The sequence below is a fragment of the Hordeum vulgare genome, chromosome 6H, assembly GCF_904849725.1.
Source record: "Hordeum vulgare subsp. vulgare chromosome 6H, MorexV3_pseudomolecules_assembly, whole genome shotgun sequence".
Lineage (NCBI taxonomy): Eukaryota > Viridiplantae > Streptophyta > Magnoliopsida > Poales > Poaceae > Hordeum > Hordeum vulgare.
Genome location: NC_058523.1, coordinates 33,384,141 through 33,456,229, shown reverse-complemented (window position 1 = coordinate 33,456,229; position 72,089 = coordinate 33,384,141).

Genomic DNA, 72,089 nt, shown 5'->3' with positions numbered 1-72,089 from the left:
ACAGATTATTGGGTCAGGAGTTCATTACCTGGGAAATGAATACACAGGAGCAGCTACAAGAATCGATTTAGGGTTCATTACGGCCTCCAGGATAGCAGGCTTGCACCTCTCAGGTCTGCATATAGCTGCCGGCTGCCATAGACTTGCATGTTCCAGAAGATTCGAACATTGCTGCCGTCTGCACATCTTGCCCTTTGCCTCTCGAGCTATCCCATCTTGCTATTCGACTTCAATGTGCAAAAACAAGAAGTATATTGCTATCAAGTTCATCTGTGCTATTCGACTTTCAAGGGCTAAAAAATTAGAACGCATGAAATTTACATATGCCAAGTTGATCACCTAAGCATTGGGTTAACACAGTGGTGCTACTTTTCTTTTTCGTCCAAAACGGAACCATCATGTCTTGAGTTTCCTATAAACAATAGTAGAATGCATAAGAATTCTACTACTAATTAACAACACACAAAGTATGACGACGAAGCTTCAGAAACTTAGCAGAGCCGGGAGTGCGAGGCGGATGAGGATCTGATGGGAGGAGCTCGCCGACGAGAGGATATCAGCCTATAATTAAATAATTTTAATTGTAGTAACAAATTTTGACAGAAGTTGAAACTTGAAGTTCTTTTTTTGGGGGGACAAAGGTAGCAAGCCGCTGCTGCACTATATTATATGCGAGGAAATTATTACTGAGTATTGGGTCAGGAGTTCATTACCTGGGAAATGAATACACAGGAGCAGCTACAAGAATCGATTTAGGGTTCATTAAGGCCTCCGGGATAGCAGGCTTGCACCTCTCAGGTCTGCAGATAGCTGCCGCCTGCCATAGACTTGCATGTTCCAGAAGATTCGAACATTGCTGCCGTCTGCACATCTTGCCCTTTGCCTCTCGAGCTATCCCATCTTGCTATTCGACTTCAATGTGCAAAAACAAGAAGTATATTGCTATCAAGTTCATCTGTGCTATTCGACTTTCAGGGGCTAAATAATTAGAACGCATGAAATTTACATATGCCAAGTTGATCACCTAAGCATTGGGTTAACGCAGTGGTGCTACTTTTCTTTTTCGTCCAAAACGGAACCATCATGTCTTGAGTTTCCTATAAACAATAGTAGAATGCATAAGAATTCTACTACTAATTAACAACACACAAAGTATGACGACGAAGCTTCAGAAACTTAGCAGAGCCGGGAGCGCGAGGCGGATGAGGATCTGATGGGAGGAGCTCGCCGACGAGAGGATAAGGTTTCGGTGGGGAGAGGGTTGTGGTGTGCACTGAGAGGAGAGGATAAGGTTTGGGTCGGGAGAGTGCTGTGGTGTGCACTGAGAGGAGAGGAGACGATAGGGTGGGGAGAGGCTTGGGAACCTCCTGTGGTTCGTGCGCACGGACGGGGACACCGGGCTGGCCTGCCTCGGCTGCGACGGCGGCTTCCTGGTGCAGATGGACGCGCCGCCGCCGCGCAGGGCCGTTGCGCCCGCCATCCTTCGTCCGACGCCGCGCCGCCACGGACGCGCCCGCCGAGGTCCCGCCACGCCACCAGCGCCACCAGCACCTTCGACCTCTTCTACAACGACGGCGCCGGATCCGGCCTCCGCCCGCTGCCCGAGAGCATGTCCGGGGAGGAGATGAGGTGGGACAGTGCAGAGGCGACGGAGCGGACGCGGAGCAGCTCCGGCAGCGCGAGGCGGATGAGGATCTGATGGGAGGAGCTCGCCGACGAGAGGATAAGGTTTCGGTGGGGAGAGGAGTGTGCTGTGCACTGAGAGGAGAGGATAAGGTCTGGGTGGGGAGAGTGATGTGGTGTGCACTGAGAGGAGAGGAGACGATAGGGTGGGGAGAGGCTTGGGAACCTCCCGCGGTTCGTGCGCACGGAGGGGGACGCCGGGCTGGCCTGCCCCGGCTACGACGGCGGCTTCCTGGTGCAGATGGACGCGCCGCCGCCGCGTAGGGCCGTTGCGCCCGCCATCCTTCGTCTGACGACGCGCCGTCGCGGACGCGCCCGCCGAGGTCCCGCCACGCCACCAGCGCCACCAGCACCTTCGACCTCTTCTACAACGACGGCGCCGGATCCGGCCTCCGCCCGCTGCCCGAGAGCATGTCCGGGGAGGAGATGAGGTGGGACAGTGGACAGGCGACGGAGCGGACGCGGAGCAGCTCCGGCAGCGCGAGGCGGATGAGGATCTGATGGGAGGAGCTCGCCGACGAGAGGATAAGGTTTCGGTGCGGAGAGGAGTGTGGTGTGCACTGAGAGGAGAGGATAAGGTTTGGGTGGGGAGAGTGATGTGGTGTGCACTGAGAGGAGAGGAGACGATAGGGTGGGGAGAGGGGAGTGGGTGAGACTGTGTGGGGGGATCGGGTGGTGGGGGGGGGGAGGTTTGTGAGGGTTTTTTTTTCACGAAATTGTTAGGTTTTTTTTTAATAACGAGAGTGCGTGTCGTTTTTTTTATACCGGGAGTATGTTCTTAATTTTATTTTTTTTACCTTTTTCTGTGTCTACAATGTTTATTGGTACATTGTAGTGCATAAAAATATATATTTAGTGATCAAAATGTCCATATGTGATTATTCGTGCGTTGCACATGCATGCTTACTAGTTAAAGATAAAGAAAGAAGGATACGCGTCAGGGCTCCTTTACCCATCATATCGGTTGACGTAGTCTCCCCGTGCATGACGTTTTATTCTTTTTCTTAAAGTTGGATTTACATCTGTTTGTGTTTTTAACGTATTCATACTGAGTATAAAATTCAGGACACACACAATAAAAACATATATGCTTGGATGCTAGAAAAACTATACGACATTTTTACTATGTGATATCAGTAACTCAACATAAGTGTCGGTGTATGATTTTCTTCTCATTAGTATGATGGTTAATTTACTGGCTAACTTTGTGTTGTCACTATATATCGATGGCCTAATCTACAATGTTAAAAAAATATCATTTATACTCTTACTTTAAAAATCACCCATTCTTCAACCACCGCCCCTCCGTGCCGTAGAAACGCACGGGCATGCTTGCTAGTATCTTTTAAATTGTTATTAGTCACTCGCTACAAAGTTTTAGACTCGGTTGTACAGGATGGTTGTGCGGTAACCAGTCATCAGCGCACATACAGAGAAACCAACAGATCTCTCATCCCGACACGGCAAATTAATGGCCAGTCAATAATAAGCCACAACTTGTTTTGTTTTCTTCCCTCTGACCGACGTTCATACGTATAGTACAGTTGATGCCTCCTAAACATGACCCACGGCCAACCCAAAGAGAAACTCAGAGAAATAGATATAGAGCCCCGGGTTGCTCCGGTAGGGGTCGACGTGAGGGGACGACACAAAGTCGCACTCCACTCTCCGCTGTTGCCTCTGCACGAACGACTCCATTGACTTTGCCGGAATAACTCGATCAGACGAGTTGTCCGGTGTCATGGAGCTCTTATCGGCGACCCAACCAAACTGCCCGGGTGGTGGATAAGAGCTCAATAACACCGGACAGCCGCTTGCAAAAAGCAAGATTGTTGATTAACGGAACCATGTAGTGGGTGATTTACTGCATTTGGTAATTGATCTGTGACATTCTTACACTATTTCTACAATAGTGTAACATATTATCATGTGTTATCAAATGTCAGTTATACCACGAGATATGAAACGTTATAATTGATGATGGGGGACACAAATACTGAAGCAATCGCCAATACCTTTCTATTAACACACATATATGTTGATTATCAGTTTATAGATGTGAGTGATGACTTTAGATGGTTTGATGTGTGTTTTTCTCATAATTTTGTTAAATAATTAATAAATATGACTGTATGCATCAAATGATGCAGATGCCCGAGGTTTTAACCTCCTTTTTCAAAAAAATAAATCCGTAGTTTACTGCATTTGCGTCAGTTTGTATGGCATCATTACATTATACCTACAATACGTATTTTCTTTAACTTGTTATCAAAAGTCAGTTACATCATAATTAATGAACTCCCCACAACCCAGGCATTTAAAAACAGAACCATTGAAAGGACACAGAGTATGGCTCTGTTTGGATACTCTAACCTGGTTAGAGTTAGATTTTAACCCTTAAACTAACCGAAACTAACTCTAACTCTAAACGTGTTTGGATGAGAGGGTTAGATTGATAATAAATATTTTTTCTTAATTATTTGGCTACTTTAGACCTCTCTCTTTTCCTGGACCCCACCTACTCTAACTCAAAAAAGCACCTTTTGGATGGGTTAGAGTTTTTGGATGGGCTAACCAACTTTAACCTATCTGTTTGGATTTTTGAGGGTTAGATGGCTCAAATCTAACCCAGGATCCAAACAGGGCCTATGACTGAAAATGCAAATGACTCCTGCACACACACGTACCTTATTTATGGTTGGATAGTTCAGCACAACATTGAAAATCTTTTCCAATGCATATAGTAGAACCGCCTCGGTGGCTGCAGGTTTAATTTCTCCGTGAGACTCCACAAGTACGATGTCAGACCATGTGTGATTTTAGAAAAGCCGACTTAAGGAACATATGAGTAAATCTCAGCATATGTGAAAGAAGAATGATAAAACACAATTCATGATACATTTTGCAACTAAGCTAGATAAAATTTGACATGCATAGTGGCAGAGCCAGGATTTGGATATTCAGTAGATTGCACTGGATGCAGAACCGACACTCAATCGGGATGCACCGAATATTCAGTAGATCTTTTGTTTTCTTGACATCAACATTCAGGAGATCTTTCTTCTCTTGGTAAATGAATGATCTGGACGGTGGCCATCGGCCTAGGTTGTCGAAAGAAAAATCAAATTTATCATGGAAAAAATGGCTAAGCTGCCCCCCACCACTGAGGGTATGATATGCTTGGTACTCCCGGCAACATTTTTGGAATATCAGGGCAGTGTAAAAGAGCTCGTTAACAAACACGCACATTGCCTCTGGGTAGTATAAGCTAGAATTTGGAGAAGCGCAAACTCGAGATTCTTTATGCCTCCTAAGCCCAAAACCATGCAACAATGTGACCCGCATCTCTCTCTCTCTTCCTCTCTCTATGTGTGTGTTTCAAAACTATATGTTGATAGTAGACAGGAGCAATTGACCTTTGCTATAGCATCAGTTGTAGCCTTTTATTTGTGGGAAACATGAGCTCCTGCTGTGTACAGTGGCGGTACATTTGTGCCGCGAACCGCGGTTAGAGCACAACATGTGAACATCTGCTCTATGGATTAGAATTTTACAAAAGTAGAAGTAATTATACTGCTCTCCCCAACCAACAGGGAAGGTTTTAACAGCCCTGCACCAAACAAAACAGGCCATTATCATTGAGGCAAAAGTGCCCTGAATTAAGGACCTTGATCGAACATAAGTTGTACTCTAGGACAAGTCGAAGCATGTCTATCTTGTCAATGAAGTTAGAGAGGTAGGTACTTTATTGTATTTATGATTCATACATAGCAAAATAAGGTGAGTCATGGACTCAAACTATAACTCCTTATAGGTTTGCACGTGTTGTATGTGCCATAGTTCAAGTAACTTAAAATATTTACCCCCCACATAGTGTACGTAATGTTGGGTAACGTAGCATAAATTCAAAATTTTCCTACGCCATATTCAGATCTTCCTATGGAGAGACCAACAACGAGAGAGGGGTGAGTGCATCTTCATACCTTTGAAGATCGCTAAGTGGAAGCGTTGCTAGAACGCGGTTGATGGAGTCGTACTCGCGGCAACTCAGATCGCGATGTGATTCCGATCTAGTGCCGAACCACGGCACCTCCGCGTTCAACACACGTGCAGCCCGGTGACGTCTTCCGCACCTTGATCCAGCAAGGAGGAGGGAGAGGTTGGGGAAGATCTCCAGCAGCACAACGGCGTGATGTCGATGGAGAGACGAGGTCTCTCGGCACGGCTTCGTCAAGCACCGTGGGAGAGGAGGAAGGAGGGGGGCAGGGCTGCACCGAGGGAGATGGGAAACCGTGTGCAAAACAGCCTCGAAACACCCACTATATATAAGAGGAGGGGAGGGGGGGTGCCACCCCTAGGGTTCCCACCCTAGGTGGTGCGGCGGCCAGGGCACGGGGAGGGGGTGGCGCACCCCTACGTGGGCCTTAGGCCCACCAGCGCCTAGGGTTTCCCCCCTCTCCACCTCCTGCGCCTTGGGCCTCCTTGTGGGAGGCGCACCAGCCCACTTTGGGCTGGTTGGCCTCCCTCTTTTGGCCCATGCTACCTCTTGGGGCTGGTGGCCCCTCCCAGTGGACCCCCGGGACCACTTCCGGTGGTCCCGGTGGTCCCGGTACACTACCGGTGACGTCCGAAATATTTCCGGTGTCCAAAACCATCCATCCTATATATCAATCTTTACCTCTGGAGCTCCTCGTGACGTCCAGGATCTCATCCGGGACTCCGAACAACTTTCGGTAACCTCGTATAACAATTCCCTATAACCCTAGCGTCATTGAACCTTAAGTGTGTAGACCCTACGGGTTCGGGAGACAGGCAGACATGACCGAGACACCTCTCCGGCCAATAACCATCAGCGGGGTCTGGATACCCATGGGGGCTCCCACTTGCTCCACGATGATCTCATCGGATGAACCACGATGTCAAGGATTCAATCAATCCCGTATACAATTCCCTTTGTCTGTCGGTACAGAACTTGCCCGAGATTCGATCGTTGGTATACCTATACCTTGTTCAATCTCATTACCGGTAAGTCTCTTTACTCGTTCCGTAGCACGTCATCGTGTGACTAACTCCTTAGTCACATTGAGCTCATGATGATGTTCTACCGAGTGGGCCCAGAGATACCTCTCCGTCACGCGGAGTGACAAATCCCGATCTCGATTCGTACCAACCCAACAGACACTTTCAGAGGTACCCGTAGTGCACCTTTATAGTCACCCAGTTACGTTGTGACGTTTGATACACCCAAAGCACTCCTACGGTATCCGGGAGTTGCACAATCTCACGGTTGAAGGAAAAGACACTTGACATTAGAAAAGCTTTAGCATACGAACAATACGATCTAGTGCTACGCTTAGGATTGCGTCTTGTCCATCACATCATTCTCCCAATGATGTGATCCCGTTATCAATGAAATCCAATGCCTATGATCAGGAAACCATGATCATCAATTGATCAACGAGCTAGCCAACTAGAGGCTTGCTAGGGACACATTGTGATCTATTTATTCACACATGTATTACTGTTTCCTGTTAATACAATTATAGGGTGAACAACAGACGATTATCATGAACAAGGAAATATGATAATAACCATTTTATTATTGCCTCTAGGGCATATTTCCAACAGTCTCCCACTTGCACTAGAGTCAATAATCTAGTTACATTGTGATGTATCGAACACCCATAGCATTATGGTGTTGATCATGTTTTGCTCGTGGAAGAGGTTTAGTCAACGGGTCTGCAACATTCAGATCCGTGTGTACTTTACAAATCTCTATTACTCCACTCTGGACATGGTCCTGGATGGAGTCGTAGCGGCGTTTGATGTGCTTCGTCTTTCGGTGAAATCTGGGCTCCTTTGTTATGGCAATGGCCCCAGTGTTATCACAGAAGAGTGTCATTGGACCCGACGCGCTTGGAACCACTCCAAGGTCGGTGATGAGCTCCTTCATCCAAATTCCTTCATGAGCTGCTTCTGAAGCAGCTATGTACTCCGGTTCACATGTAGATGCTGCCACGACTTCTTGCTTGCTGCTGCACCAGCTCACTGCCCCACCATTCAAAACATATATGTATCCAGTCTGTGACTTAGAGTCATCCGGATCTGGGTCGAAGCTAGCGTCGACGTAACCCTTTACGACGAGCTCTTTGTCACCTCCATAAACGAGAAACATCTCCTTAGTCCTCTTCAGGTACTTAAGGATATTCTTGACCGCTGTCCAGTGTTCCATACCGGGATCACTTTGGTACCTCCCTACCAAACTAATGGCAAGGTTTATATCTGGTCTGGTACACAGCATGGCATACATTAGAGAGCCTACGGCTGAAGTGTAGGGGACAGTACTCATCTTCTCTCTATCTGCTGCCGTGGTCGGTGACTGAGTCTTACTCAATCTCATACCTTGCAAAACTGGCAAGAACCCTTTCTTTGAGTTTTCCATATTGAACTTCTTCAATATCTTGTCAAGGTATGTACTTTGCGAAAGACCTATGAGGCGTCTCGATCTATCTCTATAGATCTTGATGCCTAATATGTATGCAGCTTCTCCAAGGTCCTTCATTGAAAAATTCTTGTTCAAATAGGCCTTTATGCTCTCCAACATCTCTATATTATTCCCCATCAATAATATGTCATCCACATACAGTATGAGGAAAGCTACAGAGCTCCCACTCACTTTCTTGTAGAGACAGGCTTCTCCATAAACCTGTACGAACCCAAACGCTTTAATCACCTCATTAAAGCGAATGTTCCAACTCCGAGATGCTTGCACCAGCCCATAGATGGAGCGCTGGAGCTTGCACACTTTGTTAGCACCCTTAGGGTCGACAAAACCTTCTGGTTGCATCATATACAACTCTTCCTTAAGGTTCCCATTAAGGAACGCTGTTTTGACGTCCATTTGCCAAATTTCATAATCATAAAAGGCGGCAATTGCTAACATGATTTGGACTGATTTCAGCTTCGCTACGGGAGAGAAAGTCTCTTCGTAGTCAATTCCTTGAATTTGTTAAAAACCCTTTGCGACAAGTCGAGCTTTATAAACGGTTACATTACCGTTTGCATCAGTCTTCTTCTTGAAGATCCATTTATTTTCTGTGGCTCGCCGGTCATCGGGCAAGTCCACCAAAGTCCATACTTTGTTCTCATACATGGATCCTATCTCGGATTTCATAGCCTCAAGCCATTTGTTGGAATCCGGGCCCACCATCGCTTCTTCATTGTTTGAAGGTTCACCGTTGTCTAACAACATGATTTCACGGGGTTGCCGTACCACTCTAGTGCGGAGCGTGCCCTTGTGGACCTTCGCGGTTCAGTAGTAACTTGATCCGAAGCTTCATGATCATTATCATTAACTTCCTCTTCAATTGGTGCAGGCGCCACAGGAACAATTTCCCGACCCGCGCTACTTTCCTGTTCGAGAGGGGGTGCAATTACCTCATCAAGTTCTACTTTACTCCCACTTACTTCTTTCGAGAGAAACTCTTTCTCTAGAAAGGATCCGTTCTTCGCAACAAAGGTTTTACCCAATAGTTTCCTTAGGGTATCCTATGAATACACATTTCTCTGCTTTGGGTTCGAGCTTTTCTGGTTGAAGTTTCTTCAGATAAGCATCGCAGCCCCAAACTTTAATTTATGACAACTTAGGTTTCTTGCCAAACCATACTTCATACGGTGTCGTCTCAACGGATTTAGACGGTGCCCTATTTAAAGTGAATGCTGCAGTTTCTAATGCGTATCCCCAAAATGACAGGGTAAGTCGGTAAGAGACATCATAGATCGTACCATATCTAATAAAGTGCGCTTACGACGTTCAGACACTCTGCTGCGTTGCGGTGTGCAAGGCGGCGTCAGTTGTGAAACGATTCCACACTTCCTTAGGTGTGTGCCAAACTCGTGACTCAAATATTCTCCTCCACGATCAGATCGTAGACACTTAATTTTTCTGTCACGTTGATTCTCGACCTCACTCTGAAATTCCTTGAACTTTTCAAACGTCTCAGATTTGTGCTTCATCAAGTAGATATACCCATACCTACTCAAATCATCAGTGAGAGTGAGAACATAACGATAACCACTGCGAGCTTCAACGTTCATTGGACCACACACATCAGTATGTATTATTTCCAATAAGTCGGTTGCTCTCTCCATTATTCCTGAGAATGGAGTCTTAGTCATCTTGCCCATGAGGCATGGTTCGCATGTGTCAAATGATTCAAAGTCAAGAGACTCTAATAGTCCATCAGTATGGAGCTTCTTCATGCGCTTAACACCGATATGACCAAGGCGGCAGTGCCACAAGTATGTGAGACTATCATTATCAACTTTACATCTTTTGGTACTCATACTATGAATATGTGTAACATCACGATCGAGATTCATCAAGAATAAACCATTCACCAGCGGAGCATGACCATAAAACATATCATTCATATAAATAGAACAACCATTATTCTCTGACTTAAATGAGTAGCCGTCTCGCATTAAGGAAGACCCTGATACAATATTTCTGCTCAAAGCTGGGACTAAATAACAATTATTAAGGTGTAAAACTAATCCCGACGGTAGATGTAGAGGTAGCGTGCCGACGGCGATCACATCGACCTTGGAGCCATTCCCGACGCGCATCGTCAGCTCGTCCTTGGCCAGTCTCCGCTTATTCCGCAGTTCCTGCTTTGAGTTGCAAATGTGAGCAACAGCACCGGTATCAAATACCCAGGAGCTACTACGAGCGTTGGTAAGGTACACATCAATAACATGTATATCACATATACCTTTAACGTTGCCGACCTTCTTGTCCGCTAAGTATTTGAGGCAGTTCCGTTTCCAGTGACCTTTTCCCTTGCAATAGAAGCACTCACTCGTACGCTTGGGTCCATTCTTTTTCTTCTTCCCGGCATCTGGCTTACCTGGCACAGCAACGGCTTTGCCGTCTTTCTTGAAGTTCTTTTTACCCTTGCCCTTCTTGAAACTAGTGGTCTTGTTGACCATCAACACTTGATGCTCTTTCTTGATTTCTACTTCTGGAGACTTGAGCATTGAGTACAACTCGGGAATGGTCTTCTCCATCCCTTGCATGTTGTAGTTTAGCACAAAACCTTTGTAGCTTGGTGGGAGAGACTGGAGGATTCTGTCAATTATAGCATCATCCGGAAGTTCGACTCCAAGTGAAGTGAGACGACCGTGTAACCCACACATTTTGAGTATGTGCTCACTGACAAAACTGTTCTCCTCCATCTTACAACTAAAGAACTTGTCGGAGACTTCATATCTCTCGACACGGGCATGAGCTTGAAAAACTAGTTTCAGCTCTTGGAACATCTCATATGCACCGTGTTGCTCAAAACGCCTTTGGAGCCCCGTTTCCAAAATGTATAACATGCCACACCTAACCAGAGAGTAGTGATCACTCCGCGTTTGCCAGACGTTCAGAATGTCCTGGGCTGCTGCGGGAGCGGGAGGGTCACCTAGCGGCGCATCAAGGACATAAGATTTTTTAGCTGCTTCAAGGATGAGCTTCAAGTTGCGAACCCAGTCCGCATAGTTGCTACCATCATCTTTCAACTTGTTTTTCTCTAGGAATGCGTTGAAATTGAGGTTGACGTTGGCCATCTACAATATTTATAAAGACAACTTTTAGACTAAGTTCATGACAATTAAGTTCATTTAATCAAATTAAGTATGAACTCCCACTTAAATCGACATCCCTCTAGTCATCTAAGTGATACATGATCCATGTTGACTAACCCGTGTCCGATCATCACGTGAGACGGACTAGTCACCATGGTGAGCAACTTCATGCTCATCGTATTCAACCATACGACTCATGTTCGACCTTTCGGTCTCTTGTATTCGAGGTCATGTCTGTACATGCTAAGCTCGTCGAGTCAACCTAGGTGTTTCGCATGTGTAAATCTGGCTTACACCCATTGTATGCGAACGTTAGAATCTATCACACCCGATCATCACATGGTGCTTCGAGACAACGATCCTTCGCAACGGTGCACACTTAGGGGAATACGTTCTCGAAATTTTAAGAGGGATCATCTTATTATGCTACCGTCTTTCTAAGCAATAAGATGAAAAACATGATAAACATCACAATCCAATCATATAGTGACATGATATGGCCATTATCTTCTTTGATCTTTCGATCTCCATCTTCAGGCATCACGTGATGATCATTGTCACCGGCGTGACACCATGATCTCCATCATCATGATCTCCACCATCGCGTCTCCGTGAAGTCGTCACGCCAACTACTACTATCACTACTACTATAGCTAACCGTTAGCAATAAAGTAAAAGTAGTAAGCACATGGCGTTGCATCTCATACAATAAATTAAGACAACTCCTATGGCTCCTTCCGGTTGTTATACTCATTGACATGCAAGTCGTGCAACCTATTACAATAACATGATCATTTCATACATCATACATGCAACATCACAACTTGGGCCATATCACATCACATGTCAAACCCTGCAAAAACAAGTTAGACGTCCTCTAATTGTTGTTGCAAGTTTTACGTGGCTGATTTGGGTTTCTAGCAAGAACGCTTTCTTACCTACGTGACAACCACAACGATGATATGCCAAAGCTATTTACCCTTCCTAAGGACCCTTTTCATCAAATCCAATCCGACTAGAGTAGGAGAGACAGACACCCGCTAGCCACCTTTATGCACGATGTGCATGTCTGTCGGTGGAACCAGTCTCACGTAAGCGTATGTGTAATGTCGGTCCGGGCCGCTTCATCCCACAATACCGCCGGAAAAGAATAAGATTAGTAGCGACAAGCAATTGACAAATCATCGCCCACAACCTTTTGTGTTCTACTCATGCATAGAATCTACGCATAGAAAACCTGGCTCTGATACCACTGTTGGGTAACGTAGCATAAATTCAAAATTTTCCTACGCCATATTCAGATCTTCCTATGGAGAGACCAGCAACAAGAGAGGGGTGAGTGCATCTTCATACCTTTGAAGATCGCTAAGCGGAAGCGTTGCTAGAACGTGGTTGATGGAGTCGTACTCGCGGAGATTCAGATCGCGGTGTGATTCCGATCTAGTGCCGAACTACGGCACCTCCGCGTTCAATACACGTGCAGCCCGATGACGTCTCCCGCACCTTGATCCAGCAAGGAGGAGGGAGAGGTTGGGGAAGATCTCCGGCAGCATGACGACGTGGTGTCGATGGAGAGACGAGGTCTCCCGGCAGGGCTTCGCCAAGCATCGTGGGAGAGGAGGAAGGAGGGGGGCAGGGCTGCGCTGAGGGAGATGGGAAACCGTGTGCAAAACAACCCCGAAACCCCCACTATATATAAGAGGAGGGGAGGGGGTGCCACCCCTAGGGTTCCCACCCTAGATGGTGCGACAGCCCCCCCAGATGGGAGGTGTGGCACACCCCTAGGTGGGCCTTAGGCTCACCAGCGCCTAGGGTTTCCCCCTCTCCACCTCCTGCGCCTTGGGACTCCTTGTGGGAGGTGCACCAGCCCACTTTGGGCTGGTTCCCCTCCCTCTTTTGGCCCATGTTACCTCTTGGGGCTGGTGGCCCCTCCCGGTGGACCCCCGGGACCACTTCCGGTGGTCCCGGTACACTACCAGTGACGTCCGAAACATTTCCGGTGTCCAAAACCATCCATCCTATATATCAATCTTTACCTCCGGACCATTCCGGAGCTCCTCGTGATGTCCGGGATCTCATCCGGGACTCCGAACAACTTTCGGTAACCTCGTATAACAATTCCCTATAACCCTAGCGTCATCGAACCTTAAGTGTGTAGACCCTACGGGTTCGGGAGACAGGCAGACATGACCGAGACACCTCTCCGGCCAATAACCATCAGCGGGGTCTGGATACCCTTGGTGGATCCCACTTGCTCCACGATGATCTCATTGGATGAACCATGATGTCAAGGATTCAATCAATCCTGTATACAATTCCCTTTGTCTGTCGGTATAGAACTTGCCCGAGATTCGATCGTCAGTATACCTCTACCTTGTTAAATCTCGTTACCGGTAAGTCTCTTTAGTCGTTCTGTAGCACGTCATCGCGTGACTAACTCCTTAGTCACATTGAGCTCATGATGATGTTCTATCGAGTGGGCGCATAGATACCTCTCTGTCACGCGGAGTGACAAATCCCGATCTCGATTCGTACCAACCCAACAGACACTTTCAGAGGTACCCGTAGTGCACCTTTATAGTCATCCAGTTACGTTGTGACGTTTGATACACCCAAAGCACTCCTACGGTATCCGGGAGTTGCCCAATCTCACGGTCGAAGGAAAAGACACTTGACGTACCACCTCCGCGGTGTCCGGAAGCCTCGGCACCCTCACTGGCTCACGCGACCGCCACCAAACAAGGATCGGGTCAACGACGGGCTGGCTCCTCACCAACCTACGCCCCCCGGAAGGTAGCACCTCCCAATACCAGCCGGGCGGAGCCCAGTCCCAGACAGGGCCCCTCTGATCAAGCAGGTGTCCTCCGCCGAGTCGACGACGAGGATGCGGGATAGGCATCGTAAAATGAACTAAAAAAAAAACTAGTTCTATTAATTTTCTTGCTAAAAATAAACTATTAACACTTAAGAATATACAATATCAAAATTAAACTATTAGCACTTAAGCATATACAATAGCAAAATTAAGCAATAATCTAAGAAACACTATTAACACTTAAGCATATACACTATACAATATTTCTTCTTCCTGTAACCCTAAACTAATTTTTCCTCTTCTTCTATTTCTCCTCTTCTTCCACTTCTTCTTCTACTTCTACTTCTCCTCTTCTTCTACTACTTCTCCTCTTCTCTTCTTCTACTTCTCCTCTCCTCCTCTTCTAATTTTTTCTCTTCTTCTACTTCTCCTCTTCTTCTATTTTTCCTCTTCTTCTCCTCTCCTCCTCTTATTCTCCTTTTTCTTCTTTTCTTCTCCTCCTCTTCTTATTTTCTTTTCTCTTAATTCTAAATATTACTAACCCTAATAATCTAGCACAAACCTAATAACAATAGGAATTAAATGACAAAAAAAATCTTTTTCTTCTTTTCTTCCCTTTTTCTTCCTTTCTTCTCCTTTTTCTTCTTTTTCTTCTCCTTTTTCTTCTTTTCTTCTCCTTTTTCTTCTTTTCTTCCACTGGCCGGAGTGTTGGGGAGGAGGGGGCGGGGGGCTTACCGGCCGGAGGTGTCGACGGCGCACGACGAGGAGGACGGCACGACGCGCGGCGAGGAGGAGGGCGGCGCGCGGCGAGGAGGGCGGCGGCGGCGAGGAGGAGGACGGCGGTGGCGAGGAGGACGACAGGCGGCGACGAGCATGACGGCGGGCAGCCTGACGGCGTCGTCGACTTCGTCGCTGTGCCGCACCGGGGAGGAGAACGAGAGAAAGAAGAAGAGAAATGGACGATTTGGGTTGGAATTTTTCGAAGTCCCGCTTATATAGGTGGATCTTTAGTCCCGGGGCGTGGCTCGAACCGGTACTAAAGACCCCCTTTAGTCCCGGGTGGAGCCACGACCCGGGACTAAAGGCCCTTTTTCGGGCAGACCAGAAGGCGGGAAGAGGGGCCTTTAGTCCCGGTGCGTGGCTCGACCCGGGACTAAAGGGGGTCTTTAGTCCCGGGGCGTGGCTCCAACCGGGACTAAAGCCCCTCCTCGGCTGCACGATAAGTTTAGTCCCACCTCGCCCAACGAGGGGGACTAACACTTGTTTCTAAGCCCCCGTCGCACCTTCTCCATCGAGCTCATCTCTAAAGCAGGCTTACGGGCCTAAACTCACTGAAAATTGAAACTATATTCGAAATTATGGAGAAAATTCAACCTAAATTCAAAGTGAGTTCACTTTGAATTTAGGTTGAATTTTCTCTATAAATTCTCATATAGTTTCAATTTTTTTCTATTTTCAAAATTAATTATTTTGACTATCCAAACTATTATCTATTTTGTTATTTTCAATTAAAACTATGTTTATTATTTATTTTTTGCATATTTGAGAATTTGACAAAACTATGATAATGAAAAGTGTTTGAAATTGAATAAATAATTCAAAACTATTTTCTATTTTCAAAAGTAATTATTTTGACTATCCAAACTATTAACTATTTTGTTATTTTCAATTAAAAACTATGTTTATCAAAATTCTTTTTGCACATTTGAGAATTTGACAAAACTATGATAATGAAAAGTGTTTGAAATTGAATAAATAATTCAAAACTATTTTCTATTTTCAATAGTAATTATTTTGACTATCCAAACTATTAACTATTTTGTTATTTTCAATTAAAAATTATGTTTATTAAAATTCTTTTTGCATATTCGAGAATTTGACAAAGCTATGATAATGAAAAGTGTCTGAAATTGAATAAATAATGTAAAACTATTTTCTATTTTCAAAAGTAATTATTTTGACTATCCAAACTATTAACTATTTTGCTATTTTCAATTAAAAACTATGTTTATTAAAATTCTTTTTGCATATTTGAGAATTTGAAAGAACTATGATAATGAAAAGTGTTTGAAATTGAATAAATAATGCAAAACTATTTTCAATTTTCAAAAGTAATTATTTTGACTATCCAAACTATTAACTTATTTTTTTTGAGCTAGTTGACCCTGAAATTGAAAAGCACTACAAATGAACTCTGAAAATGTTGAAAGTTGACATACTATCATCATTTCATCCACATAGCATATGTTAAAAAGTTGAGAGGGCTACGACAAAAACTGGATGCACTTCGTGTACAAAACGGACAATCTCTCTCGAAGTATCAGCGTTTCGAACGAGAACTCATCTCTTACAAAGGGATTTCATTTTTTTGAACTTATTTGAACTCCATACTTTTTGTGTGTTCAAAATGCACCATTCAAAGGCACATCACAAAATTTCAACAATTTCTCACTTCATTTGGTATTCTTCGTGCATTTACTTATTTTTTTTGAGCTAGTTGATCCTGAAATTGAAAAGCACTACAAATGAACTCTGAAAATGTTGAAAGTTGGCATGCTATCATCATTTCACCCACATAGCATGTGTTAAAAAGTTGAGAGGGCTACGACAAAAACCGGATGCACTTCGTGTACAAAACGGACAATTTCTCTCGAAGTATCAGCGTTTCGAACGAGAACTCATCTCTTACAAAGGGATTTCATGTTTTTGAACTTATTTGAACTCCATACTTTTTGTGTGTTCAAAATGCACCATTCAAAGGCACATCACAAAATTTCAACAATTTCTGACTTCATTTGGTATTCTTCGTGCATTTACTTATTTTTTTGAGCTAGTTGACCCTGATATTGAGAAGCACTACAAATGAACTCTGAAAATGTTGAAAGTTGACATGCTATCATCATTTCACCCACATAGCATGTGTTAAAAAGTTGAGAGGGCTACGACAAAAATTGGATGCACTTCGTGTACAAAACGGACAATTTCTCTCGAAGTATCAGCGTTTCGAACGAGAACTCATCTCTTACAAAGGAATTTCATTTTTTTGAACTTATTTGAACTCCACACTTTTTGTGTGTTCAAAATGCACCATTCAAAGGCACATCACAAAATTTCAACAATTTCTGACTTCATTTGGTATTCTTCGTGCATTTACTTATTTTTTTGAGCTAGTTGACCCTGATATTGAGAAGCACTACAAATGAACTCTGAAAATGTTGAAAGTTGGCATGCTATCATCATTTCACCCACATAGTATGTGTTAAAAAGTTGAGAGGGCTACGACAAAAACTAGATGCACTTCGTGTACAAAACGGAAAAATTCTCTCGAAGTATGAGCGTTTCGAACGAGAACTCATCTCTTACAAAGGGATTTCATTTTTTTGAAATTATTTGAACTCCATACTTTTTGTGTGTTCAAAATGCACCATTCAAAGGCACATCACAAAATTTCAACAATTTCTGACTTCATTTGGTATTCTTCGTGCATTTATTTATTTTTTTGAGCTAGTTGACCCTGATATTGAGAAGCACTACAAATGAACTCTGAAAATGTTGAAAGTTGGCATGCTATCATCATTTCACCCACATAGCATGTGTTAAAAAGTTGAGAGGGCTACGACAAAAACTGGATGCACTTCGTGTACAAAACGGACAATTTCTCTCGAAGTATCAGCGTTTCGAACGAGAACTCATCTCTTACAAAGGGATTTCATTTTTTTGAACTTATTTTAACTCCATACTTTTTGTGTGTTCAAAATGCATAATTCAAAGGCACATCACAAAATTTCAACAATTTCTGACTTCATTTGGTATTCTTCGTGCATTTACTTATTTTTTTTGAGCTAGTTGACCCTGATATTGAGAAGCATTACAAATGAACTCTGAAAATGTTAAAAGTTGGCATGCTATCATCATTTCACCCACATAGAATGTGTTAAAAAGTTGAGAGGGCTACGACCAAAACTGGATGCACTTCGTGTACAAAACGGAAAAATTCTCTCGAAGTATGAGCGTTTCGAACGAGAACTCATCTCTTACAAAGGGATTTCATTTTTTGAACTTATTTGAACTCCATACTTTTTGTGTGTTCAAAATGCACCATTCAAAGGCACATCACAAAATTTCAACAATTTCTGACTTCATTTGGTATTCTTCGTGCATTTACTTATTTTTTTGAGCTAGTTGACCCTGATATTGAGAAGCACTACAAATGAACTCTGAAAATGTTGAAAGTTGGCATGCTATCATCATTTCACCCAAATAGCATGTGTTAAAAAGTTGAGAGGGCTACGACAAAAACTGGATGCAGTTCGTGTACAAAACTGACAATCTCTCTCGAAGTAGCAGGATTTCGAACGAGAACTCATCTCTTACAAGACATGGTGTGCGAAGCATAGTTGGATGACAGCAACACCGCGTTGATCGGCCGTGTACTCCAGATCAAGCCCCAAGAACTTCTCATGATCCATTGCGGCGTCAAGCCATCGTTCCTTCAACTGTTCAAGAAAATACGGCATCTCACTGCTCTCGTTCGTGTACACGACATCGAGCATGGTCGTGCCATGTGCGAGCACCTCTCCAAAGCGAGTTGGCATGGTGGAAGAAGAGAAGGGAAGAAGAGAGGAGAAGAACAGAGAGCGAGAGCGAGAGAGAAGAAGAAACAGAGAAATGGCGACTCTGCTTCGGTTCGTGCTTTTCATCGCCCAAAACGACGCGGGATACAAACCGTTTAGGGCCTTTTGTCCCGGGTTGAGCCACCAACCGGGATTAAAGAGGTATACCAACGGTTGCCACCACTACGGCAGGCCACGTGTTAGGCCTTTAGTCCCCGGGTTGAGCCACCAACCGGGACTAAAGGGGGATACGAACGGTTGCCACCACCACTGCCCACCGCGTAGCCCTTTAGTCCCGGTTTGGGACACGAACCGGGACTAAAGGCTCCTTACGGGCCGGGACTAAAGCCTTGAGGGAGGCATTGAGAATTGGGGCGACGTGGCCGGGCCTTTAGTCCCGGCCCAGAGGCAGGCCGGGACTAAAGGGTCCCGGCCAAAGGCCCGTTTTCCACTAGTGGCCCATTGTGCCGCGTCGTGTGTAGGGTCTACTCACCGTGAGGGCGTCGTCCATCGTGCTTTTTTACGAATACCCGCGTTGTGTATCTTTCCATTGATAGAAAGATAGAAAGTACAAATGTCATTCCTGAAGCTACATACACAAGCTGATGTAGTTGTGGGCATGGATGAGCAGAGAGGGGATCGGTGCTCATCCCCAAGACAAAAGCCTAGATTACACGCATTAGGTCTTGTTTGATACTAGGGTTTTGAAGGAATTGTTGGGGATAATTATCTCCAGAGGGATTGGGTGAAATCTCATCCTTCATCCAATTCTTTTATTTCTTTATTTATCCTCAATCCACTAGATAGCACAGTGTATTGGGTATTGAAAAAAATGCACTGGAGTTTGAAAATTTATGAGGAAATATGAGAATGAAACATGTTAGATACACTAGAACCAAATAGTGTTTTTTAATTCTTCACTTATCCTCAATCCACTAGGTAGGAATGCATATTGGGTATGAAAAAATGCACTAGAGTTTAAAAATTTATGGAAAAATATGAGGATTTATGGAAAAATATGAGGATGAAACATGTTAAATACACTAGAACCAAACGATGCTTTTAAATATATGAAAATTTAGGGGTTTAATAGAAATAATTTCCATAAATTTTCTAAAATACATGAGTACCAAACGAGGCCCTAACGAGTTGATCCCCTTGCTCCAGCTTTTGACGAGCCACGTGGACGAAGCTTTTGCCGCCGATGTCCATCATGCTATACGACGCGATGAGGAGGCACATGCATCTGAAGGAGCCCATCGGAAGGTTCTAATTCGTGAGCTAAGTGGCCATGTCATTGATGACGGCCTCTGTTCGCATGAGCCATTGTCGTTGTGCTCAGGACAGATGGCACAACAACATGGGCTGGAGCTGATTGAGTTCACGGATATCAGGCACTTGAAATTGCAAGGGATGCCTTGTTATAGCCGAGCCAATCGTCCAATGTTGTCGCGCCCAATCTTACCCAATGAACTGAATTTCTCCTCCTCGGGCACAATTCAGGCAGCAAGGAAGGACATCCTTGGTTACGGCCGTTTTGGTTGTGTCTGTCACATATATTTCCAATGTCACCCAAGCCTAAACTCAAGCACACCAATTTTATCTAGGACAATAAGAAGAATTTTAGCACGCATGGCAACATCATGTGACTTAAAATGCAGGTCCCCTAGTATATGGCTCATATTTATAGGCAGTGATGGTCTTGAGTAGTTTAGAGTTCCACACAACCGAACTTTCCAGGCCCAGAAATCCGAAAGTTTTCAGGCCTTCAATCTATTGTCTTCATTCTCACGTTATTGCTCTTTTAAATATGAGAGATTGAGATCTTGTCTTTATGAAGCACCTATATAACGACACACAAGGCTATAAACTTAGTGACTGTATATACGGGCCCTTACAATATTTACGGCCCTTTACAACGCACATACAATATTATGTTAATATGGGCAGGCAAATCACGGCTAGCCTACTACAATATTTACGGGCCTTACAACACATTGACAAATGACAATTATCTAGCCTTTGGAAAATACGGGTGCCTTTAAAAAAAGACGGACGCTTTGATACGTAAACTCCTTTGGCTATGTAGAGGAGCTCGGCGTGGCATATGGCAAAAAAAGTTTATTTTAAATCCTAAACTTAAAGAGGTCCGTTGAATTAAATCCTTAAGTTAAAATTTCTGTCGTTTGCGTCCCGAACTATGCAGTCCCGGTTTAAATAGAACCCTAACATCGTTTGAGGCATAAAAACGCCGACGTGGCAAATGTCAACCGGAATTCGTGTGAATATGGGCTAACGGCAGTATTGACCACGGTGTGTTCCCGTCCTGGGCACTGTGCCGATCCATTTATTTTTTAATACATTGCTAAAAATTCCGTGCTAGACAATTCTTATACTGCAAGGAAGAAAGCAATACATGAAGGAATCTTTCAATCTTCACAGCAAACCTTGGCGTTTGTCACATCATACATCAAGTTAGGCCAGCTGATCCGATGGCGACGGGACAAACTCAAAGTGTTGCCGCGTAGCCTCACCAGTTGGAGTAGCCAATATGTACGTGGACGCTACGTTAGCGCGCAACAGGCACGGTGGTGCTATTATGGCCGTTTTGAGAGACCATGCATGAGCATATTTAGGGTCTTCGACGGTTTTGGTCCGAGGCATAACGTTTGCTTGCAGAGAAGCATTGGCACTAGCAGAGGATCTAAATATCCAAAGGATGAAGATGGCTTTGGATTGCCTGGGTGTGGTGAAGAATATTAATTCGAAAACAATAGGTCCTCATTCAGCAATTGTGCATGAAAGAGTGGAGTGTAGCAATAGCTTTACTATTTGCTCTTTTGTCCATGAGCATAAGAATCACAATTTCGAAGCTTACAATCTCACCAAAACGACATGTAACTTAGGTTTAGGTAGACATGTTTGGTTGGACACTCCTCACAACACAAACCGTGTGCCTATGAACATCCTTATTGATTAATAAAGTGGCGAGATTTAAAAAAAATAATTCTTATACAATTTCTCTTTTCTTTTTTATCTAATGCGTGAACCTTCTTTCAATTTTTTTTTCAGATTTGTGAACCTTTTTACAAAACTGGCGGACCATTTTGAATCCGTGAACTTTTTTCCAATCCACAAACTCTTTTGCAATTTTTCATTTTTTTTCCAAAATCCATGTTTTTCCGAATCTGCTGGCATTTCATTTGAAAAACCATGAACTTCTATTCAAAATCATTGGATTTTTCTAAATCCGTGAGTTTTTTTCTGAAAATTTGTGAACTTCTCTTCCTAAATTGATGAACTCTTTCCAACTCTGTGAAGTTTATTTTGAAACTGATGAGGTTTGTTTTTTCAAAATCGATAAAAATTTATTCAAAACAAAGAACCATTTTCCAAATTTGTGATATTTTTTTCAAAATTGATGATTTTAAAAAATGTGAGTTTTTCAAAATTTCGTGAAGTCTTTTGTTGAAATTCGTGTACTTCAAATCCAGGAACATTTTACAAAATTCATGAACTATTTTTCATTTTCGTGAACTTTTTCAAATTTCTTTGGAATTTTTTATTTCCCTGAACTAAAAGAAGGGTCGAATAGGTCTGTTGTTGTCGGTGAATACTCACAACATATGCCATAGGTAGGCTAAAGTCGGTGAGAACCGAAGGGACAAAGGTGGGCGCTGGGAACAAGGTTGGTACACGCATGGGACACACAATGTACCCAGGTTCAGGGCTCTCCGTAGAGATAATACCCCTAATCCTGCTTGTGTGTTTGATGTATGGGAACAGAGTACAATCTCGCTCCTGGAGCTGTGTTGGGAGGAGGAAGAGGGGAGCAGCCGGCTCGTCTCTACCTCCCTCTCTGTGTGGTTGGTGAGTGTGTAGTGTAGAATGACTGGTGAATGACCGGCCCCTCTGCATGGGGGGCGACCGGGGCGTTTTATAGACGAACCCGCCGGCCTACAATATGGATAAATGGTACAGGCGTGGGACCCGGCTGGCTGCTTCGCCGGCTGGATAGGGGCCCACAAGGGTCTTGTCTTGTCGATGAGGGGACCACCGGTTCCATGGTCTCGATTGCCTGTGGGACCCGCCGGCTGGCCAATGGGGCTCCCGCGTAAGGTTGACGCTGAGCACGCGTTGTACGTCAAGCGTCGCCCCGCGAGATTCTTCATGGGCAGGTAGTACGACCGCCTCCACTGTTCCCCACGCCGAGTGTAGAAATGGAGTGGGAGTGTGACGGTCCGACACTATGCTAGGTGATGGATCAGTGCCGGGGTAGGTCAGCGGCGTGGCCGCCGACGCTCGTACCTGCCGGGCGCCCTGATCCTGTACCTTTGCTGACGCGTAGCTACCTTTAATCGCGAGGTCTCTTCCTGACCTACGATCTGATGTGACTTGTGATCCTCGGACAGCTAGCCTGCTTGGTCAGCCGGCTTAAGGGTGGCCGCCTCCTCCTCAGTCTGGCTGGCGGGACCAGGCCGGCTCTGAAGGGGAGGCCGCCTGGATTCTAGCCGGCAGGGGCTACCTGGCCGGCCAGACAGGTGGCTGCCTCGTCTTCCAGCTGGCAGGTGATGCCTAGCCGGTCAGAAGACTTGGGCCTTGGGAATCTCCATACCTTCATGTCCATTGGGCCGGAAATGAAGGAACAGGCTTGATGAGCCTACCCCGGGGTTATCCCCCAGTAGTCCCCGAAGCTGGTGAGGTCTGCCGCCTGCGGGCAGGCGGCCTCACCGGCTTGTTGATTTGTCTTGATATTTTGGCTGTTGTTCGTGGCGAAGGGTGCCGGCTTTGAAATCGGGTAGCTTCGATGCGACGCCTCAGTCAAGTCATAACTGGCCCGGAGAACGCCACGTGCCAGGCCCCGCCTGGCGTAATGATGGCGATTACTGCTGACGGGACCGGGCCTGGGCTCTGGGTCCTGCCACGAAGCCCCTCCGGCCTCCGCGCGGGAGATCCTCTGCGGATTTACTCCGCGACGGTTGGGCTTAGGGGGGCGTTACCACCCGTAATACACGGAATTAATGGGGCCCGGCACGCACCGGATCCCCTCCCCACGATGCTTCGTGGGGGTTTAAATGGGACGTGAGGGTTTTCGAGGAGGCCATTCGCCCCCTCTTCTCGCCCTACTCCGTGCTCTCTTCCTCCTTGCGTTCTGAGAAGAAAAGCTCGCGCCCTCTATCTTCTTCATCTTCGCCGTCGAGACCTCCGCCAACCGCTTCGAGCTCTCGCCACCCGCAGCCATGGCCGACGGATCTTCCTCGAAGAAGTCGTCGGCGCAGCAGGCGTCCTCGTAGGGGGCCTGGCTGGGCAGCAACGTCGACGAGGGGCACATCGATGCGGTCCGTCATCAGCGACTGCTGCCCCCGACCTCCCAAGTGTCGGTGCGCCTTCCCAGCTCCGAGACCGCTCCCGCACCCGCCGCGGGAGAGGTTGTGGTCTTCGTCGAGCACTTCTACCGGGGCTTCGGGCTTCGGGCTCCCGGCTAACTCCTTCTTCGCCGAATGGCTCCAGTTCTTCGGCCTGCAGCCGCACCACCTGACGCTGAACGCCATACTGCAGTTGGCCGCCTTTGTGGTGTTGTGCGAGGGCTTCGTGGGGATTGAGCCTCGCGTCGATCTATGGCGCAACCTGTTCTTCTTCAAGCAACAGTCCATCGCGATGGAGAAAGCCGAGGTGGAGAAGCTCAAGGGGCCGCGCCCCATGACGCCGTGCGGGGTCCCGTTGGTGCATCACCGCCTGAAGTTCGGCTTCCCCCAGATGCCTCTGCAAGACTCCATCAAGCATTGGCAGAAGGTCTTCTTGTACGTGAAGAGTGCCGACCCGGCGCAAGACGCCCTCAACATGCCCCCGTTCGCCATCGCTCCTCCGACACGGCGGAACTGGGATGCGAAGACTCCCAAGTCGCATCCTGAGGTGGCGCTTATCGGCGCCCACCTCGACATCTTGGGGAAGAGCGGCCTCCTCGGCCGCGACCTTCTCGCCACCATGGTGGTCCGTCGGATTCTGCCTCTGCAGGGGCGGCTGCATCCGGTTTGCCAGATGAGCGACCGGCTTGCTCCATGTCGGCTTTCCGCCAAGAGGTTCACCCCGGGCGCTGTAGCGCGAAGGGTGAACCTGATCTCCACCGCCCGCATGGATGAGGGCGGGGAATGGACATGGGGGATGCCCCCGTTCAACCGGGCTCACCCGCCTCCGATGGTAGCCTTTCTCCGTTCTTCTGTTTTGTTTTGTCTTAGAGCCGGTAGCGCTGCTAAGCCTGGTTGAATTCCTATTTTGTAGATGTTCAAGACCCTGTAGGGGTCCCTCCATTAGCCTGCTCCAGACGTGGAGGTGTCTGACGCCTCCGAGATGGAGGACGAGGGTGGTATGGATGTTGGAAATATGCCCTAGAGGCAATAATAAATTAGTTATTATTATATTTCTTTGTTCGTGATAATCGTTTATTATCCATGCTATAATTGTATTGATTGGAAACACAGTGCATGTGTGGATACATAGACAAAACACTGTCCCTAGTAAGCCTCTAGTTGACTAGCTCGTTGATCAAAGATGGTCAAGGTTTCCTGACCATAGGCAAGTGTTGTCACTTGATAACGGGATCACATCATTAGGAGAATCATGTGATGGACTAGACCCAAACTAATAGACGTAGCATATTGATCGTGTCATTTTGTTGCTACTGTTTTCTGCGTGTCAAGTATTTGTTCCTATGACCATGAGATCATATAACTCACTGACACCGGAGGAATGCTTTGTGTGTATCAAACGTCGCAACGTAACTGGGTGACTATAAAGATGCTCTACAGGTATCTCCGAAGGTGTTCGTTGAGTTAGTATGGATCAAGACTGGGATTTGTCACTCCGTGTGACGGAGAGGTATCTCGGGGCCCACTCGGTAATACAACATCACACACAAGCCTTGCAAGCAATTTGACTTAGTGTAAGTTGCGGCATCTTGTATTACAGAACGAGTAAAGAGACTTGCCGGTACACGAGACTGAAATAGGTATGCGGATACTGACGATCGAATGTCGGGCAAGTAACATACCGAAGGACAAAGGGAATGACATACGGGATTATATGAATCCTTGGCACTGAGGTTCAAACGATAAGATCTTCGTAGAATATGTAGGATCCAATATGGGCATCCAGGTCCCACTATTGGATATTGACCGAGGAGTCTCTCAGGTCATGTCTACATAGTTCTCGAACCCGCAGGGTCTGCACACTTAAGGTTCGACGTTGTTTTATGCGTATTTGAGTTATATGGTTGGTTACCGACTGTTGTTCGGAGTCCGGGATGGGATCACGGACGTCACGAGGTTTCCGGAATGGTCCGGAGACGAAGATTGATATATAGGATGACCTCATTTGGTTACCGGAAAGTTTTGGGCATTACTGGAAAAGTTTCGGGCTCATCGGTAGTGTACCGGGAGTGCCGAGAGGGGTACCGGGGACCATCGAGAGGGGTGTCACGCCCCAAGGGGTCTCATGGGCTATGGGAAGAGATAAACCAGCCCCTGGTGGGCTGGAATAAGTTCCCACTAAGGCCCATAAGGTTTGAGAAGGAGAAAACACAAGGTGGAAAGAGTTTCCAAGTGGGAAGGTGGAATCCTACTCCAAGTAGAATTGGAGTAGGACTCCTCCACCTCCAATTTCGGCCAAACCTTTAGGTTTTGAGGCTGCCTCCTCCCCTCCCTCCCTCCTATATATAGTGGGGTTTTAGGGCTGATTTGAGAGAACTTTTGCCACGGCAGCCCGACCACATACCTCCATGGTTTTACCTCTAGATCGCGTTTCTGCGGAGCTCGGGCGGAGCCCTGCTGAGATTAGATCACCACCAACCTCCGGATCGCCGTCACGCTGCCGGAGAACTCATCTACCTCTCTGTCTCTCTTGCTGGATCAAGAAGGCCGCGATCATCATTGAGCTGTACGTGTGCTGAACGCGGAGGTGCCGTCCGTTCGGCACTAGATCGGAGCGGATCATGGGACGGATCGCGGGACGGTTCATGGGACGGTTCGCGGGGCGGATCGAGGGACGTGAGGACGTTCCACTACATCAACCGCGTTTCTGAACACTTCTGCTGTGCGACCTACAAGGGTACGTAGATCGAAAATCCCCTCTCGTAGATGGACATCACCATGATAGGACTTCATGTGCGTAGGAATTTTTTGTCTCCCATGCGACGTTCCCCAACAATAGAGCCCCGCTCAAACTCCTCCGCCGGCTCGGAAGATCCCCTAGAGTCGGAAGGGACCGAGCCGTCTGGTGAGTACCCGCGGCACGCCATAGCAGACTGGACGGACGACGATGAGGAAGGCTCATTCTGTTCTGATGCAGCCTTCGAGGAAGACTCCGACGAGGTGGAGGAGGTCACCAGCTCACTGCTGACGCATGGCCGGCGTCAAGGTGGCAGAGCGACCGCTGCTGACGAGGCAGCCGGGAAGAAGGGCAAGGGTGCCACAGCTTCCTAGCCGGCCTCTAAGCGACCGGCACCGGGTCCTCCAGCCGGGCAGCGAGCAGACGACGCCAAGAGGCGCCGTGGCGGTGACCGGAGGCAGGTCCCGGTAGTTGCAGGATATGGCTTCCTCCTTTTTTCCCTTCCCCACCTTGAGATGAGCTTTGTTCCTGAGAAGCTTGGCTTGACAGGGAGGCGGAGGATGCGGGTGAAGACACCACCTCCGCAGCCGAGCGGGCCGGCTGGTCAGCAACTGATGCTGCCGAGAGGGAGCTCGAGATAGAGTCCAAGCGCCGGTGCGACACGGCTGTGGGGAAGGCCGCCGTGGGTCAGCCTCGCCCCAGCTGGGTCGAGAGGCCGGCGGAGAAGCGTGCGAAGGCTAGACAGGACCCCTCCGAACATGCCCGTGTGGAGGAGCCAGCTCGCGAGGCCGCCTCCAGGCCAGCCACAAGGACCGAAGGGGCCCAGCCATCTGAGCCGGCAGCCCCGGAGCAAGTGGACCTGGAGACGATCCCGGTTTCCCCCAGGGCCGAAGGGGCTCCTGACGCGCCGGTGCTGGATCTGACGACGCCGGACGCGGCCCCTGATGCCCCAGGGGCGACCATGGATGCGCCGGACGCGGCTCATCCGCCTCCTGCGGGATAGGTAGCGTCGGTTGGGACGGCGCCCGAGCCGGCCGTCGAGCTGGCACCAGGAGCCGGCGCCATCGTCGTCCCCCAGCACGGCCCTGTTGCGGCAAGGGCCGGGGGCCGGGCTGGGAGCCGGCCCATGAAGACATGGCGGGCGGCGAACTTGGCTCGCCTGCGAATGCCCGCCGGCACCGTTCTGTCCGGTGTACCGGAGCTGGTGACGCTGTTTTCCAGCGGTCGGTCGAAGGTGGAGCACTCGGCCCGCGTGGTATGCGGCGACATGGAGCGCCTGGAAGCCCGCACCTAGGTAGGCCTTGCCTTTTTTGGTTTTTCTTTGCACTTTTTTCTCTTCTCTTGACGTCAGTGGGGGCGCAGCAGCGCACCCACTGGGTGTAGCCCCCGAGAATCGGGCGGGTTGATTGCCAACCGGTCTGAATCTTTTGGAGGCCTTTTTTCCCTCCACAGTTTTCTTCAGTAGGGGCGCGCAAGCGCACCCACTGGGTGTAGCCCCCGAGAATCGGGCTGGTTAGGCTTTTAACCAGGTCGAATCTTAATCCTTTTCCCTTTCTCTCCCCTTTAACAGGCGCTTTACGATGCTCAGGTACAAGCGTACAACGAGCTTCGGGACCAGCACCTGGGGGCTGATAGCCGGATTGCCGAGCTTGCAGCCCGGCTGGGCGAGGTTGCCGCGGAGCGTGATGCCGTGCGCGACGCCGGCGGCCGGCTCCAAGAGCAGCTGGACCTTCTTCAGGCGGAGAAGAAGGAGCTCGAGGCGGCTGGCCGGGTCGAGTTGGAGCGGCTGCGGGCCACGCTGCAGGAGAAGGAGGCCTCCTACTCTGCCGACGTGGACCGCCTCGCGTCGCTTCACCTCGAGGAGGTGGACCTCAAGGACGCCGCCTTGAGGGAGAAGGATGAAGCCCTTACCCAGAAGCAAACGCAGTTGGCTAAGGCGCTGGAGTCCGCCGCGACCCTCCAGGCGGAAATCGCCAGCCTTACTCATGCGAGTGAGGTGCGGGAGCGCGAGGTCCTCGAGGTCTCTCATGAGACCGACGGCGTCTTCCAGCGTGGGTCTCTTTTCCTTGTTTTGTGTTTGGTCTTTTTTCCGTCTCCTCCTCTTGCTGTGTTCTTACGTCCTGGTTGTTGTTACTCCAGATCTCTTCCCCGAGACCCAGGTCGCAGCCGACACCGCCGTTGAGGTGTGCCGTGAGGAGCGCCGTGCGGCCGGGCAGGAGGTAGATACTACCTCCGGCTGGAGCGTAGAGGAGATCGGGGTGGGCCTTTGGGCCCGCCTGCACGTCCTGGGCGAGTCTGTGACTCAGCTCCAGGTTGCAGGTTCGTCTATGGTGGCGGCCCTGTGGTCGGAGGGCGTGGAGCCGACGACCATGAGCCGGCTCGCCCACTGGCTCGCAGCGGGTGGAGAGCGCCTAGACGCCCTGCGTGCCTCCGCAGCGCGTTTTGGGGCTTATATGGCCATGCGCTTGTCCAAGTCATGGTATCGTAACCTGAACTTGGGCAAGCTGGCTGCCCAGCGCGACGGCTCAGAGGCGGAGCTGCAAGGCATGGAGGAGGAGCTCCGGGTGAGAGCCAGCACCGTCGCCGAGTACGCTGCCTGGGATGACTTCTCTTGGAGCGGGCTGAAGACGGCGGCGTGATCGCTGAAGATCTGCACGGCCTTCAGCCCTACGACGCCGACGGCAACTCCGACGAGGCGGTCTGGGCTGTGGAATCTGCAGCCGCCTCCTGCGGTGGGGCGTATGCCGACTCCGGGATCAGCGGAGCCGGGGGCCGCAGCGGGGGAGACGGCGCAACTACCTCGGGAGGAGCCGGAGGCGGTGGTGCTACCACATGAGGAGCAGCAGCCGAGACGACCACTGAGGCCGCCGTCCCGTAACTGGTGTCCTTCTGTGTTTTTGGTTCTACCCCCGGAGGGATGTAACGAACGTGGGCCATGGGCCAATGCTTTTTATGAATGTATATATTCAGCATTATATTCGTCACCAAGCATGTTGTCTTATGATCCCGTCTTTTGATTCCTGGTTGACTTCTCTTATCCGAAGCCATTAAGACGTAATGAACAGGACATAAGCCAATCAGAGCCCGACTTGAATGAGCCAACTCGAGCCGGTCGACCCAAGTATAGTCGGCCTGTGCATGTATTCGACCTGACCTGGCGTCACTTCGCGAACCGAGCGACCGGAGCCAGCCCGTAGGCTCGAGCGAAGGACCAAGATTCAGCCGGTACACTATGTGCCCGACTACAAGGGTGGACAGTCCGAGCGGCTGGCGAGCCCCCGAGCTTGTTTAAAGCTAGCAAGGGGCCGTGCTGCGTAGCCTCCGAGCTTGATTAAGCCTGCAAGAGGTGGTACGCGGTGTAGCCCGTACACTGAGTGAACACTCTTTAGTAAGAAGAAGCATGGAGCATGCTCTTTTCATCGTAGTTGTTGTTCCCGACAGTCAGAGGTCGTCTTGAGTCTTGAATGAGATCGTATATACGATCGAGCCAGCCCTAGCCGGTCGTCCCAAGTATAGCCGGACTGTGCATGTATTCGACCTGACCTGGAGTCACTTCGCGAACCGAGCGACCGGAGCCAGCCCGCAGGCTCGAGCGAAGGACCAGGAATCAGCCGGTACACTATGTGCCCGACTACAAGGGTGGACTGTTCAGGTGGCTCACTAGCCCCCGAGCTTGTTTAAAGCTAGCAAGGGGCCGCACTGCGTAGCCTCCGAGCTTGATTAAGCCGTCAAGAGGTGGTACGTTGTGTAGCCCGTACACTGAGTGAGAACTCTTGACAAAAAGAAACATGGAGCATGTTCTTTTTATTGCCTTCGTTGTTCCCTGAAGAGGGAGGAAGATACATGTGCATGCTGTTTCCTTTGCTTGTGTTCTGCCTTTTAGCAAGAGAACGGGCGAAGCAACGCCGAGTTCCATGGGCGCTCCGTTTCTTGGCCGGAGTCGTCCCTCTTGCGCTTCCTTGGCTTCTGGGCGTCAATCACGTAGTAAGCGTTGTTGAGCAGCGCCCTACTGATGATGAAGGGTCCCTCCCAGGGGGGTGAGAGCTTGTGCTGCCCAGTAGTCCGCTGGATTCTTCTGAGGACCAAGTCTCCCTCCCTGAAAGAGAGAGGCCTGATCTTTTTGCTGTGGTAGTATCTCAGCTTCTGTTGGTAGATGGTCGTCCGGCTCAAAGCCAAGTCCCTTGCTTCTTCGAGGAGATCCACAACGTCTTCTGTGGCCTCCTTCGCCTCCGTTTCTGTGTATAGGGTGACCCGAGGCGAGTCGAATTCGACATCCGTGGGGATAACAGCCTCAGACCCATATACCAGAAAGAATGGAGTGAAGCCGGTCGACCGGTTGGGCGTGGTGCGGAGGCTCCATAGCACAGCCTGCAGTTCTTCAATCCAGCAGCCGGCTGACCTGACCAGTGGTGCCACCAGCCTTGGCTTGATGCCGGCTAGGATCAGGCTGTTGGCCCTCTCCACTTGGCCGTTTGACTGAGGGTGTGCCACTGAGGCCAGGTCGAGCCGGATGCCTACCTTGGAACAGTAGAGCGCCAGGGCGCCCTTGGCGAAGTTGGTGCCATTTTTGGTGATGATGTTGTGGGGAACACCATATCGGACAGAGATGTCTGTGATGAACCTGACAGCAGTGGGGCCGTCAAACTTCTTGATGGGCCTGGCTTCGATCCACTTGGTTAACTTGTCGACGGCTACCAGAAGATGCGTCATCCCTCCGTGAGCCGTCTTGAAGGGCCCAACCATGTCCAGTCCCTAGACGGTGAACGACCATGATAAGGGAATGGTTTTCAGCGCTGAAGGCGGCATATGGCTTTGTGCGCTGAAGCGTTGGCAGCCTTTGCATTTGTCCACCAGATCCACGGCCTCCTCGAGGGCCGTGGGCCAGTAGAATCCATGGCGGAATGCTTTGGCCACCAGGGTTCTGGAGGCGGCATGATGCCCACACTCCCCGTGGTGGATGTCTCTGAGGATCTCCTGCCCTTTTTCTGATTCGACGTAACGTTGGAACACACCGGTCGTGCTGCGTCGTACCAGTTCGCGATTGATGATGGCATAGGCGGCGAACCTGCGCTGGGTCTGTCTCGCCTTCGCCTCGTTCTGAGGAAGTTCGCCGCGAAGAAGGAAGGCCAGAATGGCCTAAGCCCATGATGGAGCCGACACAAGGGTCGCCTCTGCTTTGATTTGACTGCTGGGGGCTTCTGCAGCCCCCGAGCTTGATGTTGTTATTACTGCAACCGGCTCACTGTCTATCTCCATGACGTCCACCCACTGGGAGGATTCGAGCCCGGACAGAGCCGGGGTTGTCGTTGTAGCTGGTGCCGCTATTGGAGTCGGTTGGACCAATGGAGCGGGAATAGGATCCGGAGCCGGCGTAGTTGGTGGAGCCGACGGCCCTTGCACCGTAGACTCAGTCGGTGCCGCATTTGGAGCCGGTGCCGTCAGTGCAGCCGGCGTGGGGTCCACAGCCGGCATAACTAGAGGAACCGGCGACGCTTGTATCATAGAGTCGGCAGGTACGAAGATTGATGCTGGCTCAGGAGACGGCTTGATAGACGGATTGTGGAGTTGCTCGAGGGAGACGCCGGCTGGAATGGCCTGTCTCGTGGAGCTGATCTTCGCCAGCAAATCGGCCGCCTCATTTTTCGCCCTGCGAACATGGTGGAACTCACATCCCTCGAAGGGGCCGCTGAGTTGCTGGATGAGGAAGCGGTAGCTCGCCATGTTGGCGTCCCTGGCGTCCCCTTCGCCAGAGACCTGCTTCACCACCAAGTCTGAATCGCCGAAGCATATGAGCCACCGGATGCCGATCTCCTTGGCAAGCCGGAGTCCATGAACCAGTGCTTCGTACTCGGCGACGTTGTTGGAGGCGGCGAAGTGGATCTGGAGAGCGTACTTGAGCTGGTCCCCTTTCGGAGACGTCAAGATGATGCCGGCTCCCAGTCTTGTCCGCATCTTCGAGCCGTCGAAGTGCATCCGCCAATGCGTTGAGTCTGGACGCGGTGGCTCGAACTGGGTCTCGGCCCAGTCGACTAAGAAGTCGTCCACCACCTGTGATTTGATGGTGGTGCAAGGCTCGTACCGAATATCATGTTCCGCCATGGCGATGGACCATTTGGCAATTCTGCCCGTGGCATCACGGTTGCCCATGATCTTTGAGAGTGGAGCAGTGCTCACCATAGTGATGGCATGCTCTTGGAAGTATTGTTTTAATTTCTTTGCAGCAAGGTAAACACCATAACACATTTTCTGATAATGAGGGTAGTTCTGCTTAGAGGCGGACAAGACCTCGCTAAGGTAGTAGTGTTGGGTAACGTAGCATAAATTCAAAAATTTCCTACGCATATTCAGATCTTCCTATGGCGAGACGAGCAACGAGAGAGGGGTAAGAGCATCTTCATACCTTTGAAGATCGCTAAGAGGAAGCGTTGCTAGAACGCGGTTGATGGAGTCGTACTCGTAGCGATTCTGATCTAGTGCCTAACTACGGCACCTCCGCGTTCAACACACGTGCAGCCCGGTGACGTCTCCTGCACCTTGATCCAGCAAGGAGGAGGGAGAGGTTGGGGAAGAACTCTAGCAGCACGACGGCGTGGTGTCGATGGAGAGATGAGGTCTCCCGGCAGGGCTTCGCCAAGCACCGGCAGAGAGCAGGAGGAAGAAGGGCAGGGCTGTGCCGAGAGAGAGGCAAAAGTCTGATCTCCAATGGCCAAAAGTGCCAACTATATATAGGGGAAGGGAGGGGCTGCGCCCCTTGAGGGTTTCCCTCTCCTGGGGGGGGGGGGGGGGCAGCCCTAGATGGGGCTGGTGCGGCGGCCAAGGGGGGGAGGAGGGGTGTGGCGCACCCCTGGTGGGCCTTAGGCCCACCTGGCTTAGGGTTTGCCCCCCCCCTTTTCTCTCCCCCAAGTATTGGGCTGAGTGGGGAGGCGCACCAGCCCATCTAGGGGCTGGTTCCCTTCCCCACTTGACCCACCTTACCTCACGATGTCGTTGCCCCCCTTCGGTGGACCCCCGGGGCCACTGCCGGTGGTCTCGGTGGTCCCGGTACGTTACCGGTGATGCCCGAAACACTTCCGGTATCCGAAACCATCCGTCCTATATATCAATCTTTACCTCTGGACCATTCCGGAGCTCCTCGTGACGTCCAGGATCTCATCTGGGACTCCGAACAACTTTCGGTAACCTCGTATAACAATTCCCTATAACCTTAGCGTCATCGAACCTTAAGTGTGTAGACCCTACGGGTTCGGGAGACAGGCAGACATGACCGAGACGCCTCTCCGACCAATAACCATCAGTGGGGTCTGGATACCCATGGTGGCTCCCACTTGCTCCACGATGATATCATCGGATGAACCACGATGTCAAGGATTCAATCAATCCCGTATACGATTCCCTTTGTCTGTCGGTATAGAACTTGCCCGAGATTCGATCGTCGGTATACCTATACCTTGTTCAATCTCGTTACCGGTAAGTCTCTTTACTCGTTCCGTAGCACGTCATCGTGTGACTAACTCCTTAGTCACATTGAGCTCATGATGATGTTCTACCGAGTGGGCCCAGAGATACCTCTCCGTGACACGGAGTGACAAATCCCGATCTCGATTCGTACCAACCCAACAGACACTTTCGGAGGTACCCGTAGTGCACCTTTATAGTCACCCAGTTACGTTGTGACGTTTGATACACCCAAAGCACTCCTACGGTATCCGGGAGTTGCACAATCTCACGGTCGAAGGAAAAGATACTTGACATTAGAAAAGCTTTAGCATACGAACAATACGATCTAGTGCTATGCTTAGGATTGGGTCTTGTCCATCACATCATTCTCCCAATGATGTGATCCCGTTATCAATGACATCTAATGCCCATGATCAGGAAACCATGATCATCTATTGACTAACGAGCTAGCCAACTAGAGGCTTGCTAGGGACACATTGTGATCTATTTATTCACACATGTATTACTGTTTCCTGTTAATACAATTATAGCATGAACAATACACGATTATCATGAACAAGGAAATATGATAATAACCATTTTAGTATTGCCTCTAGGGCATATTTCCAACAGTCTCCCACTTGCACTAGAGTCAATAATCTAGTTACATTGTGATGTATCGAACACCCATAGCATTATGGTGTTGATCATGTTTTGCTCGTGGAAGAGGTTTAGTCAACGGGTCTGCAATATTCAGATCCGTGTGTACTTTACCAATATCTATCACTCCACTCTGGACATGGTCCTGGATGGAGTTGTAGTGGCGTTTGATGTGCTTCGTCTTCCGGTGAAACCTGGGCACCTTGGCTATGGCAATGGCCCTAGTGTTATCACAGAAGAGTGTCATTGGACCCGACGCGCTTGGAACCACTCCAAGGTCGGTGATGAGCTCCTTCATCCAAATTCCTTCATGAGCTACTTCTAGAGCAGCTATGTACTCCGCTTCACATGTAGATGCTGCCACGATTTCTTGCTTGCTGCTTCACCAGCTCACTGCCCCACCATTCAACACATATACGTATTCGGTCTATGACTTAGAGTCATCCGGATCTGTGTCGAAGCTAGCGTCGACGTAACCCTTTACCACGAGCTCTTCGTCACCTCCATAAACAAGAAACATTTCCTTTGTCCTTTTCAGGTACTTAAGGCTATTCTTGACCACTGTCCAGTGTTCCATACCGAGATCACTTTGGTACCTCCCTACCAAGCTTATGGCAAGGTTTATATCAGGTCTGGTACACATCATGGCATACATTAGAGAGCCCACGGCTAATGTGTAGGGGACAGAACTCATCTTCTCTCTACCTGCTGCCGTGGTCGACGACTGAGTCTTACTCAATCTCACACCTTGCAAAACTGGCAAGAACCCTTTCTTTGAGTTTTCCATATTGAACTTCTTCAATATCTTGTCAAGGTATGTACTTTACGAAAGACCTATGAGGCGTCTTGATCTATCTCTATAGATCTTGATGCCTAATATGTATGCATCTTCTCCAAGGTCCTTCATTGAAAAACTTTTGTTCAAATAGGCCTTTATGCTCTCCAACATTTCTATTTTATTCCCCATCAATAATATGTCATCCACATACAGTATGAGGAAAGCTACAGAGCCCCCACTCACTTTCTTGTACAGACAGGCTTCTCCGTAAACCTGTATGAACCCAAACGCTTTAATTACCTCATTAAAGCGAATGTTCCAACTCCGAGATGCTTGCACCAGCCCATAGATGGAGCGCTGGAGCTTGCACACTTTGTTAGCACCCTTAGGGTCGACAAAACCTTCTGGTTGCATCATATACAACTCTTCCTTAAGGTTCCCGTTAAGGAACGCTGTTTTGACGTCCATTTGCCAAATTTCATAATCATAAAAGGCAGCAATTGCTAACATGATTCGGACTGATTTCAGCTTCGCTACGGGAGAGAAAGTCTCTTCATAGTCAACTCCTTGAATTTGTCGAAAACCCTTTGCGACAAGTCGAGCTTTGTAAACGGTTACATTACTGTTTGCATCAGTCTTCTTCTTCAAGATCCATTTATTTTCTATGGCTCGCCGGTCATCGGGCAAGTCCACCAAAGTCCATACTTTGTTCTCATACATGGATCCTATCTCGGATTTCATAGCCTCAAGCCATTTGTTGGAATCCGGGCCCGCCATCCCTTCTTCATAGTTTGAAGGTTCACCGTTGTCTAACAACATGATTTCCATCACAGGGTTGTCGTACCACTCTGGTGCGGAGCGTACCCTTGTGGACCTTCACGGTTCAGCAGTAACTTGATCCGAAGCTTCATGATCATCATCATTAACTTCCTCTTCAGTCGGTGTAGGCGCCACAGGAACAACTTCCCGCGCTGCGCTACTATCCTGTTCGAGAGGGGGTGTAATTACCTCATCAAGTTCTACCTTCCTCCCACTTACTTCTTTCGAGAGAAACTCTTTCTCTAGAAAGGATCCGTTCTTGGCAACAAAGGTTTTACCTTCGGATCTAAAATAGAAGGTATACCCAATAGTTTCCTTAGGGTATCCTATGAATACGCATTTCTCCGCTTTGGGTTCGAGCTTTTCTGGCTGAAGTTTCTTCACATAAGCATCACAGTCCCAAACTTTAAGAAACGGCAACTTAGGTTTCTTGCCAAACCATAGTTCATACGGTGTTGTCTCAACGGATTTAACCGGTGCCCTATTTAAAGTGAATGCTGCAGTTTCTAATGCGTATCCCCAAAATGATAGCGGTAAGTCGGTAAGAGACATCATAGATCGTACCATATCTAATAAAGTGCGATTACGATGTTCATACACTCTGTTGCGTTGCGGTGTGAAAGGCGGCGTCAGTTGTGAAACGATTCCACACTTTCTTAGGTGCGTGCCAAACTCGTGACTCAAATATTCTCCTCCACAATCAGATCGTAGACACTTAATTTTTCTGTCACGTTGATTCTCGACCTCACTCTGAAATTCCTTGAACTTTTCAAATGTCTCAGATTTGTGCTTCATCAAGTAGATATACCCATACCTACTCAAATCATCGGTGAGAGTGAGAACATAACGATAGCCACCGCGAGCTTCAACGTTCATTGGACCACACACATTAGTATGTATTATTTCCAATAAGTCGGTTGCTCTCTCCATTATTCCTGAGAATGGAGTCTTTGTCATCTTGCCCATGATGCACGGTTCACATGTGTCAAATGATTCAAAGTCAAGAGACTCTAATAGTCCATCAGTATGTAGCTTCTTCATGCGCTTAACGCCGATATGACCAAGGCGGCAGTGCCACAAGAATGTGGGACTATCATTATCAACTTTACATCTTTTGGTACGCACACTATGAATATGTGTAACATCACGATCGAGTTTCATCAAGAATAAACCATTCACCAGCGGAGCATGACAATAAAACATATCACTCATATAAATAGAACAACCATTATTCTCTGACTTAAATGAGTAGCCGTCTCGCATTAAGCAAGACCCTGATACCGTGTTCATGCTTAACGCTGGTACTAAATAACAATTATTAAGGTTTAAAACTAATCCCGACGGTAGATGTAGAGGGAGCATGCCGACGGCGATTACATCGACCATGGAACCATTCCCGACGCGCATCGTCACCTCGTCCTTGGCCAGTCTCCGCTTATTCCGCAGTTCCTGCTTTGAATTGCAAATGTGAGCAACAACAACGGTATCAAATACCCAGGAGCTACTACGAGCGCTGGTAAGGTACACATCAATAACATGTATATCACATATACTTTTAACGTTGCCAGCCTTCTTGTCCGCTAAGTATTTGGGGCAGTTCCGCTTCCAGTGACCTTTTCCCTTGCAATAGAAGCACTCAGTCTCAGGCTTGGGTCCATTCTTTTTCTTCTTCCCGTCATCTGGCTCACCGGGCGCGGCAACAATTTTGCCGTCTTTCTTGAAGTTCTTCTTACCGTTGCCCTTCTTGAAACTAGTGGTCTTGTTGACCATCAACACTTGATGCTCTTTCTTGATTTCTACTTGTGCAGACTTGAGCATCGAGTACAACTCGGGAATGGTCTTCTCCATCCCTTGCATGTTGTAGTTAAGCACAAAGCCTTTGTAGCTTGGTGGGAGAGACAGGAGGATTTTGTCAATTATAGCATCATCCGGAAGTTCGACTCCAAGTGAAGTCAGACGACCGTGTAACCCAGACATTTTGAGTATGTGCTCACTGACAGAACTGTTCTCCTCCATCTTACATATAAAGAACTTGTCGAAGACTTCATATCTCTCGACACGGGCATGAGCTTGAAAAACTAGCTTCAGCTCTTGGAACATCTCATATGCTCCGTGTTGCTCAAAACACCTTTGGAGCCCCGTTTCTAAACTATACAACATACCACACCTAACCAGAGAGTAATCATCACTCCGCGTTTGCCAGACGTTCAGAATGTCCTTGGCTGCTGCGGGAGCGGGAGGGTCACCTAGCGGCTCATCAAGGACATAAGCCTTTTTAGCTGCTTCAAGGATGAGCTTCAAGTTGCGAACCCAGTCCGCATAGTTGCTACCATCATCTTTCAGCTTGTTTTTCTCTAGGAATGCGTTGAAATTGAGGTTGACGTTGGCCATCTACAATATTTATAAAGACAAACCTTTTAGACTAAGTTCATGACAATTAAGTTCATTTAATCAAATTAAGTATGAACTCCCACTTAAATCGACATCCCTCTACTCATCTAAGTGATACATGATCCATGTTGACTAACCCGTGTCCGATCATCACGTGAGACGGACTAGTCACCATGGTGAGCAACTTCATGCTGATCGTATTCAACCATACGACTCATGTTCGACCTTTCGGTCTCTTGTATTCGAGTTCATGTCTATACATGCTAAGCTCGTCGAGTCAACCTAGGTGTTTCGCGTGTGTAAATCTGGCTTACACCCGTTGTATGCGAACGTTCGAATCTATCACACCCGATCATCACGTGGTGCTTCGAGACAACGAACCTTCGCAATGGTGCACACTTAGGGGAATACATTCTCGAAATTTTAAGAGGGATCATCTTATTATGCTACCGTCGTTCTAAGCAATAAGATGTAAAACATGATAAACATCACAATGCAATCATATAGTGACATGATATGGCCATTATCATCTTCGCCCTTTCGATCTCCATCTTCAGGCATCGCACGATCATCATCGTCACCGGCGTGACACTATGATCTCCATCATCATGATCTCCATCATCGTGTCTCCGTGAAGTCGTCACGCCATCTACTACTATCACTACTACTATAGCTAACCGTTAGCAATGAAGTAAAAGTAGTAAGCACATGGCGTTGCATCTCATACAATAAATTAAGACAACTCCTATGGCTCCTGCCGGTTGTCATACTCATCGACATGCAAGTCGTGAAACCTATTACAATAACATGATCATCTCATACATCATACATGCAACATCACAACTTTGGCCATATCACATCACATGTCAAACCATGCAAAAACAAGTTAGACGTCCTCTAATTGTTGTTGCAAGTTTTACGTGGCTAATTTGGGTTTCTAGCAAGAACGCCTTCTTACCTACATGACAGCCACAATGATGATATGCCAAAGCTATTTACCCTTCATAAGGACCCTTTTCATCAAATCCAATCCGACTAGAGTAGGAGAGACAGACACCCGCTAGCCATCTTTATGCACGGTGTGCATGTCTGTCGATGGAACCAGTCTCACGTAAGCGTACGTGTAAAGTCGGTCCGGGCCGCTTCATCCCACAATACCGCCGTAAAATAATAAGACTAGTAGCGGCAAGCAAATTGACAAATCATCGCCCACAACTTTTGTGTTCTACTCGTGCATACAATCTACGCATAGAAAACCTGGCTCGGATGCCACTGTTGGGTAACGTAGCATAAATTCAAAATTTTCCTACACATATTCAGATCTTCCTATGGAGAGACCAGCAACGAGAGAGGGGTAAGAGCATCTTCATACCTTTGAAGATCACTAAGCGGAAGCGTTGCTAGGACGCGGTTGATGGAGTCGTACTCGCAGCAATTCCGATCTAGTGCCGAACTACGACACCTCCGCGTTCAACACACGTGCAGCCCGATGACGTCTCCTGCACCTTGATCCAGCAAGGAGGAGGGAGAGGTTGGGGAAGAACTCCAGAAGCACGACGACGTGGTGTCAATGGAGAGACGAGGTCTCCCGGAAGGGCTTCGCCAAGCACCGGCAGAGAGCAGGAGGAAGAAGGGCAGGGCTGCGCCGAGAGAGAGGCAAAAGTCTGATCTCCAATGGCCAAAAGTGCCCACTATATATAGGGGAAGGGAGGGGCTGCGCCCCCTTGAGGGTTTCCCTCGCCTGGGGGGGGGGGGGGGGCGGCAGCCCTAGATGGGGCTGGTGCGGGGGCCAAGGGGGGAGGAGGGGTGTGGCGCACCCCTGGTGGGCCTTAGGCCCACCTGGCTTAGGGTCCCCCCCCCCTTTTCTCTCCTCATGCATTGGGCTGAGTGGGGAGGCGCACCAGCCCACGTAGGGGTTGGTTCCCTTCCCCACTTGGCCGACCTTACCTCCCGGGTCGTTGCCCCCCTTCGGTGGACCCCCGGGGCCACCTTCGGTCACTACAAGGAATATGCTAGTACACGACGCTATTTTTTCGTCGCTACATCGTCACGGTTTTTCATTTACGACGATTGCACAACGAAAAACCAAGCGTCAAAAACGGAGCGTCAGAAATGAACAGCAATGAGGTTTTGGTCAAAATCGTTGTAACTTTACGATGATTCCTGGATCGTCGTAACCTTTACGACGATCCTAAATCATCGCTGACAATCAAACCCAGTCCTACGTGGCAAAATTACGACGAAATCAAAAAGTCATGGCTGAAATCAGCCCAACCCATTTCAATTGATCACATGGGCTGGTTTTATTTTTTTGGCCTTTTTCTTATTGGGCTTCTTTTTGGGCCTTAGCCTATTTATAGTCACTTTAGTATTTTTTTTATTTTTGTGTGGCCTTTTACATTCTATTGATTTTCTTTTTTGGCCATTTTATTTTTGTACTGGTCCCACATGTCATGCTGATCTCAAAATTATTCCCACACGTCAAAAATTTCACATTTTGTCAAATAAATATCATAACTTGGTCCCACATCTCATGCTAATCTCAAAATTTTGTCAAATTTTGGGCCTCGCGATTTTTACATTTTGATCTGTAGCATTATGAAGGCACAAATATATCTGATCCAATACAAGTGACAGCACAAACTTAGAATCAACCTAAATTTAATACTAATATATTGTCTTTTTGACCACTTTCAATCCAAGAATGAATTTCAAATAGAACTAAGAACAAATAAAACTGATCAAATATACGACTAAATAAATCTATTACAATCTTTACAACACAGATGTGTTACAATATTCTAGTCTAAACTGAGTAGGACTTAACAGCTTCACACTTGGGTTTACACTTCACGGCTTCACACTTTACACTTGAGCTTCTGTAAAAGAGGAACCAACACAATTTTAAGTCTACAATACAACAATTGATACTAATCAAGGATAAAAACAAAAACAAGTAATAGACTCAAATGTGAAGGCAACATGAAGCTAGTGATACGAAACCATGCAGAAAACACTACAATGTAATACTGTTGTAAGGTCATATCAGCGCTAAATCAGCACCATGCCATTATATAGAGAAAATTATATGTCTCATTTTATCTAAAGGTCAAAAGAGATGGAATTCGAAGCGCAAAACAGCATGATCTCGCATCCAAGCAGCTCTTATATGTTATAACTACACCCAAGAGTTGTAAACAGCCAACTTACATATATTACTACTATAGCAAACGATCTTGAATGCATATATTTAGCTATGAAAAGGGAAGGAGAAGAAAAATGGCACATGAGCAGTAACCACAAACCATGCAAATCCAAGAGGAAGTAGAACCATCTTGTGAATCCGTAACTAGACAAAGACTAGAAGGTCATTCATTCATTTCCCAAAGTCAAAACGGTGAAGTGGAATGGGACTGACCGACCCAACCGGCTGCCCGACTTGGTTACCATAGCTAGCAACAGATATCTATCTCTATGCTTGCTTCTTTTAAGCTACATAGGTATGGGCTACAGGTCTTATGTAAGATTTTGGTTGTGCTACAGGTCTTGGCTATATTATCAGAATTCTCCTATGAGAATTATGTGGACTCTACCATTAAATTCGTTTTTTCCACACACAAAAGCTTACTACACATCCACAAAGTACAGACTATATGACAACAATAGTCTTTGACAAATACAATAGATGGGCATAACTTACAAAGAATGTTGAGGTTCAGTTCATGATGTCGAAGTAGGCTTCCCTTCTAGCAGGATGCAGCTCTGCATTCATGCATTTAAAAGCTCCAACCACATCCAGCAGGATGTAGCTCCCCTTGCACCTGATCAAACCAAGTTTTTTAATTATATCACTTGTCTGATATACGACCATGCACCAGGTTTCAACATATCAGGTTTTTTCATGTTTCCACGCATAGTATAGGTGTTAACTTTATTGACCAGATTACGCAAGCTATGAACAGTCAGTTAAAGCAATTTCACATGAAGAGTCTCGATTAACACATTGCTAATAGCTGTCTCAGTTACCATTATTTTGGAGTTATCCAATTAATACATAGCAACCAAGGAAGTTAAGCAGTTAAAGAATCTCACTAGCATTACTACCATATCAAGAGAAGAAACCAAGAAGAAAGCTCTGGTTGTCCCGCGCCAAAAACAAAACTTTATGATCATGTGTTTGTCAATTTAACTTGATTTAAAGATTAGTTGATCGGGCTGCATATAACAGTCAGAGTTCTGTGTAAAAAAATCCAAACAATTGTACCTTTCCACCAATTCGGAAAAGTTCTGCAAGATCATGAAACTGCGCGTGAATATCACCACAAATTGTAACAGGACTCCTTACAGGCTGCAAGTATGCCAAAGAAATCACCAAAGTTAAAACTGACAGCAAAACAATAATCCAATTGTGTATCTCACAGACAGGGGGCACATAATTATATGAACGGGTATTGCATAACACAAGTTTCACATACTCTGTGGGACTACCTTCAGTCTGCAGGGCCCACTAAATAAATCTAACGCATACCTGTTGCCAGACACAAAAAGGAACAGAAGTACATTTTAGCATGAGTTCTGATAGTGAGTACATCATGTATATTATATACAAAATCATTGAAAGCATGTAATTAAGGAAAATGCTAGAGCGAACTTTGCTGAGATGTCCAACTACCATTATCATCAAAACGTGTGGCTGCATTTATTGGTTCAACCACTAGTAGAAAACAGGGCATTGAGCCAACAACATTTGACCCGGATTGGATATAAACCGGTTCTAAAGGGTCTGTCCGCTGGGCCCCCTCCCTGCGGCAAATGGCCAGAAGGCCTTTAGGACCGGTTTGTAACACAAACCGGTCCTAAAGGTTTTTGGACCGTTTGCTGCAGGGAGGGGGGCCCAGTGGACAGACCCTTTAGAACCGGTTTGTTCACAAACCGGTTCTAAAGGTTTTCTCATTTTTGCAGCAACTGCAGGGCCCCGCTGTCAGACCCTTTAGAACCGGTTTTTGACACAAACCGGTCCTAAAGCCCTCCTCTCCTTCCTCCCTGAGCACCCTATATTCCACCCATTTTTTCTAGCTCGAGCTCAACTCCATTTTTGCTCTCTCCTTCCTCTTGGGAGCTCTAATCCATCCCCATTTTTCTCCACCATTTGTCAAGATTGTTGGCACCCATCGGTCCTACGGTTAGCATCAACATTCCCTCTTCCGGCATTGCAAGTTTTGCTCGTTTTCTTGCTCATTTCATTTTTGTTGTGCTAGCTAGGTGTTTGATGAAATGCCTAAGCTAGAGAGAGTTCATCATTTGTTATGTATACATATGCAATTTGAGCTCAAATTAAATTATGATTTGTGGTTTTTTTTAGTGTCGCGCGCCTTGTTTCCTTCCTCACCGCCGTCGATCGCCCCGTCACCGACACAACCTTGGTAAGCCTATTGTTTTTATTTACCAAAACAAATTTTGATTTGTATGATTTACATAGTTACTTGTATATAATTTTCTTATTGTGTAAGATTTTTTTATATGTATAGCGTCATGGTTTTGATATCCGTCCCCGTTGGCCCTCGTCCAGTCTATGATTCGGATGTGGTATATTATCTTTTATAACTACATATTTTCATTTCCTGATTATATGACAATTAATTACGCCGACCAACTTGACATAGATATTTTTATCTAGGAGGTAGTGGAACCGGAAATGCCAATCGACCCTATTGGTGAGAAGTTACACTTAGTTGAACAAGAAAATGTTGCCCTGAAAGAAAGATTGAAAAAAACTGAAGAAAGGTTGGAAAAATCTGAAAGAGAGAAGATGACCTTGGAAAAGGTTCTTGCCGGTGTCGTCGATGGTCACAAGAGCGAGATGGACGCAATGCGTCTGAAGATTAGAAAGATTAGAAAATATGCAATTAGTAAAGAGGCTTGGTATCATTATGCCGTCGGGTCAATTGTTACCTTTGTTGCGATTTTGATCGCATTTGTTGTTGTTTTTAAATGCATTAATTAGAGAGTTTTTATGGTTGGTTTCAGTGTGTGTTTTTATGAGAACTATATATGTATGGTCACTACGCTACTTTGGTTTTAACGTGTGATCAACTTTTTGTATTAATTAATTAATTTAGTCATGATGATTTAGCATAATGGTTTTTGATAAATTTATATAATGCAGATGAACCGGCAATGGATGTACAGTGATCGACGTCGTCCCGAATTCCTTAATGGCATGCATAGTTTTCTCAATGTGGCTGAGAAAAACAGGCAGAATGGATTTATTTTTTGTCCATGTAAAAAATGCCAGAATAAGAGGAATTTCCCTAACTCAAGAACCATACACACCCACCTGTTGCAAGAAGGCTTCATGCCCAGTTATTTTTGTTGGACCAAGCACGGAGAAAGAGGGGTTGTAATGGAAGACAATGAAGAAGAAGAGGATAATGATAACTATCCTATGTTCGGTGAACACGGTTATACTGAAATGGGGGAAGACGCCTGAACTTGAGGACATTGTTGATGAGTCTGATGATGATCTTCGTCAGGTCATTCGTGAAGAACAGATAAACTGCGGAAGTGAAAACGAGAGGTTGAAGTTGGAGCGCATGTTAGAAGATCACAAAAAATTGTTGTACCCAAATTGCGAAGATGGCCAGAAAAAGCTGGGCACCACCCTGGAATTGCTGCAATGGAAGGCAGAGAATGGAATATCTGACAAGGGATTTGAAAAGCTGCTGAAAATAATGAAGAAGATGCTTCCAAGAGATAACGTGCTGCCCTGCAGTACGTACGAAGCAAAGAAGGTTGTCTGCCCTCTAGGATTGGAAGTGCATAAGATACATGCATGCATCAATGACTGCATCCTCTACCGCGGTCAGCACGAGAATTTAAATGCCTGCCCGGTATGCGGTGCATTTCGGTATAAGATCAGGCGAGATGACCCTGGTGATGTTGAGGGCGACGACCGCCCCAGGAAGAGGGTTCCTGCCAAGGTGATGTGGCATGCTCCTATAATATCACGGTTGAAACGTTTGTTCCGAAACAAAGAGCATGCCAAGTTGCTGCGATGGCACAAAGAAGACCGTAAGGAAGACGATATGCTGAGACAACCCGCTGATGGGTCGCAGTGGAGAAACATCGACGATAAGTACGAGGACTTTGCACGTGACCCAAGAAACTTAAGGTTTGGTCTAAGTACAGATGGCCTGAATCCGTTTGGGGAGCAGAGTAGCAGTCATAGCACCTGGCCCGTGACTCTATGTATCTATAACCTTCCTCCTTGGTTATGCATGAAGCGTAAGTTCATTATGATGCCAGTGCTTATCCCAGGCCCGTCGCAACCCGGCAACAACATTGATGTGTACCTGAGGCCACTGGTTGATGAACTTTTAGAGTTATGGGCTGACGAAGGTGTACGTGTGTGGGACGAGTACAAACAGGAGGAATTTGACCTACGAGGGTTGCTGTTTGTAACCATCAATGATTGGCCCGCTCTTAGTAACATCTCAGGACAGTCAAACAAGGGATACAGCGCATGCACACACTGTTTAGGCGAGACTGAAAGTATACTTATAGGCAAGAATGTGTACCCGGGGCATCGTCGATTTCTTCCACACAGGCATCCCGTAAGAAAGAAAGGAAAGCATTTCAAAGGCGAGGCAGATACACGGAGGAAGCCAACCCTCCCTAAAGGTACTGATATATATGACATGGTCAAAGATATAAAAGTAATCTTTGGTAAGGGTCCTGGCGCATAATCTGTTCCGAATGACGCCGACAACCACGTAGCCATGAGGAAGAAGAAATCTATATTCTGGGAACTACCCTATTGGAAATTCCTAGAGGTTCGCTCTGCGATCGACGTGATGCACGTGACGAAAAATATTTGCGTGAACCTGCTAAACTTATTGGGCGTGCATGGGAAGAAGTCGAGAGATACACCAAAAGCACGGCTGCACCACAAACGTATGCACGAAGGAGACGACCTGATGAATCGAGAGAATTTCAAAGGTCCTGCCAGCTACGCTCTTACCAAGGAAGAGAAGGAGATCTTTTTCCAAGTCCTGAGCAGTATCAAGGTCCCGTCTGGCTACTCGTCGAACATAAAAGGAATACTAAACCTGGAAGAGAAAAAGTTCCAAAACCTAAAGTCTCATGACTGCCATGTGATCATGACCCAGTTACTTCCGATTGCATTGAGGGGGCTTCTGCCAGAAAACGTGCGAGTACCCATTGTGAAGCTATGTGCATTCCTCAACGCAATTTCTCAGAAGGCAATCGATCCAGCAACTCTACCAAGTTTACAGAAGGACGTGGTCCAATGTCTTGTCAGCTTCGAGTTGGTGTTCCCACCAACCTTCTTCAATATTATGACGCACCTCATAGTTCACCTAGTCCAAGAGATTTCCGTTCTCGGTCCTGTATTCTTACACAATATGTTCCCCTTTGAGAGGTTCATGGGAGTCTTGAAGAATTATGTTAAAAACCGTGCTAGGCCAGAAGGAAGCATGGTCAAGGGCTATGGAACAGAGGAGGTCATTGAGTTTTGTGTTGACTTTATTCCTGACCTGAACCCGATCGGTGTTCCTCAGTCGCGCCATGAGGGGAGACTACGTGGAAAAGGCACGCTAGGAAAGAAATCAACAACATGTATGGACGAGCAATCTTTCACTCAAGCACACTACACAGTTCTAGTTAATTCCAGCTTGGCGGCTCCATATATCCAGGAACACAAGGATATTTTACACTCGGAATACCCGGAACAACCTGAAGATTTCATTGCTAAAGAACACGCGAAGACTTTCGGCGGTTGGTTGCAAAGACGTCTCATTAATGACAACATTGTTGAAGATGAGCTATACTTGTTGGCCAAGCAACCATCTTCGACTGTATTGAACTTTAAAGGGTACGAGATAAATGGTAACACATTTTACACAGCAGACCAAGATAAAAAGAGCACCAACCAAAACAGTGGCGTCCGGTTTGATGCAAAAGACGACAACGGGCAAAGAGTCACATACTATGGTTACATAGAGCAGATATGGGAACTTGACTACGGACCTTCCTTTAAGGTCCCTTTGTTCTGGTGCAAATGGTTCAACCTGTCAGGCGTGAAGGTAGACCCGAAGTACGGAATGACAACAGTGGATCAGAAGAATCTTGGGTACGGCAATGATCAATTCGTCCTAGCCAATGATGTGGCTCAGGTTTTCTATGTGAAGGACATGTCTAGCAGACCGAGAAAAAGAAAAGATAAGGAAGCGAATACATCAGACGATGAGCCAAGGCGCCACATAGTTCTTTCAGGGAAAAGAAACATCGTGGGAGTCGAGGACAAGACAGACATGTCAGAAGATTACAATAAATTTGATGAAATTCCCCCCTTCAAAGTCAAAGATGATCCAAGCATCCCGTTAAATGATGAAGATAGTCCATGGTTACGGCGCAATCAGAATAAAGGCAAGAAGAAAAATAGATAGGGGGTGTTGTTGGTGATGTGTAATAATGTATTAAACCAGTTTCCACTAAATTTGATCATTTTGATAAATATCATTTTTTATTTTTTAAGTGTAAAAATGACATTTTGACAATTTGTAAATAAATGTAAAAAACAAAAAAGGAAAACAAAAAAATAAAATAAAAGAAGAAACAGAAAAAAGAAAAAGGAAACAAAAAGAAAAAGAAAACAGAAAACAGAAAAAGGAAAAAAGAAAAATAAAAAAAGAAACAGGAAAAAGAAAAAGGAAACAAAAATAAAAAGAAAACAGGAAACAGAAAAAAGAAAAATAAAAGAAGAAACAGGAAAAAGAAAAAGGAAACAAAAAAAAAAGAAAACAGGAAACAGAAAAAAGGAAAAAAGAAAAAGGAAAAAAACCTTCAGGACCGGTCTGTAACAACAACCGGTCCTAAAGGTGACCTTTAGGACCGGTCTGTAACAACAACCGGTCCTAAAGATGGGTTCTGTTCGCGCCCGAATTTGGACCCTTTAGAACCGGTCTTTGTTAGCAACCGGTGCTAAAGGGTCTTTAGTACCGGTTGCTAACAAAGACCGGTGCTAAAGGCCCTATACCTCTCCGGGGTCGCCAACTTCTCGCCTTCCCGCGCGTGCCTTCTCTCCTTCTCTCGCCTCCTCGCCGCCTCGATCTCTCCTCGCCGCCTCGCCGCGCCGTCGCCGCCTCGCCGCGCCGTCGCCTCCTCGCCGCGCCGCCGCCTCCTCGCGCCGCCGCCTCCTCGAGCCGCCGCCGCCTCCTCGCGCGGCGCCGCCTCCTCGCCCGCGCCGCCGCCTCCTCGCGCGCCGCCGCCGCCTCCTCGCCGCACCGGCCGCCTCCTCGCGCCGCGGCCTCCTCGCGCCGCCTCCTCGCCGCGCCGTCGCCTCCTCGCCGCGTCGGCCGCCGCCTCCTCGCCGATCCTCGCCGCCTCCTCGCGCGCGGCCTCCTCGCGCCACCTCCTCGCCGATCCTCGCGCCGCCTCCTCGCCGCAACGTCGCCTCCTCGCCGCCTCTTCGCCGCGCCGTCGTCAAAGGTATATCGTCCATATTTTCGTATATCCATATTTTCGTATATTCACGTAAGGACATCCTATAAAAAAAGTTACGTGAAGCCGCCTTCATCATATTCCGACGATTCCGTAAAACCCTAAACCGACGATTCCGACGATTCCGACGATTCAGACGATTCATAGTTTACCCTAAACCGACGATTCCGACGATTCCGTAAAACCCTAAACCGACGATTCCGACGATTCCGACGATTCCGACGATTCATAGTTTACCCTAAACCGACGATTCCGACGATTCCGTAAAACCCTAAACCGACGATTCCGACGATTCCGACGATTCATAGTTTACCCTAAACCGACATTCCGACGATTCCGTAAAACCCTAAACCGATGATTCCGACGATTCATAGTTTACCCTGAACCGACGATTCCGTAAAACCCTAAACCGACGATTCCGACGATTTCGTAAAACTTTCCGACGATTACAATTCCGTAAAACTTTCCTACGATTCCGACGATTCCATAACTGCGGGGAAAGTTTCCGACGATTCCGACGATTCCGTAAAACTTTCCGACGATTACAATTCTGTAAAACTTTCCTACAATTCCGACGATTAATTCCATAACTGCGGGGAAAGTTTCCGACGATTCCGACGATTCCGTAAAACTTTCCGACGATTCCGTAAAACTTTGCGATGATTGCGACTCCGACGATTCCGTAAAACTTTTCCGTAAACTTTCCGGTTCCGTAAAACTTTTCCGTAAATAATTTTGCTAAGTTAAATTCTTGTTACTAGCAGGTGTTGAGCTATGGATCCCCAAGAACCACATGATCAGCACGCCGATCAGCTCGCGGAAATGGGTGAGGCGGAGAAGGAAAGATACATGTGCCAGATGATTTTTGAAGATGCAACGGCCATATATCATGATGACGACGGTGGGCATGCGTTTAGCAATCAATTTTTGAACGACTCCGGTGACGGAGCTGAGAATATAGAAGATGTAGTAGATGAAGAAGTGCCCTCCGGAACAAACTCTGCCAATGTATATCTCAAATCACTATTGACGCAACAATTAATTTGTATTGCACTTACTAACGAATCATTATTTTCCCGTTTAGGTGCCCTCCGGAACACCTAGCGCAAGTACTGAGACAAAGTCGAAACGAGGCCCGGCCGCAAGGTTGAAAGATACTGCAAGGTACTCGATCGATAAAGTTGCTGCTGATGGCAAACCACTGGAACCCCCAGAAACTTATCGCAAATTTGTAAATCAGTGCGGAGTTGTTGTAAGAGACCTGGTCCCGATCAACTTAATAGAATGGAATAAGCCGAAGACCGGCGCCAACGTTGGAGCTACTTATGTCGATGACAGATTGAAAAGAGTGCTTTGCGACACGGTCTGGCTAAATTTCAGCGTAGCGGAAGATAAGAAGAAGAAAGTCGAGGAGTGGGCTTTGAAGAAGATGGCCACACAATTCCAGAGGTGGAAGAAAGACTTGTGGAAGAAATATAAGGACGAAGATCTAGTTTTCACTGGGCACCTAGTGAAGATAAGAGACGCTTGGCCTGATTTTAAGGCGTACAAGAAATCGGGTGTCTTTACATCCCGATCAGCGACAAATACGGAGAATGCGAAGAAGAAGAAATATCACCATATTTTGGGGTCAGGTGGCTACATGACTGCCCTGCCTAGGTGGCGACGCTATGAAGATGCGCTTCTGAAAAGAAATATCATTCCACAGACACATGACTGGCCCGATAGGTCCAAGTTCTGGTTGTTCGCGCATGGGGCAACGTTGGACGCTGAGACTGGAATGATTGTTGCGGAGGGACCACGGTCGGAAAAAATAAGACAAGTCGTATCAGATCTAGAGAAGGCAATAGAAGCTGTACGAAAAGGAACTTTTGTTCCCGATAGAGAGAACGACGAGTTGACGAAGGCACTCGGGAACCCCGAAAAGTGGGGACGAACACGAGGCTTTGGAGCCACTACCCCGTGGAACCAAGGGTTTCCGGCGGACCTTGGCACTTACAGAAGCCGTGGTAGAAGCAAGAGGAAGGCGCTGGAACGGATAGCGACATTAGAAGAAAAGGTGTCGTTTCTCTTGAAGAAAGGGGGACACCCTGTACCTGACACTGAAGAGGAGGAAGAAGATCCTGCACCTGACGCTGATAGGCAGCAATTAGAAGACGATCCTGTAGCAGATGCCGTCCCATCTCAGCATAGAAGCAGCGTGGGTTCCACGCAGCTGCAGCTAGAAGACGGTCCTGCAGTCGAACCGTCGGCGCCTCACTACCCCGTGGATGATGTCACGGAGAAGACAAACTGTGAGATACATATGCCAATGGGGAACATATCCTTCATGGTGGCGTCAGACTATGCTTTACCGAATCAACCTAGAGCAACCTACCATGGTGGTCAGATTCCAGCATCCCATGCTCGCGTCGGGTTGTCAACAATTACGCCGGGATGCCAGTCAATTGAGCTTGATATTCCTGGAGGTGAAGGTGAGAAGACACTGGGAGAAATGGAGCTTGGTATCATCTTGTGGAAGAAGAAACACATCGTGTTTCCTAACGCGGCGCCAAGGCCACCGACTCCTCCAGGTACAATTATGCACCACCTCCAACAATTACTGAATGTTGCACCACATGTAAGCCTATTTTTAATAGTTTTTTCACTTTCGTACAGAGAATGCACGACCTCCAAGTCCACCCCCCAACGCACCTCCAAGTCCACCCCCCAATGCACCTCCAAGTCCACCCCACAACGAAGATAGGGAGCCCGAGGCCGAGTGTCCATCGCCCGTGCACTCCAGTGAGCCGACGGATGCGCGCACTACGGGTACGGCAAAGCGGAAGCTGCAGTTCAGAAGAAACGGGAGTCCTCCCAAGAAGAGAGAAAGGAAACCCAATAAAGTCAAGACTCCCCCGAATTTACCAGGCCTGATGACTCCGGAGGAACTAGACGAGGCCGTGAAAGCCAAAAACAAAGCATGGTTCGCACGGTTTCCCCTGAAGCCCCCTCCAGACATCTGGAAGGAAACTCTGAAGAACGTACCAAAGTGGAAAATTGAGCGCACCATCGACAACTTATATTATCCTGAACCGCCGCCCCTTTCAGACTATGAACGGTTCATTGAAAAGATGCACACCGCACAGATGAAGCAGGCGGAGCAGATGAAGCAGGCGGAGCAGACGAAATGCGGGAAACAAGTTCCCCAGCTCGGACAACAAGAAGCACAGTCAATTGCCCCGCTCAAGGTGTTATCTGACCAGGCTTCAGTGTCCGGTCCACGCATGGGCGACGTAGGTTACGCTATTGCTGAGGTGGTATATAAATATAAGCCCGAGCAGCCTCTGGTCGAAAATCCTAGTGCTCTAACAACCCAACTATGGAATTTACATGGTTGGTACTTGGAGGCCGCAAGGCAAAAGAGAGACTGTATCATGGCGGCAGTTCAGGATCAACACTACTTCAGAGTGTACGGTGTGGAGATTGGGTTCGATGATTTTTTCCAGATGTACAATCAACGAGCCCTCGACAAAGCTATCGTCAACTGCTACTGTTTGTAAGTGATTTATTTGAGTAATTTAATTATTTAGTTAAGCTCGCGTTCATTGCCCGTATAATTATCACTCACGAGACATTCTTTTTGTACGCTACTATGCAGAATGAAGATTCGTGAATGCAGGCTGGCGGGAATCTGGGACTTTGGGTTCATTGACCCGTATTCGTTTCATCAAGAGACAATAGAAAAGTTCAACAAGGATACACCGGATGATTTGCTAAGGTTTTTGAAGCGACAAAGTACCAAAAAAGAAATACTTTGGCCCTACGCATTCAAGTGAGTGTTACTGTCTTGTACACATTCCATTTTGCTTACCTGATGTTAAGTGTAATTGATGAGTATGCATGACTGCGTGTGTACACGTGCGCAGGTCCCACTTCATATTGTTCATCATTACAATCGATCAAGGAGTGGTTGAAGTCTGGGACCCGTTAACCTGGGACGCTGACAAATGGAAGAGCGCGCGTCAGATGCTTCAAAGGTATATATATATCGGCCTCTTTCGTTCATCGGCCTCTTTTTCGTTCATTTCCTGATATCAAGTAAGTAATAATTAACTCTTGTATTCATTTTTCTTTGTCGGCCAGGGTTTGGCAAATGTTCATCAAGGAAGAACCCGGTACATGGGCAGACAAGCTCCACTTTCAGATTAACAAAGTAAGTAGTACTACGTACCCTGGTTTCAATACCATTACCATTCTCTTGATTATTATTAATTTGACTGAATTATGTTCTCGTATATAGGGCGTCCCGCAACAACCACAAGGCACTGATTATTGTGGATACTACGTTTGCGAGTACATTCACAGGATTATCAATGAGAAATCCCGTACTTCCAGAAATCTAGAGGCACGTAACCGGATCTTCATAACTTTATTTATGTTGCCATCAATTATGTTAGTTTTGTTCATAACTTAATTGTTTTCATCTACTTCTTTTAAAGCTGCAACGAAAGCGGGCGATGCTAAGACCAATCCAACGTTGCAAGGCAGTTGCAGAGGAATTGGCAGGATTTCTCCTCACGCAAGTCATAGATGAAGGCGGAGAATTTTTCCATCCTATGAACCAATAGCCAGCTCCCTTCTCTATGCAAGTATAGAGCTATATATAGGAAACGAACTTCAAATTATGTAATGATAATCGGTCCAGTACTTCGTGTTACATGTATATATGTACTTTTATTTGGTGCATCAACATTTAACCGCAAACACGGAATCGGAGAAACACTTAACCGCAAACACGGAATCGGTGTTTCCGGATACGTGTTTCCGATTACGTGTTCGTAAAAAACGGAACACGGACACACGGAATCGGAAACACGGAATCGGAAAGACGTAAACGGAAATACGGAACTGGAAACACGTAAACGAAAACCCTGAAAATACGGAACACGAAAACACCGAAATACGGAATCGGAAACCCTGAAAAGAAAAGGAAAAAAAAATAGAAAAAAAATGGCATTAGGACCGGTTGGTGTTACCAACCGGTCCTAAAGGTCCTCCGCCTGCGCGCACTTTTCGGCGCCCACGTGGAGGCCTTTAGCACCGGTTTGTAAGAGACCGGTGCTAAAGTGGGGGGCCTTTAGTCCCGGATACGTAGCACCGGATGTGTATCCGGGTCCAAAGGCCCTTACCAACCGGTTCTAATACCCCTTTCTCCACTAGTGAACCTTTCACCACCGGCTCGACACCACCGGCTGTACAAGTGCAACGTCGTGCTGGAGCTGCAACGGGTCCCTGTCCATGTAGCGGCTGATGGAGTCCGTCAGCGGCTGGGCTCCATAGCTGCACGGGCGTCGCCACCTGCCGCAAGGTGCGATGGTAGGATCTGCTGGGCGTCGCTCCCTCGTGGTGAATTAGAATACAGTTCAGTTAGCTTTTTTTGTGGGGAATCTATTCTATAGATTTAACAAGCTAGGTTCATATTTCAATGATACACAGAAAAGGCGTAAACAGCATAACATCGTGCAAGGTATAAGATATTCATAACCAGAAAATAAGTAAATGACGCCAACACGAAGATGAAATTATGTGTTCATTATATTACTTTGTCTAACAAGAAGATTACGCTGCACAAAGACAAAAACGTACATGTCACAATCAGTGCATAGGATTTTAGAATGGTATATGGCATGAAGAGGGAATAATATAACCTCAAAAGTAATCTGTAGGCTGTTAAGTAAGAGATACTGCAAAAACATGTAGAGCAATTTACAGGGAAAATGTAGACTAGACAGTACAAACCGAACAACATTCGCTCAAAACTGTATACGGTGTAGCATTTCAAAACAACACATGATAATCAAGGACCCTCTAATTTCTACCCATTCCACTATCACAGTCACAGATCCTCTAGAATAATCCTTTCATAATAGCATCTAATCACGGTTCAATCGCTAGCTAAACACTAGCCATTGCAAAATCTACGAGGGTTAGGGTTGCATTATTACCTTTTGATGGAGGGGTCGAGCCACTCGTACCAGCGGACCTTGCACCGCTTGGCGGACTTGCTGACGAGCAGCGAGGAGATGCGCGCCCACTGGTTCTTGCCGTACTTCATGACGGCCGCCTTGAACACCCCGCCCTCGATCATGATCCTCATCTTGCCTCACCCACTTGCCGCCTCTCCCGGCCTCCTAGATCCCTTCTCCTCCGCAGAGGGCCTCCGGGGTTCCGCTTCCGCCACGCCCCCCGCCGGGCGGCTCCGACGCGACCTGGTCCCTCCTAGGGTTTGAGGGGAACAGGTCTAGGGCTTGGAAGGTGGAGGAGGGGTAGCGCTGACAGAGGGGTGTGCGGCGCTACTTGGTGGTCGGCCCTGGTGGCCACGTCCTCGCCAAAGATAAAGCGGATGGCATCGTCCTCCCGGAACGCCAGTGCGTCCTCAGCGTCCATCTAGGAAGAAGGGAATCTGAGCGCAAAATCTGGCTGTGGGAGGAAGTGGGGGTGGAAAATGGATGGTGAATAGTAGATCCGTTGGTACCTATGCGAATGCCAGAATCACAACGAGGAAGAGGTGTTAGGCGGCCCGGGTGGCAGCAAATCAGGCCGAGGGGCGAATCCACCGGCCTGGTCTTCTGCCGCGGCAAGACGGTACGAGATCCGAGCCTCGCGACTGTGGTGCGTGCGGCTGGGGGTCCGTGGGCGCCCCCGCGTGCGGCGGTGCGGAGGGAGGGTGGCGGGGGAGAGGGTGGGAGGGCTCGCTGGGGTCGCGGCGGCGGCGCCGCCTGGACTGGGGAGGAGGGAGCGAGCGGAGTGTGTGTGCGGGAGGAGGGAGGGGTCTGAGCTAGGGTTTGGGCTGCGGGTAGGGTTATCTTTTCAATTTTTTGTGTAGATACATGGAAGGATGGATATGAGATGGTGAGATAGATGGATGGATGGGCGCCATGTCATCGATCCGTGAGAAGAGTTCTGATTGGTTCAAAAAATCAATGATTTAAAATAGTTTCCAAGTATTAAAAATCGAGGAATTTTCTGAAGCATCTATCAAAAATATTTTGTAAAAGGGCATCACACAAATTTTCACTAGAGTTAGACCACATTTTATGGATGAGGACCAATTTATATGCATTTCTCATCTTTCTAGCTATTTTTAATCATTTTTCGAGTGGTAAAAACGGTTTTTTGTGAAAAACCTACCAAATATTTGTTGCAAAATTGGACTCCATCAATTTTCTAAAATAATAGTACATATTTAATATACAATTGACCAAATGGTTGCGTGTCAAAAGCTTTTATAAAGGTAATCAAATAAATATAAATAACACTTCCTTCACAAAGTGATATTCTGAATAGAATAGGAAAATGAATATTTCTGAATCATTTTTTAACTATGGAAGGAAGGGTTTTCACATATTTGAGGAATATAGGATCCAAAGTATTTATGAGAATTTTTCGAGAATTTTTGGAATGACAGAATAATAGGTTGCTTCACAAACTAGGCGGGTTTGGCGCGTGACATAGAATGGACCCACGAGTGACATGTCAACATAGTTAGAACATGTTACGACATTTTTATAATCGTCATAAAAGTTATGACGATCTCATCTTATGCGGTTACGACGTTTTTGACTCACATCGTCGTAATTTATATGTAGATTTGATCACCTCAAACGGTTTACGACAATCTCGGATGAAATCGTCATAGATTTATGACGAATTCATCAACGACGTCTTAAAAAACATCATGTATGAGCATATTTCTTGTAGTGGGTGGTCCCGGTGGTCCCGGTACGTTACCGGTGATGCCCGAAACACTTCCGGTATCCGAAACCATCCGTCCTATATATCAATCTTTACCTCCGGACCATTCCGGAGCTCCTCGTGACGTCCGAGATCTCATCCGGGACTCCGAACAACTTTCGGTAACCTCGTATAACAATTCCCTATAACCCTAGCGTCATCGAACCTTAAGTGTGTAGACCCTACGGGTTCGGGAGACAGGCAGACATGACCGAGACGCCTCTCCGACCAATAACCATCAGCGGGGTCTGGATACCCATGGTGGCTCCCACTTGCTCCACGATGATCTCATCGGATGAACCACGATGTCAAGGATTCAATCAATCCCGTATACGATTCCCTTTGTCTGTCGGTACAGAACATGCCCGAGATTCGATCGTCGGTATACCTATACCTTGTTCAATCTTGTTACCGGTAAGTCTCTTTACTCGTTCCGTATCACGTCATCGTGTGACTAACTCCTTAGTCACATTGAGCTCATGATGATGTTCTACCGAGTGGGCCCAGAGATACCTCTCCGTTACACGGAGTGACAAATCCCGATCTCGATTCGTACCAACCCAACAGACACTTTCGGAGGTACCCGTAGTGCACCTTTATAGTCACCCAGTTACGTTGTGACGTTTGATACACCCAAAGCACTCCTACGGTATCCGGGAGTTGCACAATCTCACGGTCGAAGGAAAAGATATTTGACATTAGAAAAGCTTTAGCATACGAACAATAGGATCTGGTTCTATGCTTAGGATTGGGTCTTGTCCATCACATCATTCTCCCAATGATGTGATCCCGTTACCAATGACATCTAATGCCCATGATCAGGAAACCATGATCATCTATTGACTAACGAGCTAGCCAACTAGAGGCTTGCTAGGGACACATTGTGATCTATTTATTCACACATGTATTACTGTTTCCTGTTAATACAATTATAGCATGAACAATAGACGATTATCATGAACAAGGAAATATGATAATAACCATTTTATTATTGCCTCTAGGGCATATTTCCAACAAGTAGACAGGGCGCTGCACTGGCAGGGCCTTGCCTTCCTCTTTGCGCTGAACTACCAACACTACGCTGACCACACGAGTGGTCGCCGTGATGTATATGAGTATGGGTTCCCTTTCAGATGGGGCTGCCAAGATTGGCAGGCTCGAGATTACCCGCTTGAGGTCGCGGAAGGCTTCGTCCGCCTGGTCGTTCCACTCAAACTTCGTCTTCTTCTTCATGAGCTGGTAGAGTGGAAGGGCCTTCTCGCCAAGCCGGCTGACGAACCGGCTGAGGGATGCGAAGCAACCAGCGAACTTTTGGACGTCGAGGATCCGAGCCGGCCGCACCATCCGCTCGATGGTGCTAATCTTCTCAGGGTTCGCTTCGATGCCGCGGGCGGATACGGAGAACCCCAAGAGTTTGCCGCCTGGGACCCCGAAGACGCACTTCTCAGGGTTGAGCCGGATCTTGTATTCGCGCAGATTGGCGAATGTCTCCCGCAGGTCATCGAGGAGGCTGAAGTGCTGCTTCGTCTTGACGACGATATCATCCACATAGACGTGGATGTTTCTGTCAATCTGTGGCAGTAGGCACTGCTGCATGCAGCGTTGGAACATCGCACCTGCATTCTTTAGACCGAACGTCATGATGGTGTAGCAGTAGGCCCCGAAGGGCGTGATGAAGGAGGTCTTCAGGCGATCAGCTCGGTCCAGCTTGATTTGATGGTAGCCCGAATAAGCATCCAGAAACGACAGCAGTTCGCAGCCTACAGTGTAGTCGATCACTTGATCTATCGTAGGCAACGCGAAAGGGTCTTTCAGACAAGCCATATTCAGGCTAGTGTAGTCGATACACATTCGCCATGTGTTGTTCTTCTTTAGCACCAGGACTGGGTTCGCCAGCCAGTCCGGGTGGAAAACCTCCATGATGAAGCCGGCTGCAAGGAGCCGGGTGATCTCTTCTCCAATTGTGCGCCGCTTCCCCTCGGCGAAGCGGCGCAAAGGTTGTTTCACCGGCTTTGCATCCGATCACACGTGAAGTTTGTGCTCGGCGTACTTCCTCGGAACACCCGGCATGTCCTTGGGGGACCATGCAAAGATGTCCCGATTCTCACCGAGGAAGTTGACAAGCTCGCCTTCCTATTTGGGGCTGAGGCCAGCCCCGATGGTGATGCACTGCTTCGGGTTGGCAGGGTCGAGTGGGACCTGCTTGGTCTCTTTAGCCGGCTTGAAAGAGCCCTAGCCGGCCGATTGGGACGGAGGAGAAGGAATCGTCGGCTGCTCGGTAGCCTGGGCCACAAGCCGGTCGATCTGCCGCTTCTCCTCAGCAATCACCAAGGCGTCCGCGAGGTGGCTGCTATTTGGGCACACTCGAGCTACTTCTTGTAGTCGCCAACAACAGTGATGATTCCCTTGGGACCCGGCATCTTCATCTTCACGTAGGCGTAATGCGGAATAGCCATGAACTTGGCCAGAGCCGGTCTCCCCAGCAGCGCGTGATATGGGCTACTGAGGTCCACTACCTCGAACCATATGGACTCTCGGCGGAAGTGGGCCTTGTCGCTGAAGAGGACGTCCAGCTGGATCTTGCCGATGGGCGAGCATGACTGCCCATGCACGATGCCATGGAAGTCAGTGCTGGTTGGCAGGACGTCCGTCTCCTTGAGCCCGAGCTTGGAGAGAGTGTCGAGGTAGAGGATGTTGATGTTGCTGCCGTCATCGACCAGCACCCGGGAGAATCGGCAGGTGAGCCTTTTGGAGGCGAAGGTGGGGTCGAGGACGAGTGCGTATGACCCCGGGTTGGGCATCACCGTAGGATGGTCCACCCGGGTCCATGTGATTGGTTTCTCAGACCAATGCATGTACTGGGGAACCGGGGGGACACTGGCGTTTACCTCGCGCCGTCTTTGGTGCAGGCTGTGCTTGTCATCGCCTTCGCTGGTGAAGACGACGAACTCTCCGTCTTGATAAGGATAGTCGTCAGGGTGAGGACCGTCATCGCGAGGCGGTGGCGGCGGAAGCGGAGCGCGATTGGGAGCCGGTGCATGTGGCGATTGCGCACTCGGAGGAGCCGGCATGACCTCCCCTTGCGAGAGCCGGCGTGCGACGCTGCACTGTCGAATGGTACGGGTAGACGGCGTCGCCCCAGAATGTATCTTGCAGGGGGCGTCAAGCAGCTGCTCGAGAGACTGCTTGGGCAACTAGTTGGGGTTTCCCTGATTGTGACGCTTTCGTGGAGGGCCGGCTTGAGAAGCCGACGCCTCGCCCTCCACATTGGCCACTAGCTTGTTGTTGGAGCGGGGATCCATCTGATCCGCCTTGCACTTGTAGTTATTCTGGCCGCCTCGGTTGTCCCTAGCCGGCTTGGGAGTAGCCGGCGCCGGCACAACCTTGTCCAACGCGGTCACCTTGATGCGCACTGCGGAGTCGGCCGTGGCGTACTTGTCCGCCTTGGCCATGAGCACCGCCAAAGAGGTGGGCTCGGCGCACATGAGCTTGTGCATGAGAAGGGTGCCGTCTCGGCATCCGTTGATGAAGAACTGGATGGCTTGTACCTCATGCACCCCCTCGCAGGAGTTGCGGAGCTCAGTCCACCGGGTGACGTAGTCGCGATGGGGTTCGTCGGCCTTTTGGACGCACATGGTCAACTCGCGGGGCCGGCCAGGGCGCTTGTATGTGCTAGTGAAGTTGCGGACGAACGCCTCCTCGAAATCCACCCAGGAGTTGACGCTGCCGGCCGGGAGGCTGTTAAGCCAAGTCCGGGCCGAGCCGGCCAGCATGAGTGGCACGTAGCGAACCGCTACGCGCTTGTTGCCCTTGGTGATGCCTACGGCCGTGGTGTAGTCGATCAGCCAGTCTTCTGGCTTGGCCATGCAGTTGTACTTCAGCGTATCCCGAGGCAAGGTGAAACCTCACGGGAATGGCTCCCCTCGTATCCGGGGGCCGAAGCATGTCGGACTGACGGGTCCGTCTTCCTCTAGGAGGGCCGAATGGGCCAGGGCGATTATACGCCGGCGAGCGTCCCACTCATCCTGGGTGGCGGGGGCGCCAACCCCGGTGGCGAGAGGGGAGACGCCTCGGGAGCTAGAGGCGTGAGTTCTTCGCGGGGGAAGATCCCCGTACTCCGAATCGCCCTCGTCGCCCCCGCGACGTAAGCCCCAAGTGTGCTCGCTCTGGCGCTGCAAGCGCCGGTCTTGGCTTCCCTCGCCCCTCCAGCCGGAAGGGCGAGGCGAGGAAGATCCTTCGGCGTGGTGCTGGCCGCTAGGGTTGCGGCGGCCCCCGAGTTTGGTCCTGGGGACTACGATTGAGCCTGACAAGGGTCAATCCGAGCGTGTTGCTGGTTGGCGGCGTCAAGGAGATCCTTGACACGCTTCTCCTGGAAGGCGCGCTCCTCGCCTTCCAGGTTTGCCATCTCCTCCATGGCTGCATGCGCCGCTCGCATGTTGGCCGCACGAGTCCCGTAGGTGGGCAGATCACCGCCTAGAAGTTCGGCGATGAACCGCCAACGGCTGCGGACCGATCCAAGCCGACTAGGGGCCTCGGAAATCGGAGTGACACCGTACGTGGAGTTATACTCGCGATGCGTAGCCTCCAACCGAAGTTTTGCCGAGGCCACGGCGATGCCCTCCTCCAAGATACGCTTGCGAGCCTCGTCCAGCGAGACCCAGCGTTAGTAGGGTCGGCGGAAGCGGTGACCGGTGTCTTCAGGCCGGCGATGGCGTCCCGGGAGCCGTGCTGGTGCCAGCGCCGATAACCATCACCTCCACGGTGTTGGAGACGGCATCAACGTGGTATGGGGTAAAGAACCCTACCGACAGTGGAGGGTCGTCGAAGATGAGGACGTTACTCGGGTAAACATCGTGGGCAGGCATCTCAGCGATAGAGAGCCTGCTGAAGCTGGCGCAGAGCGCCTCAACGTCGTAGTCCTCGCCGAAGTAGCGCGGGCCGTCGTTGAGACGAAGGTCGCTGAAGAGGACGCTGAGGTTCTCCATGGCGGCGACAACGACGCTAGGGAGCGCCTCGTCATCAGAATCTTCGTCTGAATCCGCATGGCGGACGGGGACGTCGATCATCATGGGCGTTGCCTCGTCGAAAGTAGGCTCCACGGGCAGGCAGACTGATCCGGACGCCATGCATCCGGTGGTGTAGGTGCGGGGCCCCGCCCAACGCGTAAATCCAGCCGATGTCGCGATCGGCCCTACGGTGGGCGTCAAATGTCGGTGAATACTCACAACATATGCCATAGGTAGGCTAAAGTCAGTGAGAACCGAAGGGACAAAGGTGGGCGCTGGGAACGAGGTTGGTACACGCATGGGACGCACGATGTACCCAGGTTCAGGGCTCTCCGTAGAGATAATACCCCTAATCCTGCTTGTGTGTTTGATGTATGGGAACAGAGTACAATGTCGCTCCTGGAGTTGTGTTGGGAGGAGGAAGAGGAGAGCAGCCGGCTCATCTGTACCTCTCTCTCTCTATGGATGGTGAGTGTGTAGTGTAGAATGACTGGTGAATGATTGGCCCCTCTGCATGGGGGGCGACCGGGGGGTTTTATAGACGAACCCGCCGGCCTACAATATGGATAAAGGGTACAGGCGTGGGACCCGGCTGGCTGCTTCGCCGGCTGGCTAGGGGCCCACAAGGGTCTTGTCTTGTCGATGAGGGGCCCGCTGGCTCCATGGTCTCGATTGCCTGTGGGATCCGCCGGCTGGCCAATGGGGCTCCCGCGTAAGGTTGACGCTGAGCACGCGATGTACGTCAAGCGTCGCCCCACGAGATTCTTCATGGGCAGGCAGTACGACCGCCTCCACTGCTCCCCACGCCGAGTGCAGTAATGGAGTGGGAGTGTGACGGTCCGACACTATGCTAGGTGATGGATCAGAGCCGGGGTAGGTCAGCCACGTGGCCGCCGACGCTCGTACCTGCCGGGCGCCCTGATCCGTACCTTTGCTGACGCGTAGCTACCTTTAATCGTGAGGTCTCTTCCTGACCTACGATCTGATGTGACTTGTGATCCTCGGCCGGCTAGCCTTCTTGGTCAGCCGGCTTGAGGGTGGCCGCCTCCTCCTCAGTCCGGCTGGCGGGACCAGGTCGGCACTGAAGGGGAGGCCGCCTGGATTCTAGCCGGCAGGGGCTGCCTGGCTGGCCAGACAGGTGGTCGCCTCGTCTTCCAGCCGGCAGGTGATGCCTAGCCGGTCAGAAGACTTGGGCCTTGGGAATCTCCATACCTTCATGTCCATTGGGCCGGAAATGAAGGAACAGGCTTGATGAGCCTACCTCGGGGTTATCCTCCCGACAGTTGTCCTCATAGGGCAATACTAAATGAAATCTGACCACATGGTTAATGGCAACAGCCATCCATGCACACATCCGAAGTTTGAATCTTCCTACTTCCAAATTAATACGTTCTTCCTTTTTTTTGCGTTTGATGTCCGAGAGTAGGTTGCTGAGCGTCACGGAGTCTTCGAAGTGGACGGCGAACTAGGCCTGATAGGGCAACCAATCCCAGCCCATTGTCTCAAACAACAAAAAATCCCGGTCATCCTTTGCAATCTCCATTTGGCAAAGAGTTAAATGCAAGCGCGGTCCTAATTCTTTTCTCAAAGTGTCACTTGGGTCCTAATTCTTTCAAAATGCATATCTGAGTCCCATATCTTTTTAAGTTGTTCATCCGAGGTCCTAATCTCGTCTGACCGCCGCTGACCAGTGCCACATCGACACCAGAGGGCCCGGGCGGGAGTTTTCCCGTGCGTGGCGGTTGGGCTTATATGCAATTTGGCCCCTGATTAATGCCTCGTTCCCATTCCCCCGTCCCTAGGTCTGCTCCACCCCGCCGCCGCCCAGCGCCATGTCCGCTGCCGCTAGCTCCTCTGCGGTGAAGCGCCACGGGAGGAAGATGCTTGGTCCATCGCCGGCATCCATGGCCTTAGCAGCGCCGTATCCACCGCTGGCATCTTCACCGAGGACAGTAGCTCATTTGGTGCAGCCGCCGGCGGGGATGCTACCGTGGGTACCTTGCCCTAGACGCGGCATTCGGTCTACAATTCGTCTTGTGTCAAAATCGGAGACAAATCCTGGCAGGATTTTCTACAAGTGCCCCAATCATCATGTAAGATTTTATACAAGTGCCCCAATCGATTTGATGTTTCTGTGTTCGACATGTTCCTGTGTTATTTGTTGGCTGAATTTTCTTACTCAATTTGTGTCAGATTCCACCAAATCCTTGCCAACATTATTACTGGGAAGATGGACCAGACAACTATTTTGATTTTTTGGTGAGAGGTGGGTACATCAGCCATGGATTGAGCAGTTTTGATTCGGCTGGTGTCATTGCAAGTGAAGAGATAGAAGTGCAAGAGGAATGTGCAGGAGCAATGCAGAGCACTGTTGAGACTGTGGTGAATGCGGATGTACTGAAGAAGATGAATGAGCTTATTTTTCTTTGTAAGAGTATTCTCAGTGCACTTGTTGTTTTGATTGCAGTAGTGGTGTATGTAGGTTTTAAGAAGTGATGTGGTAGTGATGTATCCAGTGTTGATGTATGCACTGTTGATTTATCCAGATCTTGATCATGTACTGTGGTAATGAATTTGAAGTAAAATTTGGCAGCATTTTGTTTGTTTTCCTGTACTGTGCCAGCATTTTTTCAATAGCATTGAGAACACAAATAAACAGTAATTGAACTTAGAAGTAGTTTCAAAGATAGATTATAGGAAATAGCATTACATTTCCATGGGAGTACTCTTATCCATGGTTTGTGTGAAATCCAAAGGCACATCCCAGCATCAGGTTTCATTACAAACCATCTTGTTTCCTAACCAAAATAAGAGAACATCCTACACTGCTTCTTTCCAGAATATGTCCAAGTTTGCTTCTATCCAAAATATGTCCAAAATGTGCCACCTTTGTAGCTCTTCACTTCTTAGTTCATGGGGCTTTGTTCTCCTTAGTTTTTGTCACTTTCTTCCTTCTCTTCAAGCCCAGTGTTGCAGTAGTTTGCACTCTTGGAGGGGGCAGAGCATCTCTACAGGCTGCAAGGAACTGGCTATCTGGTAGAGGAGCTCGCAATGATGTTTGTGATTGCTGTGTAGCTATCACCTACAATTGAAGCATTTGCAGCACTTAGTAATTATCAGGAAAATACACAGTAGAAGAAAGTAATCAACACTCACTTGGTCTTGCAGAATTTCCATGACAGTAGATGAAGCAAGATCATAAGTCATTGAAGGTGAAACCAAACTGGATGCTCTACTTGAGAGTTGTGGGCATGACTTTTTGTGCATAATAGGAATTGCACTGTATATGCAAACATTTTGAAAAAAAAACACCTTGTAAGTAGGCCTTTTTACTGGCATTTTCTTTCTCTGGCTAGGTGCTGGAAGTGCTGGAAGTGGTTCTGCTTCTTCAGGAAGAATAATATGAATAGGTTTAGGTTCTGCCTGTTCTGCTGCATCTCCAGCTGCTCCATCTCCTGCTCCTTCTGCTGCTGCATCTCCTGCTCCTGCTGCTCCTGGGCCCCTACCAAGTTCAGGGCATTTTCTTTTGTTGTGCCCTGGCTGCTGGCACACACTACAATGCCCCACAATGCCATGTCTACTCATCATAGTACCATTCTCTTCCTCTAGTGGGTTCTTCTTCCTTTTTTTTCCCAGGCCTCCCAACTTGCTTCTCATATTTGGGTGGTGCCATTGGAGGGCCATTAGTTTTAGGCCACACCCTAGGATCACTACATGGCATTATGACGAGCACCTAACAGGGGAGAGATTGGGATTAGGGTTAGGAGCTGTTACCATATCGCGGAGGAGGATCTCCGGGTCGTCGTAGATGTGGCACCATCCTAGCGTCGCCGTCCTCGGACAACCGCCGGCAGCGACCCCCTCTTCTCTCTGGAGCAGAGCCACCGCCGTCAATCCCCTGTTTTCGCCGGAGAGGGAGATGGAGAGGTGTGGGGAAAAGGAAGAGGGACCGCGATAGAAAGTGATTTAGGGTTACAAGTGTTTTCTGCAAATATACACGGCCGGTCGTTACCCCGCCCGGGCCCTCTGGTGTCGACGTGGCACTGGTCAGCGGCGGTCAGACGAGATTAGGACCTCGGATGAACAACTTAAAAAGATATGGGACTCAGATATGCATTTTGAAAGAATTAAGACCCAAGTGACACTTTCAGAAAAGAATTAGGACCGCGCTTGTATTTAACTCTTTGGCAAATGATTCATGCGGTTCAATTTAGACCGGAATTACATAGTTCAGGATGCAAACAGTAGAGATTTCGATTTGAGGATTTGATCCGTCGAACCTCTGTGAGTTCATGGTTAAAAGTGGACTTTTTCCGCATGTGGCACGTTGTGCCGCTTTGTGGGTGGGGTATCGTGCATTTTTGCAAATATCTATGTTGTGTATCTTTCCATTGATAGAATGGTAGAAAGTACAAGTGTCAATCTCCAAGCTACATACACAAGATGGTGTAGTTGAGTGCAGGGGTGAGCAGAGATGGGAGCGGGTGCTCATTCCCAAAGACAAAAGCCTAGATTGCAGGTATGAACAAGTTGAGTCCCTTGCTCCAGTCCTCGCGGCCTTTCCCAATTGCGAGCTTCTTCCGGGATTTGTTTGACGAGCCGCATAGATGAATTTTGTGCCGGCCGACGTCCATCATGCTAGCCGAGGCGATGCGGTGGCACATGCATCCGAAGGGAGCCCACCGGAACTTGCTAATTCTCGAGATGCGTGCCGATGTAGTTGATGACGGCCGCCGTTGGCATGTCCTGGGTGCTCGCTTTTGCTGGGATGGCAGTCATGGTCAGGACAGATGGCGCGGCAGCATGGGCTTGAGCCGGTCGAGTTCACGGGCACCAGGCATTTGAAATTGCAAGGAATGCCTTGTTGTAGGCGAGCCAAGCGTCGAGCGTTGTCGTGCACATGCATACCCAATGAACTAGAATTTTTCCTCCGCTAGCACAATTCAGGCAGCAAGGAAGGACATTCTTGGTTACATCCTTTTTGACTTTATCTGTCGTATATCTTTCCAATGTCACCCAAGCCTAAACTCAAGCACACCAATTTTATCTTGGACAATAAAAAGAAACTTAGCACGCATGGCAACATTATGTGACTTAAAAGGCAGGTCCCCTAGTATATGGCTCATATTTATAGCCAGTGATGGTCTTGAGTAGTTCAAAGTTCCTAACAACCTAACTTTCCAGGCCCCAGAAATCCGAAAGTTTTTGCACCTTCAATCTATTGTCTTCATTCTCGTGTTGTTGCTCTCATAAATGTGAGAGATTGAGATCCTGTCCTTATGAAGCACCTATAATAGCGATACTCAAGGCTACAATTAACTCATAAGGTTTTTTCAATTTAAATCGATTTGGAAGGAACGCCTACCCGCCATCGGATCTAAAATAAGTGTTCTGACCCTTTTCATAGTCCTCCATCCATTAGAGCATCTCCAGCCGTTTGACCCCCAACCCACCCCGGTGAAAGACAATATCATGTAACCGGCCAGCTGCATATCGACTCTGGAGCATGAGCGACTCTTTATCTTTTTTAGTCATTGTTGATTGTCACCTGAGAAAAAGAGTGATGTGACGGGTTAGCAATTTTTGTATGCTGTATTAGGCACGGCAGCAAAATGCAGTACAAAAAACTAAATGCATCGTTTCATGTCAGGAGCACAAAAAATGGCCACACAATGAATGCGGCGCATGACACAGGCATTAGTAAGTTGCTTCCATTGAGTGGATGCTTTTCCTGATGGCATTGTTATGGAAGCATTTTTATAAACGGTTGAAAAAGTGGCCACTGCAGAAGCATCTATGTGTGATGCATTTTAAGATGCAACATGGTTCAATTTTGCTCTTTAATGGAAGCAAGGAATTTTAAAAAAAGAATAGATAACAAATTTGCCGCCAAGTGTGTGTACATGTGACACAGGAAGCATATTGGGATGTATTTGAGATATACATTGCATAGATAGGAAGCACAGGTACCACATATGAAAAATATTCAAAACAAATGCTAGTCCACGAATGAACATATGAAACATTTTGTCTACTAGATGAATTAGACAGCAAATTTCGTTGGAAAATATGAGAAAAATCCCAAATCTGGGACAATGCACAAAAATACAGATTACCTACAAACGGGGATGGGGAGCTCCAGCAAGTGGCGGCCGATGTAATGCGGCAGATTCAATTGACGGGACGTACGCCTTGGCGATGTTGCGGATGGGATGCCTGATCCGCTCGCCGCTGGCGGGGTGGTAGATCCGATGGGGGGCGAGCTGGTGGTGCGTGGCGGGTCGAGCACGGCGGTGAGCTGGATGTGAGAGTAGGCTTCGGTGGACGGTGAGGGTCGCGTCGGTGGCCGGTGGGGGCAGTAGGGTCGGTGGGCTGTAGGGGCAACGACGATGGCTGGTGGCGGTGGAGGAGATGCCGCTGCATGCGACGAAGGCGAGGTGGCAAACAGAGGAGGGGGCAGAGCACGGCGAGGGGTGGTGGCTGTGAGGACGCTCCGGCGGACGGTCCGGTGGACGGTGAGGGTGGCGTTCGTGGCCGATGGGGGCAGCGGGGTCGGTGCCTGTAGTGGCAGCGGCGTTGGTTGGTGGCGGTGGACGGGATGCCGCTGCAGGCGACAATGGCGAGGTGGGGAAATAGGGGAGGGAACAAACACGGGCGGGGTTGTGGGGCGTTAATTGGAGTGGATTACGCGCGGGATTTACGGGATACGGTTTTAGTTTCTAAATCGCAGATGAATCTGAAGCGTCGGGATTCTTCTAGATCGACGCGAGTAGATGGGTTTGACGATGGCATCGTTCCAGACTATGGATACTAAGTGTTTTCTAATGCATCCTATGTCATGTGAGTTTTTTTTCCGCCTATAGCATGCGCTCAGGAAGCTCAGTTAGTGTAGCTGCACTAATAAGTATTTGGAATAAAAAGGTATCCACCTTCTCATGTTGCCTCATCCAGTGTCGTTGAAAATAGATGTAAACCACATTTCTCAATTAGTTAATGTTTTTTTGAATCAAGAGTGTAAGTTCACGCCGGCGCGAACGACGCCGAAGGACCTGTGGGGAGGTGGCCCTTCGTGAGTTCCAGACACATGGCGGCCTCCATGGCCATGGTCTGGGTGTCGCTTGGGCTGGGTCGCATGTCCTCCTCATCTGGGTCGGTACACGTTAGAGTACAGCATGTGCTGGAGCCGATCGAGTTCACGTGCGTCAGGCAGACGATATTGCATGGGATGCCTCGTTGCAGCCGAGCCGAGCGTCAAGTGTTGTCGCGCCAGTGCATACCCAGTGGATCGGATTTCTCCTCCCCGGCCACAATGCAGGCGGAAAGGAAGACCATTCTTGGTTACCGTGTGTCCCAGTTTGGTTGGCATATGTATTCCCAATGTCACCCAAGCCTATGCTCATGCCCCGAAACAAAGCATACCAATTTGATCTAGGACGAGACACAAAAAAACATGTCTAGCACGCAGGGTGGCATTGCCTGACTACAAAATGCAAGTCCTCTAGTACTATATGGCGCATATTTATAGCCAGTGCTGGTCTTGAGTAGTTTAGAGTTCCTCACGAGCTAAAGTTTCCAGGGCCCAGAAATCCCGAAGTTTCATGACTTCAATCTATTGTCTTCTTTCTCACGGTGTTGCTCTCATAAATGTGAGAGATTGAGATCTTAGACCTTAATGACACTCAAGGCTATAAAAGTGGTGACCATATATACTCTGGGACGCCTATTTGTCAATTACTCTGTTTGTTTTCAGTTTCAACCAATTTAGAAGGAATGCTTTTCTTTGTCCACATTCTTACAATTTGTATCCAGAATTTATCTAAATTGCATTCAAAATAAAATTGGTTACACCGTTTATCTCTTGGGTCAGATGCCATTTCTTCCTACTGCAATCATCCAATTCCGGCCTGACTGTGTACCTCCTCCCTCCCTCCCCCCTCCAGGCGGCAGACGGTGCTACTGTGTGCGCCTCGTCACCCTGTCCTTCTATCTCCGCCTCCCCATGCCATCCCTCTAATACCCTCCTTCCCGTGCACAGAGCTTGTTTTTACGCCAACTCACGAATAACGTTCGCTACACGGCTATACGGATGCATTAATTTGTAACTGTTGCATATACCTATATAATAAGTGTCATTCCTAAATGTTAATGGACCTGCATTATTTTACGGATCATAGTGTCCTTGTGATTTCATAATAAAAAAAGAGTTTACCGAGTCCATAAGGAAAACTAGGCCAAAAATCACACAATTGCGTGATTTTTTTATAGAGGGTGGATTTTATTGATTGAAAATGGAGCATCAAGAAGATACAGACACAATGAACACACATCTGGCTTCCGCATAGCTAGGATGCACACAGCCAACACCAGCACACACACACACAAAAACACGCCGCCTAATAGCAAAGTCACACAAGACCAAAGCTATGCATATGCGAGAAAGAAAAAAAGCCCCAAAGCGATTAGATCATGATTGACAAGCTATAATAATGATCATATCTGCACCGACAATCTCATGACACCATGCATGCGGACGACGAGGTTCTTCAACAACAACACCTTAATGAAGGGAGCGACACTCAAGTGACACCACCACCGGATCTTGCCACCCAAGGCTAGAATCTAGGTTTTCACCCTCAAGAATCAGTTCGAGCATTCCGAACAATGGCTTCAACAAGGTAACAACGTCCCAAACATCGTCATTGTCAGGTATACCCAGTTCGGGTCAGACCAAGGTTTCACCCCGGAGCTCAAGACCGGGTGCTCAAGTAGCACCACCATCAAGGTCATTCATGTGTTGTCGCCACCACTTTTCCATGATTCCAGCAGCTACAAGCGATATGACTGCCGTCACTGCACAAAAATCCCTGTGCTTCAGGACATTATTCATAGCTGCATCTCACCTCCAAAGTCAACCACCAGATCTGTAGAGATGAAATTCTCACAAAATCCTTTTTATTGCTTGATTAACTAAAGTACAATCAAGCGAAAACCCCGACCATTAACAAAAGAAAAAATGGCAACAAATCCACAACCGTCCAACTCAACCTTCACCTCCTACTCACTGCTACTCAGAAAGAAGGAAGCAAGATCTTCAGAGATGCCTTCAAGAAACATGATGCCTGGTAGCGTTGTCCATGCCTGCATCAACCCCCTTGATCAATATCTTTTTCGCTTAGAAACCGCCCATGACTCCCGCCAAGACCTGGGAAGGGGTCTGCCCCCAGCAACAGTCACCACGGAAGCCTAATAAGCGACAAAGCACGACCTACTGGAAATGAAGAACCATCCATTGATGACTTCCAATTCAAATGCGCCACCACGCCATCGTCACTAGTAACCGATCCCCATTGGAAGTAAAGTCTTCTCCCAGAGCACTTCACCCCTTCACCTCACCAAGCCCTAGGGAAGGGGCCCAACCATTGCCAGACCATGACCAACAGATCCAATAACACGCAGCAGATCGAGCCTCCATAACAATGTATATTAATTGATAACCCGCACGCTTTTGCGGAAATATGTTGAAATATATTTCAGTAATATTTATGAAATATTTGTATTAATAATATATGAAAAAATTAAAATTAAAAATTATATATTGTATTGGATTATTATATAGTTTCTAAATATTTATTGAATATAGGTAGTATAATAGGGGTATAATGGATTTTTTTTCTCATGCATATATGTTGGGTGGGCCTTTGATGAGGTGAATGGTGGGCATGACTTACGTGTGCATGTTGAAGTAAATAGAATAATAATAAAAATAACTCTCATGCACGATTGTTGTGGACCTTTGATGATGTGACATATGTGCATGTGAATATAATAGAAATAGTGGGGATGAAGTATATATTTAG